Below are 60,948 nucleotides of genomic sequence, written 5' to 3' on the forward strand. Positions count from 1 at the left end.
ATTGGAATTGCATTGAATCTGTATAACACTTTGGTAGTATGGCTATTTTGACTATATTAATTCTGTCTATCCAAGAACATGGGAGATCTTTCCATCTTCTAAGGTCTTCCTCAATTTCTTTCTTCAGTCTTTTGTAGTTTCCTTTGTAAAGGTCTTTCACCACTTTTGTTAGATTGATTCCTGACTATTTTATTTTTTTGAGGTTATTGTGAATGGAGTGGTTTTCCTAATTTCTCTTTCAGAGGATTCATCACTTATGAATAGAAATGCATTAAATTTATGAGTGTTGATTTTATATCCTGCTACTTTGGTGAATTCATTCATTAGTTCTAGAAGTTTTCTGGTGAAATTTTTTGGATCCTCTAAATATAGAATCATGTTGTCAGCAAACAGTGATATCTTGAATTCTTTTTTTCCTATTTATACCCTTTAATTTCTTTGGTCTAATTGCTCTGATTAGTGTTTCAAGGACAATGTTGAATAGAAGTGGTGAAAGAGGGCATCCCTGTCTTGTTCCAGTTTTTAGAGGAAATGCTTTCAATTTTCTCCATTTAGAATGATGTTAACATTGGGCTTAGCATAGATAGCCTTTACAATGTTGAGGTATGTTCCTACTTATCCCTATTTCTAGTGTTTTGAGCATGAATAGGTGCTGTATTTTATCAATGCTTTTTCTGCATCTATTGAAATGATTGTATGATCTTAACTTTAAGTCTATTGATGTGATGAATTACATTTACTGATTTCTGAATGTTGAACCAACCTTGCTTTCCCAGGATGAACCCCACTTGATCATGGTGCACTATCTTTTTAGTATGTTTTTGTATGCGATTTGCCAGAATTTTGTTAAGAATTTTTGCATCTATATTCATTAGGGATATTAGTCTGAAGTTTTCTTTCCTTGATGTGTCTTTGTTTGGTTTGGAATCAGGGTGATATTAGCTTCATAGAATGAGTTTGGAAGGCTTCCCTCCTTTTCTATTTCATGGAATATTTTGAGGATTATTGGTATTAGTTCTTCTTTGAAGGTCTTGTAGACCTCAGATGAGAGGTCTTGGTTGGTAGCATTTGATGGCTTCTTCTATTTCATTGCTTAAAATAGATCTATTTAAATTGTGTATGTTCTCCTGACTCGGTTTGGGTGGATAATATACCTCTAGAAATTTGTTGATGTCTTCGAGATTTTCTATTTGTTGAAGTATAGATTTTCAAAACTGTTTCTAATTATGTTTTGTATTTCAATAGTGTCTGTTGTGATATTTCCTTTTTCATCATGAATTTTAGTAATTTGAGTTTTCTCTCTCCTCTTTGTTAGTGTGGCTAAGGGCTTACCTATTTTGTTCATTTTTTTAAAGAACCAACTTTTTATTTTGTCAACTTTTTCAATTGTTTCTTTTGTTTAAATTTCATTGATTTCTGCTCTGATTTTAATTATTTCCTGTCTTCTACTTTTGGTGTTGTTCTGTTCTTCTTTTTCTAGGGCTTTGAGATGTAATGTTAGGTCATTTATTTATTGACTTTTATTCTTTTATTGAATGAGTTCAATGCAATGAATTTTCCTCTTAGTACTGCTTTCATAGTGTCCCAGAGATTTTGATATGTTGTATCATTGTTCTCATTTACCTCTAAGAATTTTTTTTTTATCTCCTCCCTGATGTTTTCTGCTATCTATGCTTCATTCAATAGCATATTATTTAGTCTCCAGGCGTTGGAGTAGTTTCTATTTTTTATTTTATCATTGATTTCTAACTTCATTCCATTATGATCATGGTCATAGAATGCATGGTAGTATCTCTATTTTTTGTATTTGCTTAGTGTTGCTTTGTGGCATAACATATGATCTATTTTAGAGAAGGATCCACGTGCTGCTGAGAAAAAAAGTGTATTCCCTTGTCGATGGATGGAATATTCTATATATGTCCATTAAGCCTAAATCATTGATTGTGTTATTGAGTTCTGTGGTTTCTTTTTTCAGTTTTTGTTTGGAAGATCTATCCAGTGGTAAAAGAGTTGTGTTAAAGTCACCCAGTATTATTGTGTTGTGGTCTATTTGATTCCTGGAATTGAGAAGGATTTGTTTGACATACATAGATGCTCCATTGTTTGGGGCATAAATATTTAGGATCATTATGTCTTCCTGACTTATGGTTCCCTTAAGCAGTATGCAATGTCCTTCTTTATCCCTTCTGACTAACTTTGCCTTGAAGTCCACTTTATCTGATATGAGAATGGAAACCCCTGCTTTTTTACTGAGTCTGTGTGGTATGTTTTCTCCCATCCTTTCACCTTCAGTCTGTGGATGTCTTTTCCTAGAAGGTGAGTCTCTTGAAGGCAGCATATTGTTGGGTCTTTTTTTTTTTAAATCCAATCTGCCAATCTATGTCTTTTGATTTTTGCGTTTAGGCCATTAACTTTTGGGGTTATTATTGAGATATGATTTGTATTCCTGGTCATTTTGGCTTATGTTTGTTTTTTAACTTGACTTGGTTGCTCCTTTGATTGACTTTTCCTTTAGGGTAGTTCCTTTCTTTGCTGACTTTCATTGTTCTTTTTCGTTTCCTCCTCATGGAATGTTTTGCTGAGAATGTTCTGTAGTGCAGACTTTCTATCTGTAAATTCTTTTAACTTTTATCATGGAAGGTTTCAATTTTGTCATCAAATCTGAAGGTTAGTTTTGCTGGATATAAGATTTTTGGTTGGCATTCATGTTCTTTCAGAGCTTGAAATATATTGTTCCAGGCCCATCTAGCTTTTAGGGCTGAGAAATCTGCTGATATTTGAATTGGTTTCCCCCTATATGAAATCTGATATTTTTCTCTCATGGCCTTTAAAATTCTATCTTTATTTTGTATGGTGAGCATTTTCATTATAATGCACCTTGGTATGGATCTGTTGTAATTTTGTATATTTGGTGTCCTGTAAGCCTCTTATATTTGAGTTTCCATTTCATTGTGCAGGTTTGGGAAATTTTCTGATATCATTTCATTGAATAGATTGTTCATTCCTTTGGTTTGTATCTCTGTGCCTTCCTCAATCCCAATCATTCTTAAATTTTGTCTTTTCTCGGTATCCCATAATTCTTGGAGGTTCTGTTCATGATTTCTTACCATCTTCTCTGTGTGGTCAATTTTCTTTTCTTTTTTTTTTTGCGGTACTGGGGATCGAACCCAGGGCCTTGTGCTTGCAAGGCAAGCACTCTACCAGCTGAGCTATCTCCCTAGCCCGGTCAATTTTATTTTCAAGATTAAATATTTTGTCTTCATGTCTGAGGTTCTGTCTTCCAAGTAATCTAGTCTAATGGTGATACTTTCTATTGAGTTTTAAATTTGGTTTATTTTTTCCTTCATTTCAAGGATTTCTGTTTGGATTTTTTTCAGAATCTCTATCTCTTTATTGAAATGATCTTTTGCTTCATGCATTTGCTCCTTTAACTGCTTATTGGAATGATCATTCATTGCCTGCATTTGCTCTCTTATATCATCCTTTACTTCACAGATCATTTTAATTGTGTATACTCTGAACTCCTTTTCTGACATTTCTTCTACCATGCTGTCACTGGATTCTATTAATATAGCATCTTGGTTTGTTTGGAGCACTTTCTTCCCTTATTTTTTCATGTTGTTCATGTATCTTCCCCTCTAGCAGTGCAGATCTGAGGTATTACAGTTTCCCCCCTATAGGTTTATCATGTCCCTGCAGGTTTTCAATACCTCACCTTTAAGGAGGAGATCAGTATTAACAGCACCCAATGCAAACAATATGCAGCCTTAAACCAAATAGCCCCTATTAAGACAATAACAATATTATCATAATAAACAGAGATGATGTGTTCAATTATTATCTACAGCATAAGCAATAGGTTTGCAATCAGGTCTATAATTTCTAATGGTGGAAAAAGAGGATGTGGGAGGGGTATAAGATACAATGTTAATGAGGTAAAAGGTGAGGATATAGAGGTACAAGATCATAGGAAGGGCAAAAGAGGAATCAAAAGAAGTTGGTTGTTAGCAGGATAAAAGGGAGAAAGAGACTCTGAGGAAACAGATAAACAAGAAGAAAATAGAGAGTGAGAACAATTTTTAAAAATCTACAATAAACCTGTAATATACTATTCAAGCCTTCCAGTCCTCAGTAGCCTGATGCATGAAAGATACTTGATTTCAAAGATGATGTGGATGTGAGAGTGGAAAACAAAAAAAAAAAAAAAAAAAAAAAGGAAAGAAAGAAAGGAAAAAGAAAAAAGAAGAAAAATGGAGAAAAGAAAAAGAGTCTTGAAGGAAAATTGAACACTTGTTTCTGTTGGAGTTCAGCATCGTCTCTGCCTCCCGTCCCTTCTGATAGGTGGGGTTGTCTGGAGTTTGCTGGTAACCCCATCCTCAGGATGGTGATGGTCACTAAGATGGGAGGATTAGACTTGCAGGCAGGACTCCTGGAGGCAGAGTATAGCAATTGCCAGTCTTTCTGAAGACTGCACCCCAGGACTGTCCTTTGAGGTTCACTCATGTGACACAGGAGCCTGGTCTTAGCCCCTTCCCTCACCTGTGGACCCCAAATTCCTGGTCTATAATTTAGTCTATAAAGCGTGTCTCTCCTGCCTCCGCCTTTTGACTTTCCAATCAGGAACCTCTCTTCCCGGAGGCCCTGAGGGCTGAGCTCCAGGACCTGTGCACCTGTCTTGGAAAGCTGTTCTGCATTGGTCAGATCAGGACCAGGCATTGATAGCTGTGGGTCAGCCACGTAGCTGTAGGCACTGGGCTGGGTTGGTGGCTAGCGGGTGGTTGGGTGACTGGGAATTGAGGAGCTGAGGGCTTGCTGATTGTCAAACCAACAGGACCAGGTGATCTGTGGGTGCCTTACTGGGGAGGGAGTTGTGTACCGGGCTGATGTCTAGTCCTAGCAAGGGCTGCCCAAGTTGTCTCTGGGATCCTGGTGGGTGGTGGTCTGGTTGGTTGGACGAGCTGGGATCAAGATGCCCTCACACCCTTTTCCCACCTACCAACCCCTTGCAAGACTCTCTCTTGCCTCTGCAGCAAGATGGAGGCTATTAGCACGCCTAGCAGGGATACCTAAGATGTAACCAAGCCTGCAGGGCCCTTGGTGATCATCTTTCGGGTCTAGGCTGTTATCCCTGGATGTAAGCGGCCATGTCCCAAGTTGCTGACAGTAGCAGCAGCTAACATGTAGGTACCTTGATAATGAGTTTCTAGTCTCTGGCAGATGTCCCAGGATGGAAGCTGCCCCAACTAAGGATGGTGGCAGTGGTGGTGTGAATAATCCAAGATGGCGGTAGAGGCGTCCCAAGGCATTGGTAGATGGGGATCTGCGGCAAGGTGAGTCCAGCGTCTGTGGAGAGCCGCCTTTGTTACTGTTTTGTTTTTTTTTTTGTTTTTTGGTTTTTTTTTTTTTTTTTTTTTCAGTGCTGGGGATCGAACTCAGGGCCTTGTGCTTGCAAGGCAAGCACTCTACCAGCTGAGCTATCTCCCCAGCCCCCTGTCACTGGTTTTAAGCAATTCATTACATGCCTTGACAAGGTTTTCTTTATTGTCTCATGCCTGGGGGTTGCTGAGTTTCTTAAATGATTAGGTTTACAATTTTCATCAGTCTGGAACAGTTTTGCTCACTATTCTTTCATATGTTTCTTCTCACCTCTTCCCTATCAAAGGATTCTAGTAACACATACATTCACAGGTTGAAGCTGCCCCGTGGAAGATGCTTTGCTCATTTTCCTGCCAGTCCTCTCTTTTTGTGTATTTAATTTTGATAGTTTTATGGTTCTGAGTTCACTGATTTTTTTCTGTCATATCTGATCTGCTGTTAATACTATTCAGTCTATTTTTCATATTCTCACTGAAGTTTTCATCTCTAGTTCACTTAGTTTTTTTTTAAATGTCTTCCATGACTTTAACATGTTCAATCTTTCCTTTAGCTTTTTAAACATATGAACAATACATCTGCTTTCTTAGTATCATTGTCTACCAATTCTACCATTTCCAAGTTGGTTCTGATTAGTTGATTTTGTACCTCCTCATTGGTCATGTTTTTCTGATTTTCTTTTTTTTTTTTTGGGTACTGGGGATTGAACTCAGGAGTGCTTGGCCACTGAGCCATATCCCCAGCGCTTTAAAAAAATACTTTATTTAGAGACAGGGTCTCACCAAGTCACTAAATTACCGAGGCTGGCTTTGAACTTGCGATCCTCCTGCCTCAGCCTTGTGAACCACTGAGATTACAGATGTGCACCACCATGCCCAGTTCCTCTCCTCATAAGTTTTTATTGGATGCCATTCTGAATTTTACAATGTCGAGCACTGAATGTTTTTGTATTCTTATGAAAAATTCTTGAGTTTTGTTCTGGGACTCAGTTAAGTATCTTGGACACAGTTTTATCTTTTTCATTTTTTTTCTTTAAAATTGCATTATTGTAGATCTCAGAATATGGAAAGACCTCCCATGTCTTTGGATAGGCAGAATTAATATTGTCAAAAGAGGGCCATGCTACTAAAAGCAATATACAAATTGAATGTAAAACTCATCAAAATGTCAATGACATTCTTTGCAGAACTAGAAAAATGTCCTTAAATTCATCTGAAGAATCATAGACCCAGAATAACCAAGGCAATTGTGAATAAGAAAAGTGATGCAGGGGCATCGTGATACCCGATCTAAAATCATACTACAGAGCTGTAAGACAAAACACCCTGGTCTGGGCATCAGAGTAGACAAGAAGGCCAACAGAACAGAATAGAAGACACAGAGACACACCCGCATTCTTACAGCCAGCTGATACTTGATAAAGGAACCAAAACTACGTATTGGAGAAAAGATAGCCTTTTAAAGAAATGGTGCTAGGAAAACAGGATATCTCTATGTAGATGAAATTAGATTCCTATAATCCTCCCCGCAAGAAAGTCAAATCAAAATGGATCAAAGACTTGGAATTAGGCCAGAAACACTGAAACTACTAGAAGAAAGCATGGGGCCAACACTCCACCATATAGGTGCAGGCACGACTTCCTCAACGAGCCCCAGAATCACAAGAAATAAGACCAAGAATCAGTACATGGGATGTCATCCAATTAAAAAGCTTCTGAACAGCAAAGGAAGTGATTAAGAAAGCGAAGAGAGGCTATGGAATGGGAGAAAATCTTTGCCAGTTACTCCTCTGACAAGGGGTTAATATCCAGAATATATAAAAAACTCAAAAAAACTCGATGCCATAAAACAAATAACCCAATCAATAAATAAGCAAAAGAACAGAAATTTCTCAAAAGAAGAAACACAAATGGCCTACAAATATATCAAAAAAATGCTCAACATCTCTAGCAATCAGAGAAATGTAAATCAAAGTGGCAATTTTGATTTGAAAATTTTGAAAATCCAGAATATAAATAATAACAAATGTTGGTGAAGTTGGGGGGGAAAACATACACTCATATGTCACTGGAGGAGCTGCAAATTAGCACAACCACTGTGGAAAGCAGTGTGAGGATTCCTCGAAAGAGCGGGAGTGGAGCCAGCATGTGACCCAGCTATCCCACTCCTTGGTATTCCTCCAAAAGATCTAAAATCAGAATACCACAGCAATACAGCCACTTCAGTGTTCACAGCACACAGTTCACGATGACCAAATTGTGGAATCAACCCAGGTGCCCGTCGAGAGATGAACGGATGAAGAGAACGTGGCGCACACACAAAGGAATTTTACTCAGCCATGAAGAAGGATGGAATCCTGGCATATGCTGGTAAACGGATGGACATGGAGAACATCATGCCAAGTCAAATAAGCCAGACTCAGAGTCAAGGGTGGAATGTTGTCTCTTATGGAAGCCAGAGCGAAATGAGGGAAGGAAGGCAGGGGGGAAGGGGATGGGGGCTCATAAAGATACAGGGGGACCAGTGAGTAGGAGAGGAGGGGAGGGGGCGAGAAGGGGGAGAATAAGGAGCGCGCCCAACAGAATCATGTCACATACATACGCAAACGCACCAAGGGAATTCCACCCATGTGTCTACGTAGAAAGCACCAGAAGAGTAATACGTAAATAAAGGAGCGAAAGGGAGACAGTAGGGCAGAGGAGGAAAATGGGGAGTGGGGATTGAACTCGAATTCCTCGTACGCATAGTTGAGTCAAAAGGAACCCAAATACTCTGTATAAATATAATGGTCCAATAAAAAATTGCATTCTTGTGAAGTGATTTGAACAATGGGACTTTCCTTTTTATTATAATTGAGTATTTCTAATTAACACATAAAATTGTACTTACTTATGGGCTTCACTGCGATCGTTCAGTACCTGTGTACCGGGGGTAATGACCAAATCAAAATAACCAGCACATTCATGTCATTGCTTCTTGGCATCCGAAGCCTGTGAGCTCCTCACAGTCCTATCCTACTGGGTGGACTCGGGTAGTGTGTAGGGCTAATTTTCCTAATGTTTAGGCAAACTGCCTGAGAACTCTACCCAAGCCCCCAACGCCCCCAGGAGGCCGACCCCGCAGGGTGGGACTAGGTGGCTTCCCCTGGCCAGCGTGTGCCTCAGCTGAGGAGCCCGGGCCCTCTGATGCTCTCTGAGGCTGGTCCTGGGCAGCTCCGTCCTCTCCAGCACTCTGCCCTGACACTCAGCTGCCTGGTCTGGACTCTACCTTGGTCCCTCAGCTGAGGCTGCTGTACTCTGCCTGGGCTCTTCTCTGCACCGTGGCTGGCTTGCTTCAGGTTCCAGGTCCCACCGTCCTGCCCTCCTGATGACCATGTCTTGAGCCTCATTTTCCACACATTCTGTCAGCACTCATGTTTTGCGTGCAAGGGTCAGTCCTGTCCCTTCCCCCTCTTAGCCAGAAATGCAGGATCAGAGGACTCGGCTGCACAGGTGACCCCTCCAGACTCCTCTTTCCCTCCAGCTTGACAACCAGCAGCGTGAGATGGGTCGTTAGGAGTGACTCACAATAGAGCTCCTGGTAGTCACATGGCTGGAGCAAGAGAGAAATATTTATTGTTTCAAGCTGCTAAGATTTTAGGGTGTTGTTACTGAAAAAATCAACTAGTTTGCTCTGACTGAAACAGGATCCTTGGAGAAGGAGACACAGCGTAAGAAGACTTGTGTACATGTGGAGCAGACGGCAGTGTGCAGGACAGTGGAGGCGCTGAGAGGCCACTTAGGGTGAGACTGTGCCCGGCCGCGGGCCAGTTCTGCCATTGCCCGAGGACCCTCCCTGTGCATCAGGACCGAGGCAGCTCGGGGGAAAGGCTGAAGCTGTGAAGAAAAACAGCACAGCCCTCCCCTCTGCAGCTCGCTGGAGACTAGGGAGGCAGAGGCCAGCGAGCTCCCTAGTGGATATCACAATTGCCAACTGGTGGAGCGTGCAGGTGGCCACCAGAGCAGGAACCGTGAGCTCCTAGGAGTCTGGAAGGCTGCTGAGGAAGAGGTTTGGGCTGAGATCTGAGGGGCAAGCAGCCATTCACTAAGGGGAGTGGCAGGTACAGGGCCAGAGGTGGGCTGGAGGGAGGGGGCTGGGCCTGGCAGGCCGGGCCATGGAGACGTGGGCTTCAGAGAGCACTCAGGATCCAGAGCCTTCCAGAGCCTTCCTGCAGCCTCGGACCTGCAGGGCCTGGCGCTGCTCAGAGGGCCCTCGGCAGCCCATCACGGATGCTGGGCTTGGTGTATGGGTGACACACGGGACACGTGCCTGTCCAAGGGTGGCCAAGGCAAAGCACGAAGCCTCCCGGGAGAAGCGGGAGCCGGATGGCCTCTATGGGGTGTCAGCTGGCAACCAGGACCAGCGGGGTCTGGAGCCGGTAGAACTGGACACTGGGAAATGTCCAGGACACCAGCGTGGGAAGCAGGTCCAGGTCCGGAATGACGCTGGGTGCTGAGCTTGCACCATTAGGACGAAGCGGCTGTGGCTGAGTGTGGGGAGGGCGTGGAGAGCCAGGACCGGGGTGCAGGTGGCCCGCGGGCTGCATTCAACTCGGCTACTCACTGAGGCGCAAAGGGCAACACGCAGAGCACCTGCCCGTGAACAGGCCAGCTCTGCCTTCCCTCAGGACTGTGCTGCCAGATTCTGAGTCCAAAACGAGAGAAGCGAGCAGCCCAGGCCTGGCTGGAGTTCCAGGTGCCGGCGAGTGGCACCAGCACTCAGGAGGACCGGCGTTGCCCACAGTGGGAAGGCGCAGTCTCCAGTCCCCAGAGGAAGGCCCACCTCTGGGGTGAGCTGGAGACACAGGGTGGGTCCGCACTGCGGCGAGGGCGCCTCCCTCTTGGCCCCGCCTTGGGAGGGAGGCACAGGCTGCAGGGTTGAGGCAGCCGGACACCAGTGCCGTTTTCAGGACGCTGGCGATGCCAGCTGCCTGCAGCTGTGGGCCTCGGGGGCTGGGGGACTCATGTCTGGTCAAGGAAGGGGACACAGGCTTGTGTCCCAGTCACCTTCGCTCAGGAAGCCACTTCTGCCCCGGCCTGTGTCCTTCTCAGAACCGCCCTGGCGGGTGGGCGGGTGGAGCGCAGACTCTCTTCTGGGTGATTCTGCCGAGGGCACTGCCTCACCAGAGAGTCTGTCCCTGTCCTTGATCTAGGGTCCCTTTACGCCGACCCACTTGAGCCAGACCAGGAGCCAGTGGCCCCACTAGCTCCCCTCCGTGGGCTCCTGGCCCTGCTGTGTGGGGATGGCGGTGCTCCCTCACTCCACAGCTGGGGGCAGAGCCTTCCAGACTCCTAGGAGCTCACGGTTCCTGCTCTGGTGGCCACCTGCACGCTCCACCAGTTGGCAATTGTGATATCCACTAGGGAGCTCGCTGGCCTCTGCCTCCCTAGTCTCCAGCGAGCTGCAGAGGGGAGGGCTGTGCTGTTTTTCTTCACAGCTTCAGCCTTTCCCCCGTGGGGGGCACACAAGGAAGGGTCTTAATTGGCAGGTGTCGAATGGACGAATCCTATCTACCCACGGGACAGCTGCTTGCCACCAGACGCCACCAGGAACACCAAGGTGTCCTTTGGTACGTCCATCCTTGAGGACGGCTAGTCAGGGCACTTCGTAACTAACAACCCGGAACACGTAACTTAATAGCAGGACCAAAGAAACGCCCTGGTGCAGGTCCCTCTGCTACTGATCTTTTGGAGTCCGTTCCCTGAGCCAAGCTTCACGAGAGCTCCGCACACTCTCGGTCCACTCCCTCTGGAGCCGTGATGGCTTCTCAGGGAGCATCTCAGGAAGTGCTTCCAGCAATCCGGACACTTGGGTCCAGGACTGGAGGAAAACTAAGAGGTCATCCCCGGCAGAAGTCAGCACATCACTGTGGACGGCAGGCAGAGCAGAGGGCCACCGATGGAGAACACAGGTCACAGCACCTTTATTTACCATTATACAAACGATGGGACATGAAAGACTCGGCATCTCAGGACAGTCAATGCCTTTTGAAGCCAATGAGAAAGTCACAGATGCTGCCTCCAGCGGAAGCCACGAACCGTCTGCCTTTGGACACCGAGAGGAAAAACCAGGCAAGGCACTGGAAGCTGCCCTCCACCGCCCACCCGCCAGGGTGGTCCTGAGGACACAGGCTGGGGCCCTGGCACAGCATTTCCTGAGAGAACACATCGAACGCCAGAGCCACCAGGGCCGGGCCGTCCGCGCAGAGCACAGGACTCTGGCAGGCGCGTCCCCGTGCCCCGCCTGCCGAGGCACACCGCTCCACCAGCTCACAGGTCAGAGGAAGTCCTCAGGGTTTATCAAGTCACCGTCACCGAGGCGCCACAGTGCCACTGGCCAAGTGGCCTCTTCCTTCAGACACACCGTGCACCTCGGGGCACTTAAAGAAGCAAGCGCTCTGTGGATGACAGTGGTGCACAGGCAGAGCCGGGGCCCTCGAGGACCCTGGCCTTTTGTTTGCTTCCAGTTTCTTAGGAGATTCACAGCCATGGCTGGAGGACAACACGTCTCCTCAGACGTGACCCTCCCGAGATCAGGCGTCCACCGAAGACTGGGAGAGTCTGGCTTTGTGTGAGCGCCCACTGGCCACCCAGGAAGCGCGCTACCTCTGCGTTTAAGCAAATGGTAGCAGCACGTGGGCCACGTGGCCTAAACCAGGTTCTTCAAAAACATCTGACACAGCTCCTTTAAGAAAAAATCAGCATTGAGAAGAAGCCTTTCTTCCACAGGGACAGGATGTGGGGCAGATGCCCACAGGCAATCGCCAGCCTCGCCCCCACGGGCGCCTTTGGCGGGCTGTTCCCTCCTGGAGACTCTGCAAATGCAGAGACTGGCATTGATGTTTAGAAAAAAAGCTCAGGAACCTGGCTCTCTTCCGAGTGCACGGGTGGCTGGGCTGTTGCACTGGAGGGTGGAGAGAGTATTCCAGAAAATAAATCGCCCCTCGCCCAAGCTCACTGGGGAATCCTCCTAAAGTAAAGCAGTTCTTTATACATACGTATAAATAACAAAAAACAATCATCATAAGTTAAGAATCCAAACGCTCTCGCTACGGGTTCTGCTGAGGCGAGACCTCGTGAGCCCGGCAGGGTGGAGGCCGGGTCCCAGTCCCCGCGGGCACGCACTGCACCACCAGCTCCAGCCACGTCCTCAAAGGCTTGCTTCTGGAATGAAGGGAGGTGCCAAGGAAGCGCCGTGCTGCCTGGCAGACCCTGCGCCCCCTGCCAGCGCCTGGCTCGTGCGGCCTCACGACCCACTGCTGAGTCACCCGCGTCCCCTCAGGGGGCTCCCAGGTAACGCAAGGCAAGTCCACCCTCTCCGGACAGCGCTGAAGACAGCGGGCGAGGGAGCGGCTCCTCCCGCGGCACTGCTGGCTGCGCCGCGGAAGGCAGCCAGCCTCCTCTGCTGCTGCTGGAGGAGCCTCACCTGCCCTCACTCCCAGCTGCAGGCAGGTGTCCTCTGCTTCTGGGACACACAGCCTTGCCCGCGAAGAGCCCGGGCCACTCAACGTTTTATAGGGAATTGGTCTTTGAACGCATCGACCTTTGGAATCAAGGTTCACCAGAAGGAAACATGGATTTCTTCCCTGTCCTGTCCAGGGCTCTGCTGGGCTCCGGCCACAGCGAGCACGTCTGGATGGCAGAGACCCTGAGACAACTCCGAGGCAGCCTCTGGCAGACGCGAGCCTCGCCTCAGCACGGGCTGCGGTGCCTTGGCACGTGGCAGCTGTGCAGAACTGGACGTGGACAGTCCTACAGTGCAAACGACTTTATCACATTAAAATAAAGTTAAAAAACAACATTGGCCACAACAGGGTCTTGAATACAGAACGTACGTTCGAAATAAAATTAAAAAGAAAACGAAAAACCATATGAAAATCAGGTGATGGACATTCCCAAGATGTCTTCTGCACCTGGGTGGGTGGCCTCACGTGACCCCTTGCCTATGACGAACTCAGGCCAGGGCCACGTGCCACCTGGCCCATCCACACGTGGCCTCAGTCCATAGCCGTGGTAAACTGGGCTCAGGCCACATTTTGAAGAGAATAAGTTACTTTAACTTCTATCTGCTCACTTGCCAAAAAGTCCTCCAGGAGCGAGGAGACAACTGAGTTCTCTTCGTCGCCCTGTGACTGCCCCGTGTTTTAAGGTAACAGCGGAGCTCCACAGGACACAAAGGAACGGCCTGTGCTCCTCGCGACACTCGCCCTTGGGAACCTGCTTCTCCCTGCACGCCCCTCCTCCAGCCTGCCACTCGTGCTTCTGAGGCCAGGCCGCAGGACCTTGGTAAGGCATCTCTGGCAGGGACCGTTTCCAACTCTGCCTGCCGGGTCACTTCTGGAGCCCAGCTGACAGGCTCCACGGCTGTGGGAGCCCGCAGCCAGCTCTGCAAAGCCACGCTGACCTCGCTCGCCATGCACGGTGCGCGTCCTCGCTCGGTTTGGTGCCCGGCACACGTCTCAACGCCCAGTCCCCTGGCTCGGTCCCAGCTGCGGCGGTGTGCTCAGTAGCTGTACATCTGCTGCTGCTCAGCCTGTACCTGGGACTGCGCTGGCTGCTGTGGGGGTGCCGGCGGCTGAGGCGGCTGCAGCACATCTGTCTGGGGCACTGCCCGCCACGTGAGCGGGTGCTGCTCACTGAGCTGGCTCCCCAGGGGTGTGATGGAGTTGACCAGGGTGGTCAGGTTGATGAAGTGGGCCACAGACTGAGGGCTGGAGGCCTCCGGTGGTGGGTGGACCTGGACCTCGTGCTGGCGGTTGTGCAACATGGCGGAGCCACTGACGGTGTCAAAGGTCACAGTTAGGATGGAGTTGTCTAGCTGCAACTGGCGTTCGGGGGTGGTGAGGTGCCCCACAGCCACTGGCTGCAGATTGGTAAACTGAGTCCCAGCTGCAGTGGTGATGGGGGTCACGGTGATGTTGGTGAGGCCGACGGAGCTTGATGGGGCAGTCACATTGGGGTCCCCCAGGGTCACCACCACCTGGAAGAGAGACACAGCAGGGGACAGTGAGCTGCTGCTGCAGAGGGAGAGTGAAGCAGGCTCCCGGGTGCACTTTGGTCGCAGAGGTCACCACCCCAGCTGGGCCAAGAAGCAGATCGGCCGCTGGTGAAGGGAAACCAAGTTAATTTTGTCCTGGAAAAGGAAACACGATACAGAGGATAATCATGGAGGCAGCGGCTCAGAGCACAGCAACGAGGGACTTCCCTGGCCAGACGGGAGAGAGAAGCCGGCATGGAGCAGAAAGCTGAGTCTCCACCAGTCAGCCTCCAACCTCCCTTGCTGATGGCCAATGAGTATTTGTTATGGTTTGGCTCTGGAATGTTCCCAAAGACGTTCTAGGTTTGGTCCCCACTGGTGGCGCTACTGGAGGTAGTGGGACATCAGGAGAGGCCTGGTTGGAGGAAGCAGGTCACTGAGGGTCTGCTCTTTGGAAGGTATGTCTGTCCCCACACCCTGGTCTCTGCTTCCCTGCAGCCACGAGGTGACAGCTTGCCCTCCTGCAGTGCCCGCCATGACGTTCGGCTGGAATGTTCTCCCTCCTCACAGGCCAAAGTGATGTGGCCAAGCAACCAAGGACTAAAACCCAAGACCACAAGAAAAAATAAAACTCTCCTCTTTTAAGTTGATTTTCTTAGATATTTTGTCACAGGGATGGCAAGCTGGCACGATATCCTAACCACAGGGCTAAAAAGGAAAACGTGGCACCTGAAGTACCCACAGCCAGCGGAGGGAAGCAGCTCTCCTTTTCAAGCACAGCGCCTGAGGGCAGACAGGTATAGGAGCTTCCGCAGTTGGGAGCACCCCGTCCAAAATGGAAGAGTGTGGAGAGTGGGCCGGGGAGACCAGGCCTCAGGAGCAAGAGCGAGGACGTCCGAGCAAAGCAGAAGCCTCTGTGGGAGGAGGTGGCCAGGCCCCCGGCCGAGCTCCGCAGCCCAGCAATGGAGTCCCACCCCTGGAGCACAGGCCCCGGCGACAGTGGCCCGTGTGGCTTGGTGGTCAGCGGGGCACCAGGGAGACCCGTCCCAGGGGGTCGTGTGTGGGCTCACACTGCCAAGGGGCTGGCGTCCTGCACGTGCAGACGCTGTGCGGGGGAGCTGCTCCCGAGGCGTGACGGGCACCTGACTGATCAAGGGGAAGCCGCAGACCTGCTGAATGCTCTGCACTGCGGAGTTGGTCTCGTCGCCCACGCTGCCTGTGAACTCGGCCTCCTTTTCCGAGTACTCGCTGAAGGCGGCATCCTCGGGCGCCGGTGCGCCTGCCTCCTCCTCTGGCTTCTGCTTCCTCCTGTGGCTGCGCTTGGCAGCTTTCCCGGGCTTCCCTTCGGCCAGTTCTTCCTGCTCCAGGTTCAGCTCAGGCTGTGGGAAGACCAGGTTCAGCGACTGACAGGCCAGCGGGCCAGGTCCAGGTGGTGGTCAGAGCAGCCCTGCACCATCCTGGACACAGCAGGTGGGTGGTGAGGCTCTCGGTCGGAACCTCTTCCCAGGGCGACACGAGTCCACTGCAGCCAAGCTGTGGATGCATCTGAATGGACCTGACCACAGCCACTGCGGGGCGGCTCCCTAGTGGCAAAGGTGCCCACGCAGTCCCGCCCCCAAGGGCCTCCGCAGGGGTGGAGGGCAAGTCAGGCTGTGGCCAGATCCTCCCACCAGGCCACCGCCCTGGGGTGGCCAGGGCAGGGGGCTGGTGGGCTCTCCACTCCTCCCGAGTTCCTCTGCTGTCCCGTGCGACTTGTGTCCCTCAAGGTGGACGGACCAGCAGCCGCCTGCTGAGGCGTGGGCACGTGCCTCCCCTGCCACCCTCTGCCTGTGGCTCGGGGCTGGTGGGCTTCTGGTCTGGACGTGGCTGACCCGACGGCCTTCACCAGCACTGCGTTCGAGGCCTGCGGCGCAGCACGGGGTGTGGGACGCAGCGTGAGGCTCACCTGCACGATGCCGATGGAGGAGGCGTCGATGGTGGTGGTCTCAGGCAGGTGGTCCAGATCGTCGATCCTCACTGCGAGCACCTGCGGGGCACGGGGACAGTGAGCAGGACGCTGCCCCACAGCAGTGACATGAGGAAGCCCGACCCCGGCCACCTGCCGCGCCCCGGGGAGCTACTCCCCCTGTGCAGGCTGGTTCTGAAACTCGCAGCGCGCAGGAGCCTCCGAGCCCTCGGGCTCTGGCTTCCCACGTCCTCTCCTGCCTGCACAGCCACGCAGGCACCCTGTCTCCCCTTCTGCCCTGTGACAGGTGCTCTTGGCAAGTGGGACCCCAGAGCACCCGTGCTCCGCAGAGGAGCTGGCGAGGCAGGAGCAGCGGTCGGCCTGCGTCTCCCACGCCTGGCTCCTCGGTTCAGTGCGCCTTCCGTCTGCCTGCTTGTCATTCCGCAGCAGAGTCACGCCCCTCCCCTCAGTTGGCCCCCGCTGAGCAGTGTCCTCACATGTGACGCTCACGCAGGGACTTGCCCCCCGTGCCCACGGCTCTCCCGCCAGCTCTGGTGTGAGCAGCCTGCCCATGTGGCACGTCCCTCACGCTTGCTTCTGTGGTGACTACACTTGTTAAGTCACAAGGAGGGGACACAGTGCTGTCAGCTGTGGGACCTCAGGCTGCCTGGCTGTCCGTCCCCCCGCAGCCGAGCAAGCGCCTCCACGGTTTGCTCTGAGGAGGAGGAAACCCTGAGGCGGAACCCGGGTGGGCAGGCTGACAGACGGCAGGGCAGGGTGTCTCTGGCTGGCCCTGCGGGTGGCTGTGGCCTGCAGCCCAGTGCAGCTGGGGACGCCTGTGCTCCCCATCCAGCTCAGGGCCCAGGGGAGGCTGAATCCTCCGCGTTTCTTAGCGACACGAGTTCCCTCCTCCCAGGGTCTGCCTTCCAGCACGGCTCGCGGTTCCCTCACAGCGGACGTCCATTAAGGACAGTGGAGGACAGTGAAGCTCACACCCTCTCCAGCCTCTGCGCCTCTCCGACCCACAGAGGTCCTCGAGTGTGGGGTCAAGTCTAGCTGCGTTTTGTCCCCGATGTCCCCTGCCACTTTTGTTTGGAGGGTCTTCTGTTTCCAGGAGGGGACGCCTGTTCCCTGCTCTTCTTCTCTGAGGCAGGCCTCACTGACCTTCTCCAGGAGGGCTATCGGGGGCCAGGCTGCCTTCCCCAGTTTCTCCCTCCCAGTCTCACTGGGCCCGCACCCCGGCACCACGAGGGCTCCCTGCTTTGCACTTCAGTCACTTTGGTGGGAGGCAGGGGAGAGGGTGGGCTGGGCCCCCGCCTGGCTCTAAGCCCAGGAAGAACATGCTCAGAACCCGGCACGGGTTACCTTGGCCCTCCTCTGTCGGGGCCGTTCACCCAGCACCACCTATTTGGGGGCTGGCACAACTCAAAGGGGATGTGGTCAGGCCCTGCCCGGGAATGGGGTCTGTCAGCAAGACCAGCCAGGCGCGGCGCAGGGGTCTGCAGAGTCAGGCAGACCCAGGCCAGCCGGGCTGGCGGCAGGCTCACCTCGGGGTGCTTGCGCCGCATGTGCCTGCTCATGGAGGCCCGGGTGGACACCTTGGTCCCACACAGCTGGCAGCTCTGCGCCTCCACCTTGTCGTGGGTGAGCTGCACGTGCTTCTGCAGCATGTACTCGGTGACGTACTTCTTGTCACACACGGAGCACGTCCACTGCTTGCCCACTTCCCACGTGTGCACAGGTGGCAGGAGAAAGAGGTGCAGGTCACCAGGGGGACCTCCCTGGACCCCAGCCCCAGGGACCCCACATCTGCCAGCCCACCGCCCACCAGCTCAGGCCCCAGGGGCACAGGCCTGAGACGTCACCCAGGAGGCCTCTCCTCTCAGAGTGCCACCCCGCCAGTCCTGGGGCTCAGGGACACTGTACGGTGGCGGGGGCTCTGGGGGCCATGGGCAGCACTGAGCACCCTCCAGAGGCCGGCGCAGCCAGGGCGTTCCTCCGGACCCCCACCTGTGTGGATGAGCTTGTGGGTCTCCATCGTGTTCCTCTCGCTGAAGGTCTTCCCACACAGCTCGCACATGAAGTCCTTGATCCCTGCAGCCAGAGGGCGCTGAGTTTCCAGGGCAGGAAGCCCTCACCTCCACTGACCATCCCGGAGGCCCGCCCCTGGCACAGTCTAGTATTTGAAATGTCTCTGGGAAGGGGACTTGCCAGAAGACGGTAAACAGTAAGTTTCCCAAACTGAACCAGAAAACTGTGGCTTTAAAAACATACCCCTCTATGATGACATTTTATATCAAAAAAATAAAATGTAGAAAAGCTTGTCTGAAAACGCAGACATGGAGCACAACCAAGTGTGAACACAGCAGCAATGTCTTTAAGGGCGTTAATTTATCCACATCCTGCTGAGTCCAGAAAGATCCTAGGCAGCACACCACGACACGCAAGGAGAATACGAACACGCTGAGCCCAAGAGACGGCACACCTGCCGTGGCGACCAACCAACATCCTTTTTTTTTTTTTTTTGCGGTGCTGGGGATTGAACCCAGGGCCTTGTGCTTGCAAGGCAGGCACTCTACCAACTGAGCCATCTCCCCAGCCCCCAACCAACATCCTTTAAAACTTATCTGCACTAACCAACGCCCTAGCACAAAAAGATCATCTGCCATAACCAAGTGGGATTAATCCGAAGGATGCAGGGATGATTCAACACATGCAAAACACTAAATGTAATACATCACATCAATAGAATGAAGGATAAAAATCACACGAACGTCTCAAGGGATCAGAAAAGCATCTGATGAAATTCAACATCCCTTCCAAACAAAAACCTTGAGCAAATTAAGTGTCAAAGGATCCAATAAAGGCCTTATAGAACCAATCCATAGCCAACATCATACTGAATGTGGAGAATCAAAAGTTCTTCCTCTGAAATCAGGAACAAGACAAGGGTGTCTACTCTCAATGCTCTTACCTAACACAGTACTGGATGTTCTAGCCAGAGTGGTTAGGCAAAACGAAGACATAAAAAGCATGCAAACAGGAAGGGAGAAAATCAAACAATCCTACATACAAGAAAACCTATAGACTCCACAAAAAGACTAGAACTGATGGATGAATTCAGTGAGGCTTCAGGATGTGAAGTCAACATACAAAAAATGGATTTGCCAACAACGAACTTGCTAAGAAACCATGAAAGCAATCCCGTTCACAATAGCTACAAAAAAAAAAAGTAAATAAGAGACAGAAAAAGAGCATCAACCAAGCAAAAATCTACGAATAAACTTAATGAAGTGAAAAAACTCTACAGACACTAATATAAGAAGACACTAAAAAATGGAAAGACATCCAATGTTCGTGGACTGGAAGAATGAATATTGTTAAAACGCCCATCCTACCCAAAGCATTCAAGGATTCAACGCAATTCCATAACACACCAGACCTCGTTCACAGGGCTAGGAAGAAACGACACTCAGCTTCGTATGGAGGGTGCAGGACAGAGCACAAGGCAATCCTGAACAAGAGAAGCTGCAGGCGCCACACACTGGATTTCAGATTCTCCCCAGAGCCACAGAGACAGCAAGGTACCAGCCCAAACAGAAGCCAGCAGGGTAGAACAGACTCCAGAAACACACCCACAATTTAGAGCCAACTGATTTCCAACAAAGATGCCAAAAGCGTGATCTGAGAAAGGACAGCTTCTCCAATAAATGGTCCTGGGAAAGCTGGAGCAGGGTCTGGACCTGTCTCTCATGGTGCATGAAGACCGCCTCGAAATCACCCAGGACGGAAACGCAAGGCCTGAAACCCAAACCCCTGGAAAACAGCGCAGGTGTTTCAAGAGTGGCACCTGCACCTGATGAAGGGTGAAGGTCCACCAACATGAGGAACTCTAAACTCCACCAAATACGGACAGATGTTCTGATGGACACCAGGGTGTGAAAAAACGCCCACAGCAAAAGCCACTGGGACAGGCGCATGGAGACCACAGGAGACAGCATGGCATACCGCTTAGAAAGGCTGCCGTCCAGAAAACAAGAGCGCAGGCTGGAGAGGACGTGAGGACAGGGCCTGGCACTCCTCTGCAGGCCCCAGGGCACCTGGGAGTGACCAGCCTGGGGCCATGGGCCAGACTCGGAAGGCGTGGGGTGAGGCCCGCCTGGGCACGGGTGGTCGGGGCTGCGGGGCTCACCCGTGTGCCGCTTGTAGTGCTTCAGCATGTTGACCTTCTGCGCGAACTTGCGGTGGCACTCCTTGCACTCGTACTCCTTGATGCCCTTGTGCAGCTTCATGTGGTGGCGCAGGGCGTGCTTGGTCTTCATGCCTGGGACAGAGCAGGCTGGCTGTGCGGAGCCCTCCAGCTGCCGGCGCCCCGCACCTCCTGTGCGGGGACCTCAGCTCCGCCAGCTGCAGGCCTGGCGCCACCCGGAGCCACCGGAGGTTCATCCCGACGCCAGCTGATGCAAGCATCCAGGACTCACCCGTGACCCAACCGGACACACTGGGGAAGCTGGTAGGGGTTGACCAGGGTTCCTGTCCATCTCCACGTGAATGTTAATCAAGATGCAAGGACACTATGGTTTAAGAATGGCTCTCAATTCGCTTTTAGTTCAGTTTAACACGGCCGACCTAGGGAGCGGAAGTCAGCCCAAGCCTCACGCACCCAGACTCAGGGAGGGGCAACCCCCAACCAGGCGTGAGTCGGGGGGCACAGCGTCTCCGTGCTGTGCCCGGAACCCCAGCAGGAACAGCAGGGCCCAGGACTCACGCTCACGGGGCAGACTGTCCGGTCCTGCCGACCACAAGCTTTAAGAGAAGTAGGCAGTAGTTACCTGCTCTGATCTGAAAAGATCTCTAAGATGAACTGTTATGTAAATTTCCTTGTGTGTGCAGTGACTGACAAGAGGGCAAATGACAAGACCAAATCTGTCACTTTAACCACCGTGAACGTGGTGATCCAGATACCAACAGGGCATTCTACCCAAGCCATCCGGAATTCAAGAAGGAGACAGCGGGATGCAGCACTTAACGTGGTTCAAATGTTATATGTGGCTTTGGCTACACGCACTTCCTGCCCTGGGTTCCCCTGGCCACAAGGCCCCCACCCAGACCTGAGCAGCACTTGAACTCCAGGGGACCTGGTGTGGTCCTTCTGCCCCCAGGAGGTATCCCCTGCCATGACCGTCTACTGACCATCCTTCCCGTCCGTCTCCTTGCTGCCTGAGGCGGGACCCTCCAGCCAGCTCTAATTTTCTAAATATTTCAACTTTGGAGGGGTTGCCGAGGGAAGAGGGGTGGGGCAGCAGGTGAAAGGGCTGGGGAGCTTATGGCCATCCGTGTCCACACTCATTCTTTTTCTTCGTCCTTTTTTGGGTGCGGGTACTAGGACTTGAACCCACAGGTGCTCCACCACTGAGCTACAGCCGGTCCTTTGTATTTTTTAATTTTGAGACAGGGTCTTGCTAAATTGCTGAGAGTCTTGCTAAGCTGATGAGGCTGGTTCTCCTGCCTCAGTACCCAGAGCTGCTGGGGTTATGGGCACACATCACTCTGTGCTTTTTCGATAAAGCAACCAGTGTGTGATTCTTGCCCACAGCCACCTAAGGAGGCAGGAGAGCTGCAGCTGTGACCTTATTGTGACCTTGTCCAGAGCCATGCTGGGGGACACTGAGGACCACCGCGGGGAGGAAGAGGGAGGACCAGCTTCGCTCCCTGGTTCTCACTGTGAGTTCTTCCGTCTCTACTCGGGGCTGTTTCACAGGCACCAAGGGGCCCTGGATAGTGCACAGAATTTGGGCATTTGGGTTTTCTTCACACTTCTCTGTTCAATTTTTATAAAAGTCAAAAATAGAAAAAAGTAAAACCAATTACGGAATATGAAATGCCAGACAGTCCTAATGGCAAAGCAGGTACCCCTGGTTTGTCTTGTATCCCAGCAGGTGGTCGGCCTGCCCAGTGACAGAGCCTGTGGCATCAGCAGAGCAGCCCAAGAATGACCTGATCCTTTGAGTCCGTGGGAGGACGTCATTTTTCTTACAGGAGCGGTTGGGATCCTAACCCGCCCCAGGATTCTCTTCCCTGCTCACGATGTGCAATGTTTTACTAGTGACTTCTCGTTCCTTGGCTGCCTTCACGTACTGCCGCAGACTGCTGGCTGGGTGGAGGGGCTATTCCCTAAGCGCCCCCCCACCCCCCGCAGGGCAGCTCAGAGCGAGCACGCTCCTCCCCCGCACGCTGGGAGCGAGCACGCGCCTTTCCCACCCTCAAGCATGCACCCTTCACCTGGAGGCAGCGCCCCGCACGCTCGGGGGCGAGCACGCGCCTTTCCCACCCTCGAGCATGCACCCTTCACCTGGAGGCAGTGCCCCGCAGGGCAGCTCGGAGCGAGCACGCGCCTTTCCCACCCTCGAGCATGCACCCTTCACCTGGAGGCAGCGCCCCGCACGCTGGGGGCGAGCACGCACCTTTCCCACCCTCGAGCATGCACCCTTCACCTGGAGGCAGCGCCCCGCAGGGCAGCTCGGAGCGAGCACGCTCCTCCCCACACACTGGGAGCGAGCACGCGCCTTTCCCACCCTCGAGCATGCACCCTTCACCTGGAGGCAGCGCCCCGCACGCTCGGGGGCGAGCACGCACCTTTCCCACACTCCGCGCACAGGTACTCCCGGATGTTGTCGTGCACCCGCATGTGTTCCTTGAGCATGTCCTTCCTGGCGAAGGACTTCCCGCACTGCTCGCAGGCGTGGCTTTTCACGCCTGCAAGACAAAGGCGGCACTTCAAAGGGTGGCCCCCAAAGAGGAGAGTACAGCCTGCACAGCACTCCCCAGGGCCCGGACTCCCTGAGGACCTGGAGGGGCTGTGCTGTGGGCGCAGGGCAGCTGGGGGAAGGAGCTGGGGGCCTGCAGAACAAACCCGGAGCCAGGTGGCCACAGGCTCAGGGTGCAGTGCCCCAGCACTGCCTGCCCAGGCCCCGCTGCCGGCGGGCACAGGCTACCTGTGTGGATGAGCTTGTGGCGCTCCAAGTTCCCGATGCTGTTGAAGATCCGCCCGCAGATCTCACAGGGGTGAATGTACCTGAAACCAGAGAGGACCGTCAGGGCGGACGGCCGCAACCTCCAGGGGTGGCAGGGCGAGCACACTCCAGGCACAGGTGTTGCCACAGGTGAAGCAGAAGGTGCCCCGTGTGGACAAAGCAGCCCATGCCTCAGCTCTGCGATGGGCACAAGCCCTAGCCCATCCCTCAGAAGTGACTGCATGTGAAGACCAGGTCTTTAAAGATGTGATGAAGGTAAAATGAGGTCACTGGCTGGCCCTGACCAATCTAACTGGTGTCCTTACAGGAAAGGATCAGGACTCAGGCACACAGAGAACCCTGTGAGGACGCAGGACAGAGACACCATCGGCCTGTCCGGAGGGGCCGGGGGACCAGCCCACAACCCCTCAGCCTCCGGGGCTGGAGGAGGCTGTCTGCTGCGTGAGCCTCCAGGCTGTGTTGGACCCCAGGTGCCACAGGAGAGCAGTGCAGCCTCCGGGCACACGTCACCTGCTAGCCCACCACACTGGCTGGCATGTGTGAAACCCAATCACTGGGAGCAAAGGGCTTCAGGTCGCTCTTCGTCTGGGCTACTTTCCTCTAAATAAAAAGTCCCTCAGGGAGGCAAGGGTGAGCAGTGAGCCAGGGGGAAGCCCTAGGAATCGGACAGGACCCCAAGGCGCTGGTGGGCAGCCCTGGCCTGTGTGCCAAGCACCCCTGCCTGGCCTCACCACCCGCGCCCGCCACAGGCCGAGAGCCGAGCCTCACTTCTGCACGTTGGGGTCGGGCAGGTTCTCACGGTGGATGACCATGTGGGCGTGGTAAGTGGCCTTGAGGGCGAAGCGCCGGTGGCAGGTGCTGCAGCCGTAGCCCTTCTCCTTGTGCACCTCCATGATGTGCTTCAGGTACTCCTTCCCGCGGCCGAAGGTGAGCTGTGGGTGGGGCCGGCCGCTGACACCCAGCTGACAGACCCTGGGGCTGGGCACCCGGAAGTGAGCCGCCCTCGCCTTCAGGGGCCCCCTGTCGAGTATAGGGGAGACCTGGAAAGGGCTTCGGGATCCAGGGGAGGAGAGGGACGGGGAAGCCATCTGGCCAGTGCGCCTGGTTCCACCCCGCGGGGGTGTGAGGCCCAGTCCCCATCCCTGGGCTGGGGAGACCTGGCCTTTAGAGGGCAGGCCCCTCCTGCACTCACGAAGGTGCTGTGGGGGCCCCTGCTGCCCGGCGTCAAGGCCGGCCAGCTCAAGTACCTGGCACCTCTTGCAGCTGTACTTGTGGGGCTCCGAGTCGGCACTCTCGTCGGAATTGTCGTCGTTTTCCTCCGAGGAGATCCCGATCTTGCCGATGAACTCTTCCCGCTGGTGGTCGTCCATGAGCGCGATGTCCTGGGGAAGCCACAGTTCCCACCTCGGACATGCGTGCCAAGCTGTGTCCGGCACGTGCGGAGCTGGTGAGCCATGTGCCTGAGGTGCTACGCTTGCGTCCCGGGGACCCCTGGGCCTGCCCACCCGCACAGCCACGTGCTCATCACCCAGCACCCAGGTACTGTGCTCTGCTCGCCTCTGGCTTCCCTCCCAAAGGCCCACAGTGCCACGCCGTGCCCAGGGCAGGCCTGCTGGAGGCTTCCTGAGCTGACCTAGGACGGCGCTGAGGTCTGGGAACTCCATGACCCAGTGGCCTTTGGCTCCAACTCTATTTCCTCATTTTCCCCTTGGGCCTGTACTGCTGTGGCCCGAATCAACCACGTCCTCCCGCAAGCTCACACCCGCCTGCTGCTCCCCCCGGTCAGGGTCCACGGACAGGAACTGCACTTCACGCTCATGGCTGGACTGTGTCACGAGCAAACACAGGCATGAGGGTCAGTCTGAAGGGTCCATGGTGGCCACGCTGACGACTACTTTGGGAGACAGGAATGGTCTGAATGTCTGCACCCCCCACATTCATGTGCTGAAACTTCAGCCCCAAGGAGAGGGTCCTAGAAGGTGGGATTCAGAGGTGATAAGGCCACCAGGGTTGGGCCCCTGCGAATGGGACCAGTGTCCTAGGACAGGCCCTGGAAAGCTCCCTCGTCCCTCCACCAGGTAAGGACACAGCAGGAAAGTAGCCTGTGAACCTGGCAGCTCTCGCCAGACACTCCGGGAAACACACTTCTGCTGCTGGGAAGCACCCCTCTGTGGACTTGGTTTTACAACACAAGCTGAGGCAGACACTGCCCCGGAGGCCCACTGCACGTGTTGCCCGGGAAGGCTGGCGCGTGCCTGACACCTTGAAGTGGACGTGGATGTGGTCCCTGAGCACGTCCACGCGGAAGAACTTGCGCCCGCAGATCTCGCAGGTGTACTTCTTGTCGCCGTGGGTCAGCAGGTGCTTGTTCATGTTGCTGCGGCAGGAGAACACCTGTGGGCAGAGGAGCCGCAGCGCCGGGTGTGAGGGCTGCGCCCTGCTGTGCACGGAGGAGACCGTCACCGTCCAGCCCAGGTAAATGGCAACCAGGCACAAGAGCACAGGGCGTTTTCCCCCGACTCTGAGTCCCCGCAACTCTCCACGGGTGAGAAACACAGTCGTCCCTGCACGGATCAGTGACCCGTCAGGAGGCCTGCTCACACCACTGTCCAGCATGAGCCCACCCCATCTCGCTGTGGCTGAAGCTGCGCAAGGGCTTCCAAGGGCACTGAAGGGTCTTGCTAGCACGGCACCTACCGAGGAGCCTGTGCATCAGGAATAGCCGCAACTTCGGGAAGGTCAGTGCCAGAGAAGGACCTTACCCCGTGTGAGGGGCGCGTGTACATGCCTCCGTGTCCCTCATGTCCTGGCATGCCCAGCTAGAGAGACAGGCGTAGGCCCACTCGTCCATCCCACACTCATCCCCGGGGTCAGCCCCTGTGCCCACCAGCAGAATGGAGGATAAGGCAGGTCGCAGAGGCCATCCACGGAACCCTGAGCACCTCCACCTGCATGGACTTTCCCAGTGGGCAGGTAACAGTGCAGGTGTCTGGAGCCACTGCCTGCCCGGTACGTGCTCATCTCCTAGCTCTGCACCCCTCTACTCTGGCCCCAGCTGCAGGTCAGGTTCATGAGGACCCCCGGCCACACTGCACCACTGCCCCATGAGCTTTGGCTTGCTCTGAGGTTTGGGAAAAAAATCAGAAAATCTCATATAAAAACACAGATTTCCATTTTTCCTTGAAAAGGTCAAAAGATCCAGCACTGCTGCCACATGGTGGCAGGCAGGGACCACCAGTGAGGACAGCCAATCAGCCACACCAGACCTGTGTGCCCGGGGCTGGGACACCTGGCATGTGAGGCTGTGCCAGGAGTCAGTGCCAGGTGCTTCACGTGAACTGTGTGGCTGGGACAGTCCAGTAATGTCCCTCCTCCTGATGACCCCCAAGACTGTGGGGTGTCATGGTGCCGTCGGGGAAGCTCCACCTGCAGCACCTGCCTGGCTGCTGCAAAGACATGAGTCCCCTGAGGACACAGTCGGCACCAGAGTGACACCCAGGGAGTGGACCTCGAGTCTAATACAAGTGGCAGCATGTCCACTCAAAACCAGGTGCTCGCTTGCAAGAAATGGAGCCATGCCTCCGTGGCCGCCTGGTGCAGAGGTGACGGCAAGCCCAGGAGGGTTCCAGCACCAGACACACATCCCACCAGATCACGCCAGGGAGGGACTGCTCATATGGAGAATGTCACTTGCGGTTTGGATGTCTGGTGTCCCCAAAGTGCCTGCTAATGCAGGAAAGTTGAGAGGTGAAATGACTGGCCTGAGAGAGCTGTGTGTGACTAACCAGCCCAGCCCGGCATGAGACCCTGGCCAGCACGGGCGGGCGGGCGGGAGGAGGTCACGAGGCTGCCTGGAGGGTGCCTCCTCCCTGCGGCCTCTTCCCCAGCCCCTCCGCTTGCTGGCCCAGCCAAGGCCTGAGCGGCTTTCCTCCGCTGGGCCCCTCCGCCACCCTCGCCTTGGTCCAGAGCGATGGAGTCGGCCATCCGTGGGCTGAGACCTCTGACACTATGGCCCCAAACCAACTTCTCTTCTTCCAAGTTGTTCTTATCAAGTATTTTGGTCACAGCAGCAAAAGCTAACCAAAACAGTCGCCATGGGCAGGTCGTCTGCAGCCCCTCCCCAGGAGCTCCGTCACCATGAGCGGGTCACCCCTCCCCTAGAAAAGGTGGCCTGCCACTGAGCAGGGGAGACCAGCACGACAGGGCACATGACGTCCGGTGACCTCCTGCTTCCCTCGGTGCGCAGGGCACAGGCCTCACCAAGGCGCAGCTCAGCAGACAACCGCGGCCAAGGGGACAGGGCTGCCGAGAGCAAGCGCCTTGTCAGCACGTGCCCGGGAAGCCCCTCTGCAGTGGCAGAGGCCCGAGGGACAGGTGTGAGGTGCGGGGACAGCTCAGGCAGACCCCAGCAGCAGCTGCCGCCCTGGAAACTCCCCGCGACGCTCTGTCTGCGCGGCCCCGGGCTGCAACTTGGGAAGGCGACGCGCCTCCCATGGTGGCCCAGTGCCGACCACGGAGCCTTACCTTGCCACACACTGGGCATCCAGAAGGTTCCTTCTTGTAGCGGACCAGGCTCTCCCCGCCAGCCTCCAAGTCCTCTCTCTTCACCCGCCGCACTCCTGAAAGCCCCCCGCCAGGAAGAGAGTGAGCACACACAGGGCAGGAAGGGCGGACGCAGCCGGGCCTCCCAGCGGGACGGGCAGGGCTGCCCTCAGAGGAGGGACCAACAGTGCGAGTGATGTCGCAGACAGAAGCTCCCAGGCAGGGAAGGCAGCGTGTGCTGCCCGCAGGACGGGCAGGGCCTCCCCCGAGCACTGTGGGGCAGGCCAGGCTGCCCGCATCCCTGCGCGTGGCCCAGCAGAGGGCCTTGGCCTGGTCCTGCAGCCCGAGGCCCCACGAGTCCTGCCGAGGCCGGCAAGCAGGCAGATTCTCACTCTTTACTAAAAAGATACTGATTTCATGTCTTCCAAGTTCAAACAGTCAAATCAGGATCTGGATAAAAAGTCAGTGAGTAATAAAATCCCTGGTTTTAAGGCAGAGTACTCAGGACCAGGGTCAAACCAGACTTGTTAGCCAGGTGTGGAAGTGCTTGGCTGTCATCTCAGTGATTTGGGAGGCTGAAGCAGGAGGATTTTAAGTTTGAGACCAGCCCTACCAACTTAGTGAGGCCCTAAGCAACTTAATGAAGCCCTGACTTAAAATAAAAAGTAAAGGCTGGGGCTCTAGCTCAGTGGTAAACACACCCGGTTCAATCCTCAGCATTGAAGAATGAACAAAATAGACTTTTAGAGGCGCACTTGATCACGCTGGGCACTGTGACACCTAATTGAGGTCCCAATGTTTGTGAGGTTGGGGTCGGAGAACGGCTGGAGCCCAGGGGTTCCAAATAACATTAAATTAAAATCAGAGCTCCCGGGAAATAGGTCATTTCTGAACAAGAGAGAATCATTTTCAGGTCTTGAGTCTGTGAGCAGAGCCAGCACTTGGGCATTAGGCAGAGTCCAGAGGGCACCTTGGCAAAAGGTGGGTGACGTCCAGAAGAAGGGAAAACCATGGAATGGCCTCAAGGCCCTAAGCAGATGCCACAGAAGTGGTCTGGGTGGGGCACGAGCTGTGACTGCAGCCCAGCCGCTGGGTCGCGGGGACAAGGGGCTCCTGGCAGGGACTAAGACAGCCGGCATCGCTTTGTGCTGTGGCCCTGCTAGGAGCCACCTGGGCTGGGTCTGGTCCAGTCTGACACAGACTGGGGACGGGGTGGGTCGCGCCCCGCTGTGCAGGCAGGAACTGAGGCACACAGCTTGCCCACGTGGTGAGTGCCGGCGGCACAGCTCTGAGGACCCACCAAGGTCAAGCTGTGCGTCCCCACGAAGCAGCACGGAAGGGCCTGCTAGCGGGGTGAAAACCTCATGGGCTGCCTGTAACAGGCCGGGGGTGCAGGGGACACACGCAGGGCTCCGCCTTCTGCCCCTCTCCACGGCATTCCCCATGAATGACTCTTCAGACCTGAGTGAGTGGTTAGGGTCAGCGGATCTGCTGATGAGGCTGGCAGCCCAGGGCAACTCCTCATAGGATGGCCGGAGCTAAAACGCTGGTCCCAGGGAGGTTTGCCAAGCAGAAACACACAACATCCCGGGGCAGGGCCTCGGGACCCTTGGGGTCACCTCCGGTGTCCCTGGACCCCAGTTCCTTTCCACTAGCGGGAGCTCACGGTGCCCTGGGGCCACCCCACACCATCTCCTCTACCTGTGCTGCTGCCTCAGGTGTAGACAGCTGACCCCATGGTGGGTCCCTCTCTGGCCCTGTGGCCCTCTGCATGGACAGACAGCCCCAGCCCCAGCCAGCTATGCTCAGTGTGCTCATTGTGAGGCCCTGCTGACCACATGGAGGCACAGTGTGTGAGAATGAGGGACCCCTGTGGCTTCCCACCACCACGTCCAGCAGCACACCGTGCCCTGCACTCGCTGAAGGCCCACTGCCCGTGGACAACTGGCCTTCTGACCTGCTGTCACTGAATTCTTCTACCGACCACGGGGTCTTCTGAAGCTCGCGGTGCCCCTCCTGCCCCCTGCTCCTCCACCACCCCTGCTCCTCCAGGCTCTACGAGCAGGCTGGGCCCTGGGGAGCCCTGGAGCAGACGGTGGGCATTTGGGCACCACCAACTGCTTCCAAAGGGGGTGAGGACATCGCCACAGCCCCAGAGCCTTCCCTTCCCACGGCCGCCGCAGGCCCACCTTCCAGGTGCCGCCTCTGGTGGTCCAGCATGACGTCCTTGCGGTAGAACATCTTGTTGCAGACCTCGCAGGCGAACTTCTTGTCGCCGTGCTTCTTCTTGTGCTTGGAGAGGTTGCTGTTGGTGGAGAAGAATCTGAAACACATCTCACACTGGAACGTCTTGTCGTCTGTCCAGGGAGCAAGCACACACAGGGTCCCCGGGTGAGCAATGCCTGGGCTGGCTCAGTGTGCCTCGCAGTGGGCAGGAGCGGGCGAGGGCGAGGGCAGACGGGCCCACCTGCACCTCCCCACCCAGCTGCACCCCAGCCACGCCGGCCCCCGCCCCAGGAGGCCGTCCTCCTCTTAAGGCTGAGCCCGCCTGCCCCGCCCAGTGCCCTCCACAGGCTCCTTCCCCACCACACAGCACCCCAACGTTCTCCACTGGGCAAAGTCACCGCCTCCTTCCTGGGCCTCCCCTTAGTGGACACGATCACTCTGACATACCCCCCACACTCTCCGGAAGCCTCCAGCCATCCCCACTCCCCTGGCACCGACTCGAGTCCTTCTCAAGGCAGCTCCTGCCCCATGTGCCCTGCGGCAGGCACCCTCCCACCTACGGGGGCCCCAGCTCCCCTCAGCCAGCTCTGCAGAGCTGCCCTCCTCCCTGTGCTGACGCTTGGGCCCGATGTGGGTACCAGCTGTGTGACACGGGTGTCGTCTTCCCGCTCTGGAGAGACACCCCGGCGCTAGCCCATGGGCCAGCTTCCTCTCGGCAAATGTTGCCAGGCAAGTCCCCGGGGCTACAGGGAGAGCCGCTGTGCTCTGCTGCCCGCCCGCGCTGGCCCTGCCTGCTGCCCAGGGACCCACTGCGCAGGCGCCCTCGTGGCTGATGTCTGGGCTGGTTCAGCTGCTGAGGGGCTGCCCTGGGCCCTGGGCAGGCAGAGCAGCGCCCTGCCTCCACCCGCTAGGTGCAGCAGTGCTCGCTGCCCAGGCAGCTGGGACACCCAAGATGCCTCCAGACACACCCCTGCAGTTGAGGCCCACTGGCTGGGCGCAGGGGAGTAGATAGTGGCTGGGGCCTCGCCAGGTGGGCCGCAAAGACAAGCTGGACCCAGGATCTCTTTACTCCCCACCCCAGCCGGTAAAGGCACAGGACAGGTCCTCTGTCCTGGGAGCTGGGGGAGAGGGCGGTGGAGAGAGCGATGCCTCGGTGGGCAGCCGTGCAAGGCCTAGGTCTCCTGAGCGGTCCCCAGCAGCATGACCCCCAGCCGGGCCTCTGCCCGCGCAGCCTCCCGTCCACAGGCTGCTGGATCTCAGTTAGGCTGAGCCTTCTCAGGTGACACGCAGTCTTTTCTGGCCCCGTACTGGAGGGCTCTGTCCTTCCAAGGACGGCTGCGTGTGTGTGCTCATGCCTTCTCGCAAGACGTGCCTGCCTGTGACAGGCGACTTCCCTACCACTCAAGAGTGCGAGGTGCTCTTCCTGGTTCATTTACTGCAACGCCGTTATGATTAACATCGTAGTCACTTCAGCAACGCACTCCTCTGTGGTAGTTTATCTTCTACCAAATTTCCTTAATGTGAATTCTCAGGAGTGTGTCCACCAGGGACAAGGATGTCTTTGTGTGACTGTGAAGAGCCACACCTTGGTAGGCTGTTCCATTACATCACCAAGACCCCACGCTGGGGCCTGCTGAGCAGCCCATGGCAGCCTCCTCTCAGCAGAGGGCTCACCAGTCTCTGGGCTTGGCACGGGGAATGCAGCAGTGCCGCCCTGGTCACGGCACCCCCTGCCCCGGCCCCCCACTCAAACCACGTCCTGGAGCCCACAGTAGCCCTGCTCAGGGAGGGCAGAGCTGGGGGAGCTGCCTGGACTTCCACCACTCCTCCAGACATCCACACATGGGACCCAGACAGCTCCGCGACCCAGCGGCCATCCTCCCACGGCGCCCAGCTGCAGGGAGGTCTGTGTTTTTGTGTTAATAAATGCAGCACCGAGGACAGATGCTCCTGGGACCTGGGAAGGGCGCACCTGAGGGGGACAGTGAGTCCCACTGTGGCTGGGGACAGGACTTGCACCTCTGCTGCTCCCTAGCACCCTCCTTAGGTTCACAACAGCACGGAGAACACAGGAGACAGCGACACAGTCACAGCACAGGGACACGGGACACAGACACAAGGCGGACCTGCTGAGTGGTTCGAGAAAAGTCCGCCAAACACGTCTTCAGACTTTCCCTGCCCTGCACAAATCCTCAGCTCAGTGCACATTCTCTTAAAGCCCAGGAGGCTCAGAGCGCAGAGCCGTGCGCCATGCGAGGGAGCAAGGACCACAGGCCCGTCCTTCCACTTCAGTCTCAGCTTTCACCTTGGACATCAGAGCCTCCAAGGAGGGCAACTGCCCAGCAGCCCAGGGCTCTGTCACTTCTACACCATTCGCAAAGACCAGTGCTGGGTTTAACAGAACCCTGAGCTGACAGGTAGCTACTACTGCTTCCGCCAAAACAGTTACAAGAGGACAGAGACTCTTGCCAGACTTGACTGTGCACCCAGCACCCAGCCCTGGCTAGCAGCAGTGAGGCTCGGCCTGTCTGCCTGCCTGACGTGCACAAAGCGGGGACATCAGGAGGGCCCACCAGGCCCTGGGCACACCTGGCAAGGGGGTTTGTTTACAGGATGTGGCAAGCTTCCTTCACCTGGAAGCTTCTGGAAGGCCGCGCCTGCCCCAGACAGGATGCCCCAGAGAGAAAGAGGCTCGTGCTCCCTGCACAGCCCGCCTCGCGAGGAAGCGCCGTGGCCAGACGGAAGAAACAGGCCCTGGCCTCAAGGTGGCGTCTTCAACGCAGAAGAAACAAACAACAGGGAAGAGTGGCAGACACTGAAGGACAGCCCGGCTGGGCAGCAGGAGTGCAGAGACACAGGCGGCTGGCCAGCACCTTAAGGGCCCACACGGAGGCACAGACAGACGGCAGGACCAACGAGAACAGTGGGTGTCGAGGGCTAACCTGGTAGGTCTCTAAGCCGATTGCCACCGGTCCCCCCCTCTCCCGGGTTTGCTATGAGTCCTAGAGAGAGGGAGAACACAAAGGCAACAGTGACCCTCCCCGCCTCGCTCCCTCTGCACTGCCCACTGCTTGGGCCACCGCTGAGAACCGGGGAAGCAGAGCTCCCCAGCCTGCAGGCATGCTGGCCTCGGGATACGCCAGGCAGGGCAGGTGCCCGCTGGCACCCCGCACAGCCGCCCCTGCTCGGACGTGTTGCCGTATCCACGTTTCACTGGCTGCTGTGAGTGCGGCTCAGGTCCTGGCCGGGAGGCCTCCTCCCACCACAGGTCCTGGAAGCACTGTGCCTCAGGCTCCCACGACAGTTACACATTCCCATTTTCCTCTTGGAGACTGGTAGACAGGGCAGGCTCAGAACCCAGCGACCCAGGCAGGGAGGCCACAGGCCCTCACGGGGTGACGGCAGGGGACAGGCGAGAGAGTTGCCGCCTGGAAAACCGTCCAACAGGCGCAGCCCTCACTGCCCGAGTCCCTCCCGCCTTCCCCTTCTCTCGGGGGCCCTGCTCCACGCTGGCCTTAGACATGGGGGCCAGGAACACAGGAAAGAAAACACATCCCCACGTGCATGGGGCACTGCTGACCTATCTCCAGAGTCAGGGACAACTGCCCGGAGGCAGCACGAGGGAAGCGTCAAGGCTGCGGGCCCTCAGACCGTCCTCACTTCTCAAGTTCAGCCTCGCCCTGCGAAGCAGCTGGGCTGCAGGGCTGGTCAGCACGGCACCAGCCTCACCTGTCCGGCAGTTGTGAAACTCCAGCGCGCTCTCCATGCGGAAGGTCTTCCCGCAGGTGCCGCAGCGGTACCGGTACTCGCCATCCACCTGGTCAAGGAGACGGGTCAGCAAGGCGGGCCTGCACGTGGCCAGAGCGCTCCCTCCCAGGCTGGCTACGCGACAGTTCCCTCTCCTACTCCACCAAGGAGCAGAGTTTCCCCTCTTGCTATCCAGCTGCCCTAGAGGGAGAACCGTGCAGGTGACCAACCTCCAAGCACCCACCACCCACGTTCTGCCCACGCCGCCCTGGGCCCTGCCAGCATCTACCGGGCCAGGCAGCTGGTGGAGGCCAGGGTGCAAGAGGAGCCTGGAGACTCAGTCTCCACAGCCTCCCGCCCCAGGCTATGGCCAGTCCACCCACCTCGTTCCTGCTGTGCTTGTAGGAAACATGCTGCTTCAGACTCTCTTTGCGGCTGAAGAGTTTCGCACACTCCTCACACTTGAACAGCTTGTCACCTAAGGAACCACCAGAAAGCAGGTTCGCTACCTCAGGCACTCGTAGACAGGTGCACCCACCCCTGCTGCCACCCAGGCCCGGGCACTCACGGGCAGGTGTACCCACCCCTGCTGCCACCCAGACCCGGGCACTCACGGGCAGGTGCCCCACTCCTGCTGCCGCCCAGGCCCGGGCACTCACGGGCAGGTGTACCCACCCCTGCTGCTGCCCAGGCACGGGCACTCGCGGGCAGGTGCCTCACCCCTGTTGCCGCCCAGGCCCGGGCACTCATGGGCAGGTGCCCCATTCCTGCTGCCGCCCAGGCCCGGGCACTCACGGGCAGGTGCCCCACTCCTGCTGCAGCCCAGGCCCGGGCACTCACAGGCAGGTGTCCCACCCCTGCTGCCGCCCAGGCCCGGGCACTCGCGGGCAGGTGTACCCACTCCTGCTGCCACCCTGGCCCGCCGCCGACTCACCGTGGGAGCGCACGTGCCTGCTGAGGTTGCTGCTGTTCTGGAAGACCTTGCTGCAGATGCCACACTGGTGCACCCGCTTGTGCTCCCCCAGCTGCCGCACCAGCTTGCGCCGGACGCCGTGCCTGCCGGACAGCACCAGGCCCCTCTTGAGGCTGATGGAGCTGCTCGGATGATGTGTAAACCTGCCCCAAAGACGGGGAGACTGAGTGCCCAGAAGGCAAAGCCCAAGTCACCGTCACCTCGAGGGCCTCCCACCAACACCTGCCTGCCACAGAGTCTGCGGGAGAGGAGGGCAGGGCCGGTCTGGACTCCATGGCGGCACCAGCCGGGCCCTGGGAGAGACGCACTACTTTCTCAACTCCTGGACAGCCTGGAGCTCGGGTGCAGCCCGAACAAACCTGTGTTCCAGTGTCCCCACTCGGTCCTAGTCACTCACAGGAGCCAGGAGGTGCAGAGTGTCCATGCAAGGACACAGAGACAAAGCAGTGCACAGGTCAGTAGGGCACTGCCGCGCCGTATAGAGACATCCTGACACGCTACACATGGATGGAGCTGGAGGACACGGCTACGGCCACTGGCTGAACGCTGCATTCTACCATGTGGAAAGGGTGCCAGCAGCGGGAGAGACGGGCAGTCCCGCTGGATGGGGCCACGTTTCATTGTGGGAAGATGAGAGGTTCCGCAGACCCCCGATGGTGATGGCCACAGAACACCTGGTGCCTCCAACTGAGCACTTAAAAATGGCCAAGGGGTAACTGTCATCTATGTGCATTTTGCCACGATGAAAAGTTTGAACTTTTCACAGTGGATGACCGGTAGGTTCCTGAGCTCCAGAACATTCCTGGTGCTTCCGAGGCACGCAGGACTCATGGGGGCTGCCTGGTGGGAAGCGCTTCCCTCCCACAGGGACTGGCAGCCACGGTGCAGTTCACCCCAGGACCGCGTCCAGGCAGGACCTACCGTGGCACTGCGCTGACGTCGTGCGTGGGGCTGGCCAGCTTCCCCAAGACCAGCTCCACCATCCGCTCGTCTGGGGTCGCACTCACAGGCTCGTCCGGCGGGACCTCAGTGATGATCTCGGCCACTTGCTCTGTGCAAAGGGGACAAAACAAGCCAAGTCACCCCAGGACGGGGGCAGAGCCCGTCAAGCCCAGGAGTATGCGCCCCCTGTGTGACAGCAGCCAGGCCACGGTGGTGGACTGGCTTGTTGAAGTCTACTCAAGGAAAAAACAGAGACACTTTGGAGCCCACGCGCTTAGGTGCACATAAAGAGAAACTGGTTTGCTTGACCCAGACCAAAGGTGTGATTTGTGAATCTTGTTTAAAGATACAGCTTTGTAAGTCTACTGAAGTCCACGTTCTAGACAAACAACAGAATCTTCTAACTTATTAAATAAGTTCTTATTGAATTAGAAATTTATATACTTTAGAATTAGATATGTCACCTTGAAAATGTTCAAAGAGCAGATAACCATTTTGTAAGAGTCACACGACAGGCCCAGGCAGAAGCAGGATGGCTGGAATCTGGGAAGGCCACCCTGAAGTGCTGGCAGATCCCTAGACACGAGGGACGGTGGGAACACCCTCTGCCCCTTCCCACCTTCTCCCCCCGCCTGGGAGAGCACACCACTGCCCCTCCTATCACTTCCAGACAGCCCAGCAGGAGCTGGGGGCGGGGGAGGAGGGGAAGCAGGAATGTGACCGGGAGACCACTCCCAGCGATCCAGCTCCAGGGACGTCTGCCCGTGCTCGCCAGAGACCCTGGGTATCCCAGAGTCAAGAAAAAGAGCCCGTCCAGTGGCATGGGTAGGAGGGGCTGGCCTCTGAGCACATGCCCTGTCCTCAGGGGTGAGGCCAACGCAGCCTCTGCCATGGCCAGCGGCTCAGGCAGGGGCCACATGAGGACTGCCGGGACCAGAGCTCTGGAGGGGCTACACAGCACAGGAAGTGAGGCCACTGCACAATGAACGCCAGCTGGACACCCAGAGCCCATGCTCAGGAGTGGGTGAGCCAACGCTGGGCATCGGCATGATGGACCAAGGAGAGGGTCACTGACAGATCCGACGTGGACAAGCCTCACGCCTGGGTGCTCCCGCGAGAAGCTGGGGAGTCCTGGCATGGGCGACCTCATCTCTGCATGGGTGGGCTGGGAGGCAGGACGGGCCACACGGGTGTGTTGGGTTGTCAGCTCCACAGCTCCTTTGTGTACCACGTGTCACGGGGCCACTGCACTTGGCGGGGTCGACTGAGGGGACAGGGGAGGGCTCACAGTGGCAGCCCCCGGGGCCTCTGCAGGCCACGTGTGCAGGGGGAGAGGTGAGTGGCCCCACCATGCCAGCATGCACGCCCAGCAAGGGCCTCACCTGCCGGCTCTTTGTCCTCGACGATGACCAGGGGCTGCTCTGGCTTCGATGCTTTGGGTTTCCTCCCCCTTCGAGGCTTTTTCTTCTGCTCTTTGGTGGCCCTACTCTGGACGCTGGCACTCTCCGGCACCCCAGGTGGCTGTCCCCGGGGCGGCTCGGGCTCCTTCTCGGGGGCTGCCTCATGCTGGCTGCCCGCAGGAAGGCTTTTTGCTTGTTCCAAGTGGCCCAGGAGATGCTCTGCAAGAAGACAGCAGTTAGGAGCAACCCGCCCTCGCCCGCGCCTGGCCCTGTTCCCAACAGTGTGGCCTTTGCAAAGGGGAATGAAATCCCATTTCGACCGCACCAAATGCAGCCGCAGGTCGGGCCTCCCTTCTCTGACACGCCGGGCCCGGGTGTCTCAGACTCCAGAGCGCTGTGGGCTTCCACGGCGCTTCAGACTTGGGACCTGCAGAGGAGGGATGCTCAACCTGCACTGTTTTGAAAAGTAAATGATGTGAGGAAGGCAGGTCAGGTTCACCACGAAGGCCGCGAACACTACAGAAGCACAGGCGACTCCGCACAGGAAGCGCGCCCCAGCGTGCGGACGCCAGGCGCCCTCTGTGATGGGATTACAGGCAATGCTGTTTTCTTCTTTAGTTTTATTTTCTAATTTTTCTGCAGTAAATAAGTGGTACATGTACTAAAGAGGTAGCATCTGAGGAAGACGGTTAAGAAGAACTTGACCCATGATAAAATGTTCTTTAAGAACTCGGCATCAAAGCAAAAGGACTCTGCTTTGTTCTCCACTGAAGAAAGCGTGGGAGGGGCCACGGCAGGCCACGCAGGAGCACAAGAAGCAGGCGGGTGGGGACGGCGCTCAAGTCCAAGGCGGCCGCCTCGGCCACGAAGGCAAGTGGCGCTCAGGTGAGCTGCGCTGCAGGGCACCACCAGGAGGAGGGAGTGGCCAGGGGATGGGTGACTAGGCACACAGGACGGAGGCCGCTCTGCACACTCGCACCGAGGACCGGCTTCCGCTGAAGGTGGACTATTCAACACAGGCACGGGCATCAGGAGGCTGCTGCTCCTGGCTTGCTGACTATTTAGAGGAATGGTGTGGGAGAAGCAGCCCCAAGACCCAGGTCCAGTGAGGGAAAGAACTAGGAAGCATCAGCCAGCAGGACGTGCAGGCGACGAACCCCCCGCCCGAGAGCAGGGAGAGGGGGTGCTGGCCGGACACGCAGAGGGATCGGAAGGCCAGAGCAGGAGCAGGACTGATCGCAGAGGCACCCAGGGCTGTGTCGTGGAGACAGGCTCTCAGGTCCCCACATGGCCCAGGGGCTGGGGGGCGCGGGCTTCCCTCTTTCCCTTGCACCCAGCCGCGGGGGTCCTTTGTGACATTTCTGGCTGGGCATCTCTGTCAAACATCCTCCGTGTTCTGCCACCTCTCACCACCTGTGCCCCGCCTTCCCGGGACTCCCTCCCTGACCTCGGCCGCAGGTCTGCAGGCTGGCTCTGCAGTGAGGAAGCAGCAGCCCAGGGACACATTTCCTGGTGGGTCAGAGCAGCTGTCTGCTGTCCACAGGCTACAGAGTTTGGACTTCAGAGCCCAGTGCCAGTGTGGGTGGCGCCGCCTGTGCGACGGGGTCTGCCTGCGACAGCCCAGTGACATCCCTCCATTCCTTGCCCTCCTGGGAATCCGTGGAGCCATGAATGGCCTCAACGTGCTCCTTCCAACGAAAGCACCTGGTGAGTTCTGCGCTGCAGAATCCCGTGGGAAGGCCGCCTTCCTCTTTCCCGACAGCCCCTCCTTTTCCAGTGGTCCATCCTCCAGCTTCCAGGGGAAAACGACATAGGGGTCAGAGTTCGAGCCCCTGCCGGTGTGAAATGCCCTTAGTTGAACCTAAGCTGTGAGCAACACTTGGCTGGGAAAGAATTTTCATCTGGGCGAAGCAGGGTGTGTAGTCTGCCTTCTCTCTCTCTCTCAAAGCGTTTCTTCTTTTAATCTCAAGTTTCCAAAATGCTTGGCTGGGCCTCTTCATTCACTGGGTGCCACTGGCCCTCCAGTTTGGGACGGGGGGCTTTTGGTCCTGTGCATTCCTTGCTTGCTTCTCACGGCTCCTCCTCCTCTCCATCCCGGGGCCACTCCTGCTCTGCCGGCCACTCAGACCACGGAGTGGCCTTTTCTCAGGTCACACGCTCTTCACGCACTTCCTCTGAAGACGCCCCACACTGCTGAGCGCCTCCCGCCATGCCTCTCTGAGGCCACAGCTGCTCTTCCTGCCACTTGCTGTCCTGGTTTCCAGGACGCAGGGTCGTCTCTCACTGAGGACCACCACTTGGCTTCTCTGCTTTGGCTTGGTTTTTAGTTTCCTCAGAACAAGCTGTTTCTCCGGGTGTCCTGGGGACTTTCTTCCAGCATCCAGAACATCCACGTTACAGCTGGTGCAAGGGCGCATGGCTGGGCTTCCCCGCAGAGGGTCCGGGGTGAGTGGTCATATTGTGGGGGACCTCCATCTCTTCTCTTGGACTGGCCGGTTTCTTCAAAGAGCTCCCCCGTTCCCTCCCTGGAACGTAACCTGGCCACCACCCTTCTGGGAGAAGGCTCCCATTCTGCAGAAAGACCTGGGGGAGAAGCGAAAGGCCGCACATTTCAGGACTGAGACTCGCCGAGTCCTTGTCCTCGGTGCCGTGCCACTCCTGGTGTCCCAGTCTGGTGATCCTCTGTGCTGGCCCCTCCTGAGGCAGACCCTCAGCTTCCACCGGGCTGACAGGACAGCGGCAGCTGAGAAGGAGGGTGGCAAGCCGGGGCCTGAGCACTTCCAGCAGACTCACGACCACCCTGTTCTCCCTTCCAGCAGACTCACGACCGCCCTGTTCTCGCTTCCAGCAGACTCATGACCACCCTGTCCTTGCCTCCAGCAGACTCATGACCACCCTGTCCTCGCCTCCAGACAGCTGGCACTCACAGCTGCTGACCCTCCGGAGCGCTGTGGCGGGAGTGGATGGGCTTCTTGGATCTCTGTTGGTGTCAGCAGCTCTCATGGGCTTGGGCATCACTGTCCAACCTCTGGCTTCCACGCTAGCCCGCTGCCTCGCGCTTCCCCATTCGCTCTGGCTCGGCCATTTTAGCAGAATTCCAGAGGGCACTGAGGTTTGTCGCCCCCCCCTGAAACCCCACACTTAGCCAGGAGACCCTCAGTGGACTCCTAAGGTCTGAGGGGTCCCTCGCACACGGGAGAGTTGGCCCCCCAGGGGAAACAGTACAGCCTCCTCTAGTGTCCTGGTGCAAGCCAGCCCTGCCTGAAATCATGCTTCCTCCAAGCTCAGCCAGGACACACATGTAAGACAAGTTCAAGTTCAACGCTCTGGCCTGGTGTGGAAGTTAGCCAGCCTCAGAGAGAGCACCCCTGGTGGTTAGACGCTGAAGCTGTAAAATCTAGTCTCCCCCCATCAGGCAGGTGAGCCTCCCAGACGCTGCCCTAAGGAAGGGGCTTCAGCACGGCGTGGCCACGTGAGATGAGCCTTCAGAGAGTCCTCGTGCACCCAGGGAGAAGAAGACAGCGCGGCTGGCAATGCACAGGTCCGCGCTCTGGCTCTGGACCTGCCCTCAGGCCGTCTGAGAGACACAGGCCCTCCACCCCCACTCCCCTCTTGCTCGGCCCTGCCCCCTGCTCCTCAGCTCCTGGCCACGAGATGTCCACAGGACACCTGCTAGATGCTGCGGCAGGAAGGAGAGCCCGTGACTCTGTGGGGGTTCTGCAGGGCGTGCTGAGGTCAGCAGGGGCTGGGAGCAGGCTAGGCTGGGCCGCACAACCTGGCAGGTCATTGTCCACTCTGGCCTCAGTAAGCTCATCTCACATGGGCACCACAGTCATACAAGTGCTGCTGTGAGACCGGAGTCAATGCAGGCGTGCCGAGGGGCACCCACCCAGGCAGGCCTCCGTGACCGTGGCCGAATCCACTGCCTTCAGAGAGGCCCGCTGGTGGAACTCCACCACCAAAGTGAAAGGATATTTGTTTTCTTCATTCAAAAGTGTGAAACAAAGAAGTGCTTACGAGCTGGGTGACCACCCGCACGCTACGGCCCGTGGCTGCGCCCTGTCCGTCACAGACAGCGCTCCTAGGAAGCGCAGAAGCAGCTCTGCCGTTCCCACCTGGCAACAAGCAGAGGCTTCTCACTAAGCAGAGTGTGTCAAGGTTAGGAGGCTGTCCCAGGACACAGGACCAGGCCACCAAAGCCATCGGCATCTGTCCCTAAGAGATGGACAGCTCTTCTGAGCACCCGAAGAGTGCCCCAAAGGCCTTCCTGTCTGGGAGGAAGCCCCTCACAGGTTCCAGCATGTCCCAACCACTGGTGATGAGAGCAGGGGTCTGCCTGCCCCGCAGTCGAACGGCCGCCTGGGCCGCGTCCTCACAAGCACACGTCCAAGGGCCTGCCTCTGAGCCCATCCTACACAGGACACGGGTCACTGTTCACACACGGCCTCCCCAGGTTGACACGACAGAAGCCTCCACACCTGAGTTCCACAGAAGTCAAGGGGAAAGGTCACTACCCAAGAGCAAGAGTGACGACGTGCCTGCCAAGCGCCACCCGGGGTCTAGACCACCCCGTCCCGGCCGTGGCGACTGGTAAGGCAGCCTGAGCAGGGACAGTGGGGCCCAGACTGCGGGCAGCAGGGAGGCCCACCCCCACCCACCTCAAGCCTCACCAGCGGGGCACCCGGCCGCCTGCCCTGAGGAGGGAACCCAGGACGGACAGGACAGGACAGAGCCCAGGGAAGGGCAGTGCGCTGCCTCCCCTCCCCCCCCTCCCCTCCCCTCCCCTCCCCTCCCCCCTTACCGTTGAGAAGCTGCAGCTCCAGGAAGGCGCTGGAGCACACCTTGCAAGCCCACGGGCTGCGCTCCGACTCCGCGGGGCCACTGTGCTCGGGGGTGCCTGCAGCTTCGGGAGACAGAGGAGACGTGGTGAGCAGCAGGGTCTCCATGAAGCCGGCTCAGAGCGGACGTGCGTGGGCCTCAGTGACAGTGGTGTGCTGGTCTCAGCTTCGTGCATGCTGACCAACATGCCCCCAGAGGGGAGGAACCAGAGCACAAGCGAGTCCCAGCCACCTGTGCAGGGTCTGCCCCGCCACCAAGTAGCCACCAGCCTGGTAGGACCAGGCAGAGCTCTTCCTAAGACCCCAGGGACCACCTTTACCTCCTTGCCAACTCTGGACTCACACAACAGGGGACAGAGGGACCAAAGCAGCCAGTTAACAGGTGCCTGAGCCTGGCGTGGCTGTGGCCCCAGCTCAGCACCACCCGGCAGGGCTTTCTGTGGGGACAGATGTGCCTGTAACTGCCGTCCAGTGCGGGAGGCCCTGGCGCCCTCAGGTAAGGGGTTTTTAATGTGCACAGTCCCCCACGGCAGGCAGCTGTGCCCAGGCAGGGCCTGCAGCCCCCTCACGGCACCCAGGGGTCTGAGGAGGGAGAGCCAGGGTGAGGCCTCAGGGTGCACAGCCCAACCGCCTGGCAGGGGGCCTCTCCCCAGAGCCAGGAGGAACCAGCCCCGCCCACACAGTGACCTCAGCTGCTGGTCGCGAGTGGGGAGAGGGTGCACTTCTGTCCAAGTGTATCAGGCAGCCCAGCACATTCGGGCCTCTCCCGACCCTCTGCCCACTGCTGTGTGCCCAGGCACGCTGCACACAACCTCTGCCACCAGCAGCCAGCAGGACACAGCCTCTCATGGGGCTGTTTGTGTCAGGCTATGGCTGTGCTAAGAAGGACCATTTCAAGTGCAACGCCCTTCACTTCAGGGTGGGAAGGAGAGTGGACGGCCAGCCCTGGTGGGCAGACATTCTTCACGGTAAGAACAGTACCGTAAGCTCACCTGGGCAGGACTCCTCGGACTTTTCTAGAACTACTGTCTCACAGGTCAAAATGTCAAACACCCGTAATCCCACACGGTCTCTTGAGGTCATGTGAAGAGGTCCCGTGCCCATGAGGTGGGGAGGGACAACTAGAATCCCACCCAACCTGCGTCCCCTGTGGACAGGAGGTATGCCAGGTCCTAGTCAGCACCTCGATCATGTGATCTGACTTTCCAGTAGAAAGACGGGGGGCTGACAGGCCACCACCTAGCCCCTGCCGAGTCTTCCCCTGAACGTACACACGTGTACACACACGGAAACCTATGCATCTGTATGTGCACTAAAACGTGCTCACGTGTGCACCCGCACAAAGACACACGCCTATGCGCCCACACACTCACACGTGCACCCACACACTCGTGCACACAGTCGCCGACGTGGGTGCAAGCTGCTGCTCGAGGCGGAGCAAGACTGGAGCTGGATTCGCAGTTCTAGTTCGGGCTCCTTCACTCATGGCACTGACCTTTGGCCCGATCCTGAGCCACTCCGTTATCGGGGATAAAGTCCCCCACAGCACTGGGGGGACAAGTCCCTGTGGGAGGCCAAGTGCACAGGCAGTGTTGACCTGTCACGTCCAAGGACCCCAATTCACCTGGAGGGGCTGAGGTGGCCCTTCTCACCAGCAAGAGTCCCAGGGTGGAAGCTTCTAGCTGCCTGTCACCTGAGCTTAGCAAGCAGGTGCACTGTGCAAGTGGAGCTCACGTCTGCTCCCCTCCACCGCCTGGCACGCCCATCTCACCGGCAGTGGCTAGCGTGTCTGGCCAAGGGGCCCAACGCCACCACAGAAGCCGGGAGGAGGCCGCGGGACTCACCGTGGACGCTGGAGCAGGCCTGCTTCAGCATGGGCTTGTCCATCTTCTTGGCGTAGAAGGCGGCGTACCACACGCGCAGCTCGGTGCCGGGGGGGATGTCGCGCGAGGTGGTGAAGTACACGTCGCTGCCCTGCTGGAAGGCCGTCAGGTTCTGCTGCCCGGCCTCCGCCGCCGGCCGCACCAGCATCATCCAGTTGCAGTCCTCCTCGTTGGAGGTGTCAAAGCACACAGGGTGCCCGTCCTTCTGGAACACCTGGGCCCAGGCCAGGGAGGGGTCTGAGGAGCGGCCTGGTGCGCCACGCTTGGGCCTGGGCTCCACAGGGCCCGTGCAGGGCCCGAGCACTTGCAGTCAAAGGGAGACCACGTGGCCTAGACGGCTGGCCACAGGCAAGGAAGCAGGAGACCGGAGCTCCACATGGGACCCAAGGGGACACCTGGGCTGTACTCCAGCTCGGCCTCTGGTCTGAAAGGGCCTGCTGCCTGGTGAGTGGCTACAGGCAGGGGCAGGGGACACTCAAGTGCTCTGCAGTTCAAATTAACCACACAGGTGCAGAGCACCTACTTTCGGGTGGACCACTGTCCCTCACTGTGGGAGAGCCCACCTCTCTCCTGAGCTTTTCCTGCAAATCCATACAACATCCTCTTGGCTGTTTCCAAGACACCGGAATCACAGGACTCAGCGGCCCTCACTGGCCGTGCCCTCAGAGATGGTCAAGCGCCCCCTGGTCCCGAAGCTCCTGCAGCAGCCTCACCTTCAGTGGAAATGCAGATTCCTTCTCCCACTTGGCAACCCTCCTGGACTCAAAGGGGCCAAACTGCGTCCGCTTGACCAACTGCGTGACAGCAAACACGCCTTCCGCCCCGTCTTCTAGACGTCGGATCTCCAGGTTAGAGGGGAGGGAGGACCTGGAAGTGGGAGGAAATGACTCGCAAGAGGACCTTCCCACCCACCTCCCTGGGCAGGCAGCAGAGTTCAGGCCTCGGAGCTCCTCACTGACCACCACGAGGCTGCTGAGGCGACTCTCCGGGGCAACAGCAGGAAAGCGCTCCTGGTCTGCTCACGCACTGCCGCCAGCTGTGCTGACTCCTGGCCCAGCCAGCCACAGGACCCACCTGCAGGCCAGCAGCATGTGCCTGAGCCCATGGAAGAAAGGACATGCTGCGGGACCTCGGAAGGCAGGGAGAAGCTGGCCGAGACGAGGTTGCTGCCTGCTCCGGCAGGAGCGAGGACAGAGGAGGCAGGTCGGGCACCAGAACAGGGTCCTGTAGGCGAGGCCGTGGTCTCGCCCACCTCCGCGTTAGTCAGTGGTGCGTGAGAGCCGTGCGAAGGGTTGGGACCTGCTGCAACGCATGAGTACATGCACACAGCACAACACTCCCCGGCACCCAAGTGGCCTTTTCAACTAAGAAGGTCACGGGCAAGGCTGGAAGAGACGGCCCAGGAGCCGGGGCTTGGCATGGGACCAGAGTTGGCCCAGCTGAGATGTGGTGGAAGCAGAAGCAGTCCTGTGGGGGCGAGAGGGGCTGGACTGGCATGAGGAGCCCAGCACAGGGGCTGTGACTGTGGCCAGTGGCCCCCTGGATGCTCACGGGCAACCGGCTGAGCCCTCAGGGTCGGGGAAGAGGAGAGTCGCTCAGCTCTCTACTTTGGGCATAAATATTAATCTCTTCGTTTAGAATCAGTAAGTCCCTCTGAAGCAGAACCCAGAAGTGGGCTTGGGGGGCGGCTGGCGGCTTCCAGAGCAGCACTGACGTGCCGATACCCGGTGTGTCAGTCTCCCTGTGCCCGGCACTGTTGCAGGCAGACGAAACCCCGCACCCTCTCTACGTTCCAGAGGCGGCTGAATCTCGGGAAGGAGCGCCGTGCCTGAGTCACAGGGCTACCAGGCAGGAGACCTGGCGCGGTCTCCCCTGCCGGGGACATGAGGGTGGGTGTGGGAAGGGCAGCTGCTGTGGCCGCGGCCTTTTCACACGTCTGCAGGCACAGCCCCTGCTTTCCCAGGGGCTCCGGGCCCAGCCTCACTGCCTGGACTCCCTGCCTGGACTCTCTGCCTGGGCCCCCGCCCAGCCACCTTGCCCGCGATGCCCACTTGTGGGCAGGTCTGGATCCAGAACACGGAGGCGACCCCAGCAGCAGACCTACAGCTTTGGCCCCTGCTGTTCAACGTGTAAAGAAGGCAGCCCGCCAGAGGCGGCCTGGCCCCAAGAGCCCCGAACTGCCCGCGACCCTACTGCCCCGAGCTCCCGGCTCCCTGCTGGCGCTGCTCGGGCCTCACTCACCCCTGGCTCCCTCCTGCCTGCAGACACAGGCCCGCTCAGCTCGCGCCACACCCGCCCTACAGACGACCCTGGTCATAGGCGGGGCCGCAAGGCAGCCCGAGGCGGTCACGCACCTTGCCCTGCTTAGCACGAAGGAGTCCTTGACCATGACCACGGGGCCCAGCTCGGGACACTCGGAGTCATGGTACTGGCTGCAGTCTTCACACCCTGCAAAGAGACGTGGAGCGTCAGAGGGCACGGCGTCCAGGGAGGGCAACACCAGGACCACAAGTCCAGGAATCAGGGACCCCTGCCCACAGGCGCGATCCCAGCACGAGACGCTCACACAGTGACCCCAAGGACAGGAGCAAGCCCAGGCACGTCTGGCAGGGCGAGGCTGAGGCAGAGAGGACCCCGCTTTGTGCTCCCTGGCACCCCACCCAGGAGGAGCCCCGGCTGCGCGGCTCATCCAGCCCCACGCCAGCTCTGTGGCCGCCCAGGCCACCATCTTCCCGAGGAGTGGAAAGCCAAAAGGAGCTGAAGGCCGCGGAAGATGCTGGCAAACACCAACCTGCTTACCAAAAACCTGACACGCTCCCCTCTTCCTAAACCCCGACTCTGCTTCTGATGGAGGGCTACCTGCAATGCGCCCTTGGCCAGGAGTCCAGAGGACAATGACCTCTGGAAGCCACACACTGGCAGCACGCTGCCCTAAAGTGAGGCATGTCCTTCCAATCAGTAAGACCAGGTCAGTTTAAAAAGGAAAGACTTTTCCATGTTTTTGATGGAAGTGGCTTTGCCTAGACAGCACGTGTCCAGTCGTTTGTGTTCCTGGCCACGAGTCACTTACAGATGAACATGATCTCTTCACTGCCATCTTCGGCCATCTCCACACCTGTCAGGACATAAGAGAACCAGTTACCGATGTGCTTTCTGCACAGCATTTTTAAAGTCGGCTCCCAGCAAGGCCTCCCCTGGCCCACGCAGGGACGTTGCGCTGTGCAAGGGAACAGGGAGTAGGCCTGCTTAGGGGAGGTCTCTGGAACTCCTTCATGGTCTTTAATGAACTCAGAGGACAGGAAGGGCCGGTGACTACGCGTCCTCATGACTCAGACTCCATCTTCTCACCTCAGCCCTCAGTGTCCACTGGTCACACAGCCCTAGTTCCCAAAAGCCAGCTCTCGCGCTGCCACCTCCTCTGTCCTCTGTCCCCTGGCCTGACCACCTGCCCAGCGGTAGTCGTGCCTAGCAAAGCCTGTTTCCTTCAGTCTCTACCTGTGCCTCGTGTCCCGTGAATTCCCACACGCGACATGGCGGAGGCTCTTCTGCTCCCACACAGACCGTGGTCGGAGCTGGCCCTTCTACTTCCCATCTATCCTTTGAGAGTCACTTATGTACCACCTCCACGTGGGGCAGTGGGGTGCAGACTGACCCCCGTATCCCTTCGCAGGGAGGTCTGGTTGTTCATTCCAGGGCCGCAGATTCTAAGTTGCAAAGCAGAAATGAGACGCCCACCTGTGCAGCCTGGAGGAGCACCAGTGAGTTGCACACACACTGCGTGTCCCAGATCACTGTCCCACCCACCTGTGCAGCCTGGAGGAGCACCAGTGAGTTGCACACACACTGCGTGTCCCAGATCACTGTCCCACCTGTGCAGCCCGGAGGAGCACCAGTTAGGTGCACACACTGCGTGTCCCCAGATCACTGTCCCACCTGTGCAGCCTGGAGGAGCACCAGTTAGGTGCACACACTGCGTGTCCCCAGATCACTGTCCCACCTGTGCAGCCTGGAGGAGCACCAGTTAGGTGCACACACTGCGTGTCCCAGATCACTGTCCCACCTGTGCAGCCTGGAGGAGCACCAGTGAGGTGCACACACTGCATGTCCCAGAACACTGTCCCACCCACCTCTGCACCCTGGAGGAGCACCAGTTAGGTGCACACACTGCGTGTCACCAGGTCACTGTCCCGCCACCTGTGCAGCCTGGAGGAGCACAGTGAGGTGCACACACTGCGTGTCACCAGGTCACTGTCCCGCCACCTGTGCAGCCTGGAGGAGCACAGTGAGGTGCACACACTGCATGTCACCAGGTCACTGTCCCACCCACCTGTGCAGCCTGGAGGAGCAGTGAGGTGCACACACTGCGTGTCACCAGGTCACTGTCCCGCCACCTGTGCAGCCTGGAGGAGCACAGTGAGGTGCACACACTGCGTGTCCCAGATCACTGTCCCACCTGTGCAGCCTGGAGGAGCACCAGTGAGGTGTACACACTGCATGTCACCAGATCACTGTCCCACCTGTGCAGCCTGGAGGAGCACCAGTGAGGTGCACACACTGCGTGTCCCAGATCACTGTCCCATCCACCTGTGCAGCCTGGAGGAGCACAGTGAGGTGCACACACTGCATGTCACCAGGTCACTGTCCCACCTGTGCAGCCTGGAGGAGCACAGTGAGGTGCACATACTGCGTGTCCCCAGATCACTGTCCCACCTGTGCAGCCTGGAGGAGCACAGTGAGGTGCACATACTGCGTGTCCCAGATCACTGTCCCACCTGTGCAGCCTGGAGGAGCACAGTGAGGTGCACACACTGCGTGTCACCAGGTCACTGTCCCATCCACCTGTGCAGCCTGGAGGAGCACAGTGAGGTGCACACACTGCGTGTCACCAGGTCACTGTCCCACCTGTGCAGCCTGGAGGAGCACAGTGAGGTGCACACACTGCGTGTCACCAGGTCACTGTCCCACCTGTGCAGCCTGGAGGAGCACAGTGAGGTGCACACACTGCGTGTCACCAGGTCACTGTCCCACCTGTGCAGCCTGGAGGAGCACAGTGAGGTGCACACACTGCGTGTCACCAGGTCACTGTCCCACCTGTGCAGCCTGGAGGAGCACAGTGAGGTGCACACACTGCGTGTCACCAGGTCACTGTCCCACCTGTGCAGCCTGGAGGAGCACAGTGAGGTGCACATACTGCGTGTCCCCAGATCACTGTCCCACCTGTGCAGCCTGGAGGAGCACAGTGAGGTGCACACACACTGCGTGTCCCAGATCACTGTCCCACCTGTGCAGCCTGGAGGAGCACCAGTTAGGTGCACACACTGCGTGTCACCAGGTCACTGTCCCGCCACCTGTGCAGCCTGGAGGAGCACAGTGAGGTGCACACACTGCGTGTCACCAGGTCACTGTCCCGCCACCTGTGCAGCCTGGAGGAGCACAGTGAGGTGTACACACTGCATGTCCCAGATCACTGTCCCACCCACCTGTGCAGCCTGGAGGAGCACCACTGAGGTGCACACACTGCGTGTCACCAGGTCACTGTCCCACCTGTGCAGCCTGGAGGAGCACCAGTTAGGTGCACACACTGCGTGTCCCCAGGTCACTGTCCCGCCACCTGTGCAGCCTGGAGGAGCACAGTGAGGTGCACACACTGCATGTCCCAGGTCACTGTCCCGCCACCTGTGCAGCCTGGAGGAGCACCACTGAGGTGCACACACTGCGTGTCACCAGGTCACTGTCCCACCTGTGCAGCCTGGAGGAGCACAGTGAGGTGCACACACTGCGTGTCCCAGATCACTGTCCCGCCACCTGTGCAGCCTGGAGGAGCACAGTGAGGTGCACACACTGCATGTCCCAGATCACTGTCCCGCCACCTGTGCAGCCTGGAGGAGCACAGTGAGGTGCACACACTGCGTGTCACCAGATCACTGTCCCACCTGTGCAGCCTGGAGGAGCACAGTGAGGTGTACACACTGCGTGTCACCAGGTCACTGTCCCACCTGTGCAGCCTGGAGGAGCACAGTGAGGTGCACATACTGCGTGTCCCAGATCACTGTCCCACCCACCTGTGCAGCCTGGAGGAGCACCAGTGAGGTGCACACACTGCGTGTCACCAGGTCACTGTCCCACCTGTGCAGCCTGGAGGAGCACAGTGAGGTGTACACACTGCGTGTCCCAGATCACTGTCCCATCCACCTGTGCAGCCTGGAGGAGCACAGTGAGGTGCACACACTGCATGTCACCAGGTCACTGTCCCGCCCGCCTCCTCCCTGCACCCTCCTCCTTCCCTCTGCGTCCACTGCTGGGTCTCACCCCAGTGTTAATCCTGCTCACCCTCCACCCACCATCCTGGCAGCTGGAGACTGAAAGGACACACACACCTGAAGGAACACTCTGATGCATGTTCAGATTCACTGAACACACATGTGACTGTAAGATGGACCGTGAGTGGAAAGCGTCACAATGAGAGTGAATTAGCTATAAGACACAAGGCCGAGGAGGTGCACTTCCAAGTCGCCTGTCAGAGGCCTGAAATAACCAGGGCCTGCTCCTCCCAGACACGGCACAGGGCACGGTACGCCACCACCAAGCTGTGAGGCTGCCCCACGGGTTACAGCGAGGCCAACTCAGTCCCGCACCTCCCTGGACCCCTGGCTGATGGGCACTGCCTGTGGGAGGGGACTGTCTGGGATGGGGACGGCAGATGGTCTCTGACAGAAGACAAAAGAGCAAGTGTGTTAATCAGCTTTTCAAGAGTGTGACAAAACACCTCAGAAAATCGACATAAAGGAAGAAAGGTTTATTGTGGCTCATGGTCTCAGAGGTGTCAGTCCATGGTCGGTGGCTCTGTTGTTTCTGGTCTCTGGTGAGGCAGACATCACAGCAGGGAGCACGTGGTATAGCAAAGCGGTTCCCGCGGTGGCTGAAGAAGCACAGGAGCGGGAGGGCTGGGCCCCCACATACCCATAAAGGACGTGCCCCCAGTGACCTTCTCCTCCTGTTAGGCCCCTCGTCCTAAGGGTTCCAGGACCCACCAAGAGCACCATCAGCTGGGAACCAAGCCTTTAACACATGTGTTTTTAGGGTACATTTAAGATCCAAACCGCAATAGACGAGGAGGCAGAAGCAGCCCTGGGTTGGGCTGGGGGCTGCTTTCACACACCGCTCATGTGGCACTGGGGCCGAGGGACCCATGCCCTATCACAGGAACCCCCCTCCCAGCAGCTCTGCCTGGGTCAGGAGGCTCTGCAACAGGAGCAGCAGGTCTCAGGAGGCCACCGAGAACTGCGGTCAGGTCCCAGCAGGCAGAGCCCTGAGGACGTGGGAACTGGAGCAGAGCAAGGGCTCCGCACGTCCTGCAGCAAGGCCTGGACACACCCTCCGAGGCCCGGCCGCGCCGCCTTCCTGGGGCAGCAGCTGCCTTTGGCCTGCCCCTCAAAGACTGCCCCGCCCTCCACATGTCCCAGGCAGAGGACGCCTGGCTGAGTGCCTTAGAGAAGCTACAGGACACAGCGAGAGGGGCAGGACGCGGGGCTGCACCCAGCTCTCCCCACTGTGCTTACTGAACGGTCCTGGGAACAACACTCACACAGAAACCCGGTCCCCAAAGGGGTTTCTCTGAAGAGCTCTTCCCAGCCCAGGACAGAGTCCACAGGACCCCAGGCAGCATGGAGGGACAGCACATCTGCCTTCTGGCGAGCGACGTCCCTTCTGCGCTCTGAACGTACCCTTGGAGAAGAGGGCGTCCAGTTCCGGCTTCCAGGGCCCCTAAGGACTCCCGCAGTGAGATGCAGAACATTCGGTGCAGACACGAGGAGAGAAGGACCACAACGCGAGAGTCTGCCATTTGACCACCAGTCCTGCCTCCCCCGTGGTTCTCAGTGTGGACCCTGGACCAGGAGCCGGCAGTAACAGCGTTGCCTGGAATCTCGTGGAAATATAAATCCTGGCCCCGCCCAACCTGCCGATCAGACTTGTGGGGCCACATGGGGCTTCCACAGCCCCCAGGTGGTTCCCACGCAGCAGCCCGGGTCTGAACTGGGCCTTGCCCTCTGCGGAGAGGAAGCTGGTGTGACTACTGCCACACGACATGGAGACAGAGGGACCCGGGACAGGTCAGAACACTGAGTGCCTCAAGGGTGTCAAGCAGGCTCAGCGCCTCCTGCAACTAAGCTGGCGGTGACAGGAAGAGAGTGGACCTCAGGCAAATGATCTGTGTGACAAGTGACACCAGAACCTACACAGCAGGTCACTGCGGTGACAGGTTCAAAACAACTCTGAAAGTGAAGCTGAAGCGAAGGGGCCGTGGACCTGGCTCCCACTGACAGGCAGTCACGTGAACCCAGAAGGACACCCACAGGCACGCACCCCGCCGAGTCTGATGCAGCTCGAGTGGCGGAATGGAGGAAGGAGCCAGAGCGACGGAGCTAGACAACTGGACGCCACAGGCGTCAAAGCAGATCACCGACGAGACGTAGAACCATAAAGCTCGTCAGAGAAATACAGGGAAGGGCTTGGAATCCAGTTGGCGCTCAGGAGCACCTCCAGACCTGGTCGCCCAGCTCTGGGTCCTCTTCCCCTGTGTCTTAGTAACGGTCACTACCAGTGCGAGTTCATCTCTGCAGAAGAGGCTCCGCTGCGGCTGGGGAGCGGCTCCGTGGCACAGCACTTGCCTACCATGCGGGGTCCTGCACCAAAAACAAGCAAAGACGTCTGGCTGGGGGCGAGGTTGATCTGGGGTCCAGGATGCCTAACTTCTGCAGTACTATTGAGCTGCCGTGACCTCGTGAAGGCCAGCTGGCTGCGTTCTCGGGGTGCGCCTCTGGGCACTCTGTTCCACCCAGCTGAGTCTGTCCCTCCCCCAACCCACTCCTGATGGCATCAAGCACACCAGGCTTAGTGCCGCAACCTCACAGAACTTAATGATTCTTGACACTTTAACCTTTTTCAAAACTGTTCTAGGCAAACTTCCTTTGCCTTTCCATATCAATTGTAGCACAATCTTGTTTAGCCATAAAAAACCTTGGAAGGTTCCAATATGTGATTTTTAAAAAAAATTATTTATATATATTCTTTAGTTGTTGATGGACCTTTATTTTATTCATTTACTTATATGCAGTGTTGAGAATGGAACCCAGTGCCTCACACAAGCTAGGCAAGCGCTCTACCACTGAGCCACAACCCCAGCCCATCAAATATGTGATTTTAACCACATCTTACTTAACTTCATAAGTCCAAAATACTATTTCGTGTGATCAATATGGAACTTTCTAAGGGGTTTTCTCATACTGAGTCCCGGCGGTCTGGGTTGTATTTTGCACTTAACTGCGTCTCCATTCAGACCACCACATCTCAAGTGCCCTGAAACCTGGTCCTGGCGCAGGCCGGGACGTCCTTCCCACCGCGCAGGCCCTCGTGACTACACCAGAAACAAGGAGGAATCACTAGGGGAAGAAGTGAGTGGACCATCTTCAAAAACCACGTGTGGCATGGTCCTGAAAGATGCTGGAGGGACAGGTCAGCAGGTGGGCAGAGAGGACTTCTGCGCGAGGCCACGGCAGACCCCAGTCAGGAGGGTGCTGCATGCTTGCAGGCCAAGGCCCGAGGAGCCCACAGCAAAGATCTGAGGGAATCTCCTCAAGACAACCCCCGAACACACCTGTGCAGAGGACGTTTCCCGGGCACCCTGACTGGCAAAGCTGAGGAGCCGTGGTCCACAGCTCAGGCTCCGGTGGTCCTGCTGTAAGGGGCTGGCAGCCAGAGCCCAGGGCACACCTGCCACAGCCACGTGCTAGAAGGGAAACACCTGAGTTGCCTATTGCCCTCCCTAGGCCTTGGTTTCCTCCTCTGGACCCTAAGAGGTTAACTGGACTCTGGGTCCCCTGGCCACCACTGCTAGAGTGTCTTCCCACACCTCCTCCCCACCGTTCTCTCCCCCTCCGGCATTGCCACGACGTCTACATTCCTCCCTGTGGAGGTCCAGGTGTAGACAGCACACTTTCAACAGGGCCACTGAAGACAGGGCAAAACCCAGGAGGGGCCCTCGCTGCCTACCCGCCAACAAAGCTGGACTCATGCACCTGCATGGACAGCCCGCCACGTCCCTCTTCCCCTTCTCACTCCCTGGGCACACAGTGTTCCCTTCTGGCCAAAGCAAGTGGCTTCCGCCCCTCGGGGGTCTTCATTTCTGGGCCTTCCCAGGCCCCGCATCACTGGCCCTGCACTGCGCTGGGCCTGGGTTCACCTGGCTCTTCTCCCGCCTTCTCGCCAGCTGTAGACGGGTGGAGATGCGGTCAGGGACGTGCACATTGCACTTGCCAAAGCGCGGACTCCAACGCATAACCAAAGGAAGGGGAAAAGTGGCATCTGTCTTCGTTCCTGTCTCTTTCACCTCGACCTGTGGGTCAGAGCCTGCTCAGCTCCGCAGACATGCCAACCACTTACGGAGGCCTGTCTCAACACTGGCATTACAGCTTGACTGACCCTGAACGACCCAACCTAACGACCTTGTCCCTCTTCAAGACTGAAGACATCAAGGTAACAGCAGCTACTACATCGTCAAGATTCCAGGAAGAGCATGTCTTGCGGGCAGATCACCCCATGGTGGGATTCCTCCAAGTGGGATCCGCTAGACCCGATGGGAATGGGGCTGCCTGCTTAGGTGCCAGCTGTCACCAGAGGAACTGACGCCCCTAAAGCAATAAGGACTCCAGGATCTCACAGAACCAATGTGACAGAGACTGCTCACCAGGCACCCCTGCCCCCCGCATGGTTCTCTCCTATGTAATTTGACGCCCAGGTCGACATCCACAAGAACAGGGCTGGGGATGCTTGGTCCCCTTGTTGTCCCAGTATGTCATTCCCTGTCCCGTCCCCAGATCCAGGGACTGTCCCAGTGGCCTCTGCCGTGTCTGTCTCTCCCTTGACCCTGTGTTCACTGGATGGCAGGGGCCGGCATTCTCGCCTGCCCTTCCCCTCCCTGCCCAGGTCTGGTTGGTCAGTGCACGTCACGTAGGACTGGAAATACCACTGGTGGCCTCAACGTGTCTGCCACACATTTCTAGCCTAACCTTCTAAGAGTCCGCTGGTTGTTTTTAGGTTGGCCTAGTTCTTGCCCGCAGTTCCGTCTGCTGCCGTCGTGTGCAATGTCACTCTGCGTGCACACGAAAGCCACGGCACCGTGTTGCTGTGCTATGTCGAGTGGGTCCTGCATCCTGTGCCGTCAGGACCTGGGTGCGATTTTGACGTGTGCCTGTGTGCAGAGGCTCTGCTGGTGCCACAGGGCAGGAGGGGGCAGCGAGGGCCCGCCTTTGTGCTTCCAGAGCCCTCTCTCTGGCTGCGCTCGTGACACCAGCCAGCCTGGGCCGCCCCGCCCCTCTGTCACCCAGGACCTGCTCTGCTTTCCTGAGCTCGGGCCTGCTTCTGGAGCCCAGTGCTCCCTTCCCTGGGTCCAGTCTCCTGTGGCTTCCCTGGCTGACAGGGCCACGGAGGGCCATCTTTTGGATGTCCCCATGGCCCCCAAGGTCACCCCACCTGATCCCTCTGCGGCTGGCAGAGGCCCCATGTGCCCCCCCACCTCCGGCACCCTGGAAGGTCTGCCTCCGCCTCACACCGGGTAGCTGGGCGGCCAGCACTCTCCACCTGGCAGCATGTCCTTGGCCCTGAGGTTTCTGTCACTATTTCTTCCATAATTTCTTCTCTGTTCTCTTTCTGAACCTCTTGGCTTCATCCAAGAGGACGTCTGTATTCTGATTTTCACTTCTGGTTCTTCAGGAGGAATTTCTGGGCCAGGAGGGTGAGAAAGGCAAGCCCTCTACCATCTACACACAGAAACGGAGCCGAGGGGACGCCCACCTGGGTCAGCATGCCCCCCGCTGCGTCTGAGCTGAGGCGGCCTGCCTGAGGGAGGTGCCACGGACCCCCATGCAACAGGCTACAGCAGCCCCGAAGTTCTGCTCACAATACAGGCACAAGCAGCATAACTAATCAGACATTGAACATACAAGATTACGAACTAGTATATTTGAACTTGCGAGAGCAAAGACCTGCGTGACACACCTGCGCACACCCTTCTCCAGGCAGAGCCTGGCGCGAGGTCCCTCCGCCCCGGGAACTCGAGCCCAGTGCCACACATCCAGGCCTGACCGCCCTCTGCTGATGCCCCTCTGCATCTTTCGGCAGCACAGCGTCAGCAGCACAGGCCTGGACGCTGCAGAACCACAGGCTGTGCTGGCTGCTTCCAGCCGTCGCTGCGTTGTGGTCCACGACCCATACCAAGCCCGTCTGCCTCACAGGAGTGCCGTGCTCAAGCCGGTGGATGGGACGTTCCCCCGCCCAGTGCCTGTGGTAGACAACGGTTCCCTGCCAGCATGAGAGGGCCTGCAGCCTCACCCCCGGGCACGGTGGGGCCTGCTCTACCCTCTGAGCCAGGAGCCAGAACACCCGACGGTGCTGAGCACACACCTGCACTCGGCCTGCAGGATCCTGCAGGCCACCAAGGCTCTGTCACCCACACGGAGTCACGCGGCAGCTGGACCAGGTGCCCACGCCCAAGCCGTCACCATGACAGTCTCCTGCGCTGCAGGGGAGGGGTCCGTCCTCAGTGGGAGTTCCTGGGACAGGCCCACGGCCCCCACCCACAGGGACAGCTGAAGGAAGCCTGGCTGTTGGGGCCCCTGCCCCCAGGGCCAGCAGTCCGCCCTACCTCAGTAGCAGCACTGCCACGGCCCACTGTGCCCATCCTGACCAGCGCAGGGCCTGACCCAGCCCAGGCTCAGTCCCCACCGGGCTCCCCTCTGCCTACACCTGTTTGAGTGAAATCACGTTGGGCGTAGATGGCTGTCACACCCACTCAGTAGCCACAGGGTCATCTCTAAGAGCACAGACCCCGTCCCAGCCCTGCTCAAAGCCCCCAAGGGCAGCCTGCGGTGCTCAGCTTAAAACCTGTACGGTGCAGTCCTGCTGCCTCCCCTGTCGACACCCAAGGCTACTCCCACTCCAGGACCTTTGTGCTGGCAAGGATCTGCCTGGGATGAATTCATCTGATCTCCACCAAGAGGCTGCCTCATTGCTCTGGTCTCCATTCAAACACCCCCTGCTCAGGCAGACCTCTCTGGTCCAGCTCCCTGGTGCACCACCCTGCCCACTTGGCAGCCTCTGTCACGGTCCTCCTTCATGCCCTCACTACCTGCAGGTAACCTGTAACTTTTATTGCTTATTGTCTACACCGCCTCCCCCACCTGCCTGAACTCCAGTCCATCAGGCTTCCTCTTACTCAGTGCTGAGCACATGAAAGTGTCCTTCAGGACGTGGCCAAATCACTGAGTCTGTGCACACGAACACCACAGTGAACTGGTCAGGAGCTCTCCATGCTCAGAATATGAGAAACTGAGTCTGAGAAACACCTCAGTCACTGCGCACAGTCGCGGCAGCAGATCTAAATCTCCCTCAAGTCTGCAAAGTAGTATTTTTCTCTCCTGGACTACTGCAGATGACGATGAAAAAATATCAGCCCTACATCCTCAGTGAACAGAGTACCTTCTCAAACATAATTATTCTAAGGTAAGTCTCAGCCTTGCAACTATGGCCGCTTTTTAAAATTTGTCTTCTGGAGAAATAACTGTCGCATCTGCCTTCAAAACTGCACATATTTATAAGCTCCTTCTTGGTAACTCTGCTGCAGAAGTATTAACCACAGATGTAAGAAATGTGAAAATGTTGTGTTTTCCCTTTACAAATCCAGACTATATCCTATTTCTTAAGGATTCATCATGAGGCCTTGATTTCAAGGAGACCCAGGGAAGTGAAGAGAAGCTATGAAAATTCAGAGGTGAAAATGCCCAGGTTTCAATTCGGGACATGGTATGTATGTGGGGCTCGCTGACAAGTGTTGGATCCCGCACTACCCAGTCAGAACTGGCCCTGTGGTCTTTGGAGGTCTGCGTAGTCAGGTGCTCCCTCACTCTTCACCCCCCAAATGCCTTCAGGGTCCCAGTGGGGTGGGCTTTAGGTGTGGCTTCTGCAGATGTGGCAGCTGTAAGCCGAGGCACTGGTCCTGCCACTTCTGGATCACACGCCGGTTTCTGCCATTTTAAACTACCTTTGGCCAGGGAGCGGGTGGCAATTTCTGAGCACGTGAGAAAAAGGTCCTCACGGACTACACCAAGGGCTTGTGCCCAGAACTAGCCACCAGGGAGTAGTGTCCAGGTCCTGTGCTCAGAACGCAGGCGGCCGCACGTGGCCCTCGCCCCACCGGTCCTCCCTTCCCGGGCACCTGTCGCCTCTTTCACGCCCTTCCCTAAGGCCGAGGGGCCGGAGGAGGCCACCGCCAGACCTCCGCTTTTCTAAACCCCCAAGAGGCCGGGCCCAGGGCCTCTCGGTGCTCCCGGGGCTGTGCCCGAGGACGCGGAGAGCGACGTCAGGAGGCCACGCGGGGCGGAGGGCGCGGAGACCCCCGCGCGTAGCGGCGCGGGCGTTTCGCGTGGCCGGGGCCTGGCGCCACACTGGGCTGCGCGGGGCCGACGCGCTGGGCGGTGGGCGCCGGGCCGGCCCCGCACGGGAGCTGGCGGCCGGCGGCGCGGGGCGCGTGCGTGGGCGCCGGCCGGGCGGCGCGGAGGGCGCGGGCCGGGCCGTGGGCGGGGGGCGGCGCGGGCGGCGGGCGGCGGGCGCGGCGCGGGCCCCGCACTGGGCGGCGGGCCCGGCCGGCCCGGAGCGCCCGCGGCGGCGGGACCCGGCGGGCGGCGGCGGGCGGGCGCGCAGGGCGATCCCGGAGCGGCTCCGGAAATCCAGCCGGGTTTTGACTCCGATCGCCCACGGCGCCCGCGGCCGGCGAATGTAACAAAGAACAGTCGGCATGGCGGCTGGACCGGGGCGGGCGGGCGCGGCGGGGCGGGCGGGCGCCGGGCGGCGGCGGGCGGGCGGCGCGGGCCGGGCGGGGGGCGCGCGCCGGGGCGGGCGGCGGGCCCGGCCCGGGGCTTTACCTGCCTTTGGAATGTGCAGAGCGGGATCGGATCCGGACTCCGGGTTGCGATCCGCTCCGGAAACTGCGCAGCACCGGAAGCCGGCGGGCGGCGGCGCGGCATCGTGGGAGTTGTAGTGCGCGGCCGGGCGGGGCGGGGCGGGCGGCGCGGACGGGTGTCCGGGAGTGGACGTGTTGCCAGGCAGAGGGCCGCGTGGACGGGGTGTCCGGGAGTGAACCGGGCCGGGGGGCGGGCGGCGTGGACGGGGTGGCGGGGAGTGGACCGGGCCGGGGCGGGCGGCGTGGACGGGGTGGCGGGGAGTGGACCGGGCCGGGGCGGGCGGCGTGGACCGGTTGCCGGACAGAGGGCGGCGTGGATGGGACGCGGGGGGCGTGTGGCGTGGACTGGGTGTCGGGGGGCGTGTGGCGTGGACCGGGCGTCGGGGAGCGGGAGGCGTGGACTGGGACCCCGGGGAGCGTATGGCGGGCTGCGCGAACCGGGGACCCCGGAAGCCTGTGGCGACCGGTGCGGACTGCGGCAGGGGAAGCGTGTGACGCGCGGCGTGGACCCAGGAGCTGGGGGAGCGGGTGGCCGGTGGAGTGGATGAGGCATCGGGCGGCCTGGAATGGGGACCCGGAGGAGCCCCTGGAGGGCGGGCGTCCAACCCGAAGCTCCGGTCAGACTGAAGGGGCGGGACGGCGGCAATGAGGAGGCTTGGATTCGGCCAGTGGGAGACGGAGGACGCATGTTGGCCACTCGAGGTCTAGCCCGTCGCTGGCCCCTTTTCTCTCGATGGCTGGGAGAAGCCTGGTTTCTCTGGGTGGGAGGTAGTGATGAAGATGGAGGGGATCGAATTTTCTCCAGCGCGGGTCTGGGGTTGCGGCCTGTGATTTCTGAGTTTAGGCGGTGTTAGCATCCTGGGCTGGCTTTTGATTGACTTCTAAGCACTTTGTGAAGTTAGAGGGCCGGCCCTTTCAGGGGCTCCCTTCCGTGGCCGCCTTGGGAGCAGCCAAGTGAAAAGCTAGAGAATCGGGAAGCACCCCAACATGAGTGTGTGCAGTACCTATGCCTGCAGTCCCCATGACGCAGGCTGAAGCTGAGGACCACAAGCCACAGGCCCACCTGGACAACTTGACCACACCCTGTCTCAAAGCTATAAGGACTAGGGATGTGGCTCAGTGCTAGAGGACTTGACTAGCATGCCTGAGGTCTGCCTTCAAAATAAAAAGTGTGCAATCGCAAAATTCTGGGAATAGAAGGGACTCAAGCTCTTTTAACGTAGTCCTGGGTTCTCCAGTTCAGAGAGGCAAACTATCATCCATTTTTGCCTGAAAACTTGCAGTGAGAGGGTGGTGATGAACTGGGGAAATTTATATGAAGAACTGTTACCACAAAGGGCTCCTTTCCCATGTATGTGAGGTCTTAGGAATCACTTGCAAAAAAAGTGTCTCTTAAGCATATGAAAAGGGATTTAACTACAGTATCCATAATAAGAGAACAAACAAGATTGCAGTGAGGGGATTTTATTAGGTTAGTGAATTTAAAAGGCTTATTGTATTGTTTGAAAGGACTACAGAGACACTGCCAGGGAGAATAAGTTGGTAGAACCTCCATCCAGGCAGTTAGTACATATCCATAGAACTTCCAAATGCTTTGGTCCACCAATTCCACATGCAGTTCACCCTACAGAGTGCACTAGACACAGTGGCACCTGTGTAAGTTTGGTCGTCACCAAATGCCATGCAAAGGGAAGTGTTGCATGCCCCTGTGCAGTCCTGGGATGCGAGGCCATGGAGCAGGAAAGTTGTTGGGTTGGCTCTCTGATTGTGGCCCCGCCCCCAACATTCTACAGTGGCTTCCCAGTTGCAGTGCAGGAAACTGACCCAGGGCATCCCTCACCTTTCCAGAACAACTCACTTGTCCACCCTGCCCTCTTCCCTGCCCAGAGCCCATCAAGTAGGGTCACCTGCCTCCTGCCAGCCTCCTTCTGTCGCTCCACCTTCAAGTACTCCCAGGTTTCCCACCACCATCTCTTCATTCAGGTCTTTGCCCAAATGCTCTCCAGCCCCATCTCCG

The 60,948-nt window shown here is 57.6% G+C and overlaps 1 protein-coding gene across 6 annotated transcripts; it reads right to left on the minus strand.

The window, feature by feature from the left end:
* Positions 1-11,318: 11,318 nt before the first annotated feature.
* Prdm15 (PR/SET domain 15) lies at positions 11,319-58,955 on the minus strand. 6 transcript variants are annotated; one of them, XM_047564404.1, is made up of 26 exons: positions 53,574-53,755; positions 51,643-52,602; positions 46,989-47,033; positions 46,273-46,366; positions 44,632-44,785; positions 43,880-44,132; positions 41,999-42,100; positions 37,180-37,416; positions 35,777-35,906; positions 34,817-34,998; positions 34,266-34,360; positions 33,865-33,952; positions 33,078-33,137; positions 30,099-30,266; positions 27,892-27,986; positions 25,630-25,761; positions 24,615-24,790; positions 24,136-24,387; positions 23,329-23,408; positions 22,970-23,089; positions 20,526-20,657; positions 18,344-18,427; positions 17,881-18,056; positions 16,334-16,414; positions 15,558-15,767; positions 11,319-14,391 (listed from the first exon to the last, which is right to left on the minus strand). In XM_047564404.1, the coding sequence occupies exons 3-26, from the start codon at positions 47,023-47,025 to the stop codon at positions 13,915-13,917; spliced, it is 3,615 nt and encodes a 1,204-aa protein (XP_047420360.1). In that variant the 5' UTR covers positions 47,026-47,033; positions 51,643-52,602; positions 53,574-53,755; the 3' UTR covers positions 11,319-13,914. The 6 variants fall into 6 exon arrangements, with proteins under 6 accessions (XP_047420360.1, XP_047420365.1, XP_047420362.1 ...); XM_047564409.1 differs by having other exon boundaries at positions 24,136-24,299; positions 24,615-24,749; positions 53,574-53,754; XM_047564406.1 differs by lacking the exons at positions 51,643-52,602; positions 53,574-53,755 and adding an exon at positions 58,898-58,955.
* Between the last annotated feature and the right edge of the window lie 1,993 nt (positions 58,956-60,948).

The sequence above is a fragment of the Sciurus carolinensis genome, chromosome 9 (genome assembly GCF_902686445.1).
Source record: "Sciurus carolinensis chromosome 9, mSciCar1.2, whole genome shotgun sequence".
Classification (NCBI taxonomy): domain Eukaryota; kingdom Metazoa; phylum Chordata; class Mammalia; order Rodentia; family Sciuridae; genus Sciurus; species Sciurus carolinensis.

Excerpts from the sequence above, each read along its gene's own strand:
- Prdm15 (XM_047564406.1), bottom strand. The coding sequence starts at position 47,025 with ATGGCCGAAGATGGCAGTGAAGAGATCATGTTCATCT. Across the intron at positions 33,953-34,265 it reads ACAAGCACAGCAGGAACGAG|GTGGATGGCGAGTACCGGTA; the intron begins GTGGGTGGACTG and ends CTCCTTGACCAG. Across the intron at positions 27,987-30,098 it reads CCAGAGGCGGCACCTGGAAG|GAGTGCGGCGGGTGAAGAGA; the intron begins GTGGGCCTGCGG and ends GGGGGCTTTCAG.